At 64.7% G+C, this 60464-nt stretch overlaps 4 protein-coding genes across 5 annotated transcripts; 2 read left to right on the top strand and 2 right to left on the bottom strand.

Moving 5' to 3' along the window:
- The first annotated feature begins 996 nt into the window (after positions 1 to 996).
- Positions 997 to 16709, top strand: KCNQ4 (potassium voltage-gated channel subfamily Q member 4). The gene is made up of 15 exons (XM_069035959.1): positions 997 to 1271; positions 9442 to 9532; positions 10191 to 10317; positions 10392 to 10567; positions 10637 to 10762; positions 10847 to 10984; positions 11107 to 11202; positions 11436 to 11524; positions 12603 to 12758; positions 13687 to 13731; positions 15161 to 15381; positions 15479 to 15581; positions 15671 to 15802; positions 15974 to 16112; positions 16227 to 16709. The coding sequence occupies exons 1-15, from the start codon at positions 997 to 999 to the stop codon at positions 16443 to 16445; spliced, it is 2133 nt and encodes a 710-aa protein (XP_068892060.1). The 3' UTR covers positions 16446 to 16709.
- A 2612-nt stretch (positions 16710 to 19321) lies between these two features.
- Positions 19322 to 29391, top strand: TINAGL1 (tubulointerstitial nephritis antigen like 1). Of its 2 annotated transcripts, none has more exons than XM_069036025.1 (12): positions 19322 to 19512; positions 21552 to 21865; positions 22567 to 22630; positions 24228 to 24320; positions 24417 to 24531; positions 25763 to 25886; positions 25961 to 26111; positions 26825 to 27008; positions 27298 to 27343; positions 27799 to 27922; positions 28349 to 28394; positions 28516 to 29391. In XM_069036025.1, exons 1-12 carry the CDS (start codon positions 19322 to 19324, stop codon positions 28654 to 28656), a joined length of 1593 nt encoding a protein of 530 aa, XP_068892126.1. In that variant the 3' UTR covers positions 28657 to 29391. The 2 variants fall into 2 exon arrangements, with proteins under 2 accessions (XP_068892126.1, XP_068892127.1); XM_069036026.1 differs by lacking the exon at positions 19322 to 19512 and adding an exon at positions 20813 to 20847.
- Positions 29392 to 32888: 3497 nt separating this feature from the next.
- PEF1 (penta-EF-hand domain containing 1) lies at positions 32889 to 36485 on the bottom strand. The gene is made up of 5 exons (XM_069036165.1): positions 36438 to 36485; positions 35546 to 35765; positions 34812 to 34967; positions 34197 to 34340; positions 32889 to 33706 (listed from the first exon to the last, which is right to left on the bottom strand). The coding sequence occupies exons 1-5, from the start codon at positions 36453 to 36455 to the stop codon at positions 33477 to 33479; spliced, it is 768 nt and encodes a 255-aa protein (XP_068892266.1). The 5' UTR covers positions 36456 to 36485; the 3' UTR covers positions 32889 to 33476.
- Positions 36486 to 37266: 781 nt separating this feature from the next.
- COL16A1 (collagen type XVI alpha 1 chain) lies at positions 37267 to 59447 on the bottom strand. Its single transcript, XM_069035902.1, has 71 exons — positions 59388 to 59447; positions 58337 to 58449; positions 56466 to 56528; positions 56234 to 56351; positions 54838 to 54961; positions 54479 to 54754; positions 54319 to 54399; positions 53973 to 54104; positions 53384 to 53437; positions 52565 to 52600; positions 52074 to 52100; positions 51842 to 51904; positions 51646 to 51687; positions 51515 to 51559; positions 51314 to 51349; positions 51121 to 51183; positions 50967 to 51011; positions 50787 to 50882; positions 50612 to 50650; positions 50350 to 50394; positions 50060 to 50095; positions 49822 to 49938; positions 49697 to 49732; positions 49576 to 49611; positions 49407 to 49496; positions 49268 to 49312; positions 49095 to 49130; positions 48286 to 48339; positions 48004 to 48120; positions 47890 to 47925; positions 47667 to 47774; positions 47453 to 47575; positions 47326 to 47379; positions 46551 to 46592; positions 46436 to 46471; positions 46229 to 46282; positions 46093 to 46161; positions 45954 to 45998; positions 45804 to 45830; positions 45659 to 45724; positions 45506 to 45559; positions 45371 to 45424; positions 45241 to 45294; positions 45064 to 45108; positions 44864 to 44980; positions 44535 to 44570; positions 44273 to 44347; positions 44086 to 44130; positions 43746 to 43790; positions 42567 to 42620; positions 42408 to 42461; positions 41509 to 41562; positions 41336 to 41380; positions 41191 to 41244; positions 41062 to 41097; positions 40730 to 40792; positions 40547 to 40618; positions 40301 to 40354; positions 40162 to 40206; positions 39902 to 39946; positions 39747 to 39800; positions 39584 to 39637; positions 39434 to 39484; positions 39214 to 39303; positions 39081 to 39116; positions 38931 to 38975; positions 38654 to 38842; positions 38492 to 38558; positions 38225 to 38401; positions 37730 to 37807; positions 37267 to 37628 (listed from the first exon to the last, which is right to left on the bottom strand). Exons 2-71 carry the CDS (start codon positions 58410 to 58412, stop codon positions 37426 to 37428), a joined length of 4833 nt encoding a protein of 1610 aa, XP_068892003.1. The 5' UTR covers positions 58413 to 58449; positions 59388 to 59447; the 3' UTR covers positions 37267 to 37425.
- Positions 59448 to 60464: the final 1017 nt, after the last annotated feature.

The raw sequence follows: 60464 nt of genomic DNA on the forward strand, positions 1-60464 counted from the left end.
GTGCTCACAGGGGCCTGCGCTGTGCCAGGATCTCTGGCTGCCACTAAATAATTCAAGCCCTGGACTTGGCCTCTGCTCCGGGAGCACCTGGAGGGATGGGCTGGGGGCACTCGGATTCTCCAAAGGTGCGAGAGCGCGTGGATACAGCTGGGATGAGCCCCCTGGTTTGCTTGGAAAGGGAATTCCCAGTCCCCTGCCTGTTTCCCGATGTGTTGGTGGGGGGTTGAGAGGTGGAAGAGCAAAGGGCTGCGGGTGTTGATTGGGAAACACTCGGAGCCTGGCTCGAGGCTGAGTCTGCGGAGGATGGGTGGGGGTGGGATGCTCCATCTCCTGCAGGGATGCTCCATCCCGTGGGGATTGGGAGGCTCACTTTCACTTCAGGATGCTCCACACCCCGTTTGGGATGTGGTGTGGGATGCGGTTTGGGACGTAGTTTAGGGGGCATTTTGGGATGCAGTTTGGGAAGCAGTGAGTGACGAGGTTTGGGATGCGATTTGTTTTGGGATGTGGTGCGGGGTGCAGTTTGGGGTGTGGTGTGGGATGAAGCTGGGATGCGGTGTGGGTTGTGGGATGTGATTCGGTCTGGGATGCGGTGTAGGGTGCAGTTTGGGATGCCGTTGGGATGCGGTGTGGGATGCAGCTGGGATGCGGTGCGGGATCCTCAACTCGCGGGATGCCCCAGCACGCTCCCCGTCCCCAGCAGGGTCCCCTATCCAGACCGGAGGTGACAGCAAGCCACCCACACCCCACCCCTCCACCCCCGCCGCCGCCGCCGCCCCGCACGGCGCTTTCCCCGCCCGCCCCGTCCCGCGGAGCCCCGGGGGCGGGGGCCAGGTACGGCGGGGCGGGCCGGGCCGGCGGGGCGGCGGCGGGGGAGGGCCCGGCGGCGGCGGCGGGCAGCTAAAGGCAGGTGGCCCGGAGAGCGGCCCCGGGCTGGCTCGGGGGTCCCGCGGCGGCCGGGGCCATGCGGCGGGCGGCGGCCTGAGCGGGGCGGCCATGGCCGGGGCGGCGGCGGCGGCGGCGGCGGGCGGGGAGCGGCGGGCGGCGCTGACGGCGGTGCGGACCGAGGGCTCGGGGACCCCCGGTCCCGGCAGCGGGACCCCCCCGCCGCAGCCCCCGCCCCGCCGCCGGGGGCTGCTGGCGGGGCCGCGCCCCGGGGCCGCCCCCCGCCCCGCCGGGGCCCCGCGCTGCTGCCGCCGCCGCCTCCAGAACTGCCTCTACAACGTGCTGGAGCGGCCCCGCGGTTGGGCTTTCATCTACCACGTCTTCATGTGAGTACTGGGCACCGGGGGGGGCCGCAGCGGCCCGCCGACCGCGGGGCTGGTCGGTGGGTCCCGGGGCGGCAGGGAGCGGGCGCTGCCGGGGAAGGAGCACCGGGAGTAGCGGGAGTGCCGCGGGGTTCCCAGCGAGCCCCCCCGGGCTCCACCGGGAACTTTCTCCACTGCGTTCGGCGGGGGGGACGCGGCCGTGCCGCTCCTGTCCCCGGTCCCGGTCCCCGGATCCGCCACCGAAGGGGAGCGAGTCCCGCGGCCGGTCCGTGGCAGCGGGTCCGGTGCGAGGAGCTGAGCGCGACCCCGGGGGTGGGACTCAATCGCCGGCGTGGCCCAGAGCCCCTTCCCGGTGGCACCGCAGGGAGCCGCGTCACCGTCCCGCTCTGCCGCTGTCCCTGAGCTCGGGAGGACCCTCAAGGGCAGGAGACCCGCCAGGGGTGACAGGTCTGGGTGGGACCGGGGACCCTCTGCTGTCCTGTACCTGTAGCAGTGCTGGGACAAGGCAGCAGTGCCACCCCAGAGCCGTGTCCGGGTGCGATGGGGACAGCGGGGGTGTTCCTGTCCCTGATGCACCCCGCGAGCTGCGCCCATTCCTGGGTCGCCGTTGATCCCCAGCACTGGAAATCCCTCTCCAGAGCCGGAGGGATGCTCCCGGGAGCACACCTGCTCCTTGCCCTGCTCGCTGTGTTTTCCCAAGCGCTGTGCTGCTGCTCCCGCTTTCCTCGCTGGATCTGAACATCCCATGGCTCTTGGCGTGCGGGCTCAGCTCAGGGCTCAGAACAGCCTCACCCCCTCGGGGTTGCTGCCTCGGGGGTGGCTGTGACACCGAGCTGGGGAGTCCCCAATACACCTGGAGGCTGCAGGGACAGAGGGGGCTCCGTACTGGGGGGTTGTCCCAAGCCAGGAGCCAGTGGCACTGCTGGGGACACTGCCGGGACATCACCGCTGCAGCCATGGGGCGGGAGGTGTTTTCCCTCTCTGCCTCGCGTGTGCCAGCTGTGGGCACAGACCCTTTCTGAGGGCACGAGGCAAAATTTTGCCTCCTTCCCTCTCCCCTGGAGCGGTGCCGCGGGGCTGCGTCGTTTCTGGGGTGCGGAAGCCGGAGCTCGTTAAGAGGCAGGAAAATGGGTCTTGCCTAAGTTAGCACATCGAGCTGGCAGCAGGAATTTGTCACTGGATGAAAGGGCACCTGAGCTCCCCAGGGAGCCGGGACACGAGCCCGGGGCCCATTTGTAACGACACCTCCACAGCGGGCACCCTCCAGAATTCCTGCGTGGAAAATCCCACCCTGGGAAGAGCTTCTCCTGCAGGGAAAGGCAGCCAAACCCCCTGCCAGGGGAGGCAAGCAGGATTTATGGCACAGATACCCATTGGATATGGAAGAGATGTGCCCCTGCTCATCTCCCAGCTGGGACATCCATCCCTGAGTGCCCTCCACCAGTTCTTCTTCCCAATTTGAGCCCGTTTTGCCCCCAAAACAACCACATGGGACAAGCGGCCCCCTTCGCAGAGCCCCCCCAAGCGCCCCCAGTCCCTCCCCTGCCACCCCGGCGTGCCTGGCCCGCAGCTCGTGGGTGCTGGGCTTTGTTCCACAAGATGTGCAGCCGCCGGCAGCAGGAGCCAAACGTCTCCAGCCTTTGCTGGGGAGGCTTTTTTGTTCACTTGCCCGCTTAATTTTAGGGCTGAGGCAGCTGCAGGGCAGAGTCCTGCCAGGGACCCCCCGAATCCTGTGGGAAGACGCCGCAGTGGGTGCAAGGTGCGGACATCTGTTCTGCGAAGCCTCTCCCGTAACGTTGCTCATTTCTGGCTTCTTCCAAGTTTTTTTGTTGGGTATTTTTTTTTCTCTCTCTCTCCCGCAGCAGATGGGAGCTGCGAAGCTGTTGCAGCGGCGCTAAAGTTCTCGGGGATGATTTGTGTGCCGCAATCCCTGAGTTTTAACAAAAGAGGAGGAAGGTGTTACCCCCTCCCCATCCCCCCACCTCCTCCCCGAGGCACTGGAGAGTGATGGAGCCTCCGGCCAGAGGTCGGGGCAGTGCTGGGTGACAAGGACCGGTCCCCCGAGCCCCGGCTGCGCTGCCTCCCCCGAGCAGGCTGGCTCCGAGACAGGGCTGAACGCTGCTAAAATGGAAATACCCGCTGAGAAGTGACGCGCGTCCCTCCCGGAGCCGCCGAGCGGGGCCGAGCCCACCGCGTTTATTGAACAACTTCAGCCTCTTTCTGTCGGCGAATTGAGCCCAAATCTTGTCCCAGCGCCTACTCCGGGCTCAGTGGTTTGGTGGCTGCATCGTTTCTGCAGCACCCCAGCCTGCTGGCAGCTCTGCCCAGGGGTTGGGGGGGCTTGGAGACACTTTTTGGGGTCTGATGGGTGCCCCCAAACGCTCCCATGCTCCGGGAAGGGGATGGTGTGAACATGCGAGCCCGTGCAGCTGTAAATCCAAGGTTCTGAGGTCTCCTCCAGCCCCTCCAGCCCCACGCTGACCGTGCAGAGAGGCGCTGGCTGGCCTCACCAAGCCTCGCCTCGCCCGCTTGGAATGAGAATTCCCAGCCCTGGAGCTTACGGAGCAAATCCGGGAGGGAGCCCAGAGCATTAAGCGAGAGGCTTTAGAGCCAGGAGCCGAAATAAGAACTTCCTTTTTCCAATCTCCTGCTCGTTAGCCGGCGGGAAGGCTCTTCCCTGCTCCCGGCAAAGCTCCCGTGGGCTTGGCACGGGCACGGCTGTGTGTTCCGTGGGCAGGGGCTGCCCTGCCAAGGGGGTCTCCTGCATCCTGGAGCTGTACCACGCGGCTTTCCACGTCCAATTCCAGCTATTCCCGCTGCCCATTGTGGTTTATCCCTGCCCACCCGCCAGCCCCCCGCATTCCCAGCGGCTCCCGGGGTCTGGGAGCTGGTGCCGATGGTTATGAAACGGCCGCTGGGTGCACCAGCAGCTCAGCTCAGCACTTTTCCCGGTCCTGGAGGAACAATTCCATCCAGAACAGTTTAACCTGGAGCAAATTAGGGAAGACTGAGCCAGCAGCACCAGGAACAACCGCAATCCCCCGCCTGGAGCAGCGGCCCCCGTGCCAGGCCAGCTCCCTGCCCGCTGCTGTCGGGGTTTATTTCCCATGTGGGAGAGGAGGGGCAGGGAGGGGACGGGAGCTTTGTCCCCGCTGGGTATTTGGTGTCGTTGTGGGGACAGAGGGGTGGCAGCTCCCGGCTGAGTCCCAGGGCAATCCTGGCGCTGGGTAGGCGATGCCAGGCACAGGCTCGCCCTACTCAGGACTGGCCTCCAGTGGGAAATCCCGGCTGGCTTGGAACGGTGGCAGCGGGTTCCCCCTCCACCAGGGAGCAGGGTGGTGGCAGCCTGTGCCCTCCCGGAGCATCCCTGTGCCCGGCTCCTGTGCCAGAGGGATGTGGAGGGCAGGATGGGGCTGTCGCTCCTCTCCGGTCCCACTCCCCTACCTTGTCACGTCTCCCCCAGCACTGCTTGGAGAGAGGGAAACACTTCCCTGCCATGCTGGGAGTGCCACCATCAGTGCCAGCCCTTGCCAACACCCCCGGGGCAATTCCTAGGGCTGGAGGCCTGGGTGATTTGCAGGAAAATCCCTCCATCCCTGCTCAGCGCTGACTCCCCACCGCCTGCTTGGGAAAACATCTCGGATGTAATTCTTAAATCTCCCTTAAACTCTTGAATTTAACTCTTAAAAGCTTGAATTTAACTCTTAACTCTTCCAAATTGGCTTTGAATTCAGCTCGTTTAAGGCTTTTAACTCGCTGCCGCCGGTGCTCCCCCAGATGGGGTGGTGGCATGGCCACAGCGAGAGGGACTGGAGGCTGTGCCCTTCGAGCAGGGGCTGTGCCCCCAGGGCCACCTTGCCTGGGGCTGAAACGGGAGCTGGTTCAGGGGCAATGCCAGGGGGAGGAGAAGCCGGCACAGCACTTTCCCCAGCCCGATGTGGTGTCACCAGGGCATAAAATTAAGCGACTTCGGCGCAACATGAAACGGTGCATTGATTTTTCCTTCTGGTTTTTTTTCCTTTTCCCCTCTTCCTGCTCCCGCCGGACCCCCCCAGCCCGGCGCAGGAGGTGCCAGTTTGGGTGCCCCAGTGGGGTGCATCACTGCCGGGGGGTACGGGGGTGATGCTGGAGAGTTTTTGGTCCTTTGTCCCCGCCCCGGCAGCGATCCCAAACCTGCCCGCGGTGCTGCTGCCCTCCGCTCTTTGAGGGTCCCAGCTTTGGGACGACTTCCCGGGGCCACTCACGTCCCCAAATGTCCCCGTGCCCTGCGGACCCCCCAGGTGCTGGAGGAGGGTGACAGCCCCCATCCCTCTCCTGGGGTGCATCGGGAAATGCTCCGGTTCCTTCCCCCCCTCCAGCCCGTTCCTTGCCAGATGATCCAAGAGCAAAACTATCCCGGCTGCTCCGTGTGAGTGTCTTGGCACCGGCCGCAGCAGCCTTGTGACCGTGCTCCCCGTGGGCACGGCGGGGCCGGGGGGTGCTGGGTGCCACGGGGGTGCCGTGCCAGGGGGCCGGGTGATGCCACCGGCAAGATTTGCCTCCCAAAGCACGAAGGTTTTGGGGCCACGGGCTCGATGCCACCCCATGGGTGCTGCCAGCTCCCTGCCACGGCGTGCAGGAGAGGTTCCGCATCCCAGCTCTGCTTCCAGCCTTCCTCAGGGTGCTGGAAACGTCCCGTCCCGCCTCACCCCAGGCTCTGGAGGGCTCTGGGAGCAGCACCCTCCTTCCCGCAGCGCTGATAACGGGGTCAGGGCCAGGCTCTGAGCGTGTGCCGGGCTGCCCGGCGCCTCTGCCGCGGCTCCGGGGGCTCCGGCTGCGCTCCCTGCCCGTGGGGAGACACTCGGAGCTCTTCTGCTTCTCTTCTGGGCGGCGTGGGACGCTCCGTGCCATGGTTACAAGCGCAAACAGGGCCGCTACAGCCCGGTTATTTATATCCCCCGGCCGCCTGCTCCACCTCTCCTGAAGGGCTGCGGGGCCGAGGGACGGGGATTTATGGGACACGCTGTTTATACAGCTGCAGACGGAGCTGAACTTCGCGGCATGGGGAGCCGGCAGGGTGAAACACCATCCCCATGCCCGCTGGAGCTGCGCTAGGGCAGTTTTGGTCCAAATCCCAAATTCCCAGCGATGGCACAGCTGGAGGGGTACGGCTTGGGCCCTGTGATGCCGCCAGGCTTGTCCAGGGAAGGGATCCGTGCCTTCCCAGAGCCTGTTTGCTCGCTCATCCCGCGGCTGAGCTGTTTATCCTGCGGCGCGTGGTGTTTTCCTTCCGCTGAGTTATCGCCGCCTGTGCCCCCGGCCGGGGCATCCCCGCGGGGCTCGGGCGGAGCGGGGCCCGGGACAGCCCTGCCGGTGCCGGTGTCACCTCCCTGCCCATCCCGGGAGGGCTGGGGGACGAATCCTGGGAGGGCTGAGCTGTTCCATCCTCATCCCACCCCGCGAGCTCCGGGGATCACGGTCCCTCAGCTCGTCCCAGGCTGTTTTGGGGCGCAGCCCTTCTGCTCAGCGGGGTTTTGGGGGCATCGGGAGCCAACTGGTGCCCGCCTGCCCATGCAGGGAGGCCGACTTGGCCCTGCTTCCTCTGAGCTCAGCAGCTTTCCCGGCTCACCTGTTCCTCGGCCAGCTCGGGCGGCAGCAGATGGCAAAGCCCACCCTAATGAAGATTAATTGAGGAGATTTCGCCTTCCCCGCGCCGGCCCCTGCGGCGTTTTCATTATTGTTTTGGGGAGGTTTCATTAGTGCTGGGGCCGGGCGCTGCTCCCGCAGGGTGACAGCAGCCGGAGGGTCCTGTCCCCGTGGCCAGGCTGGCAGTGCCATGTGCTGGAAGGGAAGGGGGGTGCGGGACCCCGCAGGGAGGGCGGCTGGAGATGGGAATTTCATTCGGGAGAGGTGAAACACCGGCTCAACCTCTGCTCCCTCCACCCCCCGGGATCCTGGAGCAGGGCAGTGAGGAAGCGCTGAGGCTCCCGTCCCGCTCTCTCTGCCCCCTCCCCATTTCCCTGCCAGCTTTCCTCGTTCTTTCAGCTCCTCTTGGTGGGTGGGAAGAGCAGCGAATTGGGATGGGAGCCTGGCGCTGCCGGGTCCCCCGCGGTGTTTGATGGAGGGTCGAGGGGGGGATCCCCCCCCTGGGTGCGAGGAGCTGCTGAGAGCAGAATTCCTGCCCGGGAGGGATGGGGGGGATGCTGGTTCCTGGCTCCCCGCGCTGCCTTCAGGCATCTGACCCTTCCCTAAGCCGCTTAAGCGCTGCCGGCAGCCGGGACGGGGCGTTTGCCCAGGCTTTACAAGTTAATTCCTAGCAGGTGATTCCCAGAAAGTTCCTTTCCCAGCCAGCCCCGTGGGGCCTCTCCTGCCCGTATCCTTCCCCAAATCCTACGGGATGCCGGCTGGGAGGTTTCCCCACCCCACAAGGGGGGCAGGTTTCCATCAAGGCCGGACCAGCGGGTGACCTGTGGGGCTCCAGAGTCAGGGCCACCCACAGCAGGTCCCCGCGTGTGCCCTGGCACAGGGGACTCCCCTCCCTGCTGGCTGGGATGAGGCGAGAGGCACAAATCTTTGCAGGCTGGGAGATTTCTGCCTTCTCTTCTGCTTTGTGCTCCGCTGCCCGTGTAATTGCCTGCTAAATCGTGCTCGGATAATCTTCATCGCTGATGCTGCACAAAGCTCAGGGCTCTGCCCTGGGCCGTGTTTGGCTCCTCAGCCCAGGGCCCGGCGCTCCCTGCCCGTGCCTCGGGGGTGCAGCTCTTCCCAGCGGGGGTTAATTCCAGAACTGCTGCGCCGAAGGAAAAAAAAAACCAATTAATAATTCAGAGGGAGAAGGAGCCGGCTCCAACCTTCTGCCTTGAGGGTGGGGAGTGCCCGGGAGAGAGCAGCGTCGTCCTCTGCGGCGAGGGCAGGGTGGTGACAAGGCTGTGACACCCCTGGCCCCTTCATGCCTCCAGCTCTCCCTCCTGCATGCTCTGCATCCAGCCCTTTTCCCATTCCCAGGGACTTTTTTTTGCTGTGGGTCCCACTTCCAGCAGCATTTTGGGGGAAGGGGACCCAGCTGTCCCCTTTAGGCTGTGCCACCCCACAACCTCCTCGTGGCACGGCCAGGTTTGAGAGCCCCCGGCCCCACACGGGGCTGTGGGGTCAGTGGGGAGGGGGCTTGGATGGTCCCACTGAGGGCACAGAGCATCGTCCCCTGGTGCTGTGTCCCCTGGTGCCTCCTCCCCGGCGCTGGGACAGTTGGGACAGGTTTCATCCCTCCAATGGCCCAGGCAGCTGATTCTGCCCCAAAATTCCACATCGACAACACGAGGAGATGGGAAAGTGCTCCCGAGTGGGCCCTGAGCCCCCATCACCCTCTGGATCACCCCCGCTGGCCCCTGGGCATTGTCACCGTGAGAACACAGCGCTGGGGGTGACATCAGTGCCACCAGCTCGAGGACAGGGTGCCAGGGCCACCAGGGCTCAGCCAGGCCGTCCCAGTGCCACCCAGCGTGGCCGTGGGTGCCCGGAGTGCCCGGTGCCATCACGGAGCCGCGGTGACGGAGCAGTGGCCCTTTGCTCGCCATCACGTGGGCCGGTGGCACAAGCCCTCTGCTTTCCTTTTTTAGAATCGCTGGATCAGGGGAAAAAAATGTATTTTTGGAGGTTTCATTTGCTTCAGCTTCGGAGTCAATTTTCTTTTTGTCTTTCTTTTTTTTTTCGTTGTTTTTTTTTTTTTTTTAATTCCCCTCCTTATTTTAAATGGGCCAAAGCCCCTCGTGCCTGAGCCCAGCCCTCAGGGAGGAGCAGCCTCGGAGCTGTTCCTGGGGACTTCTGACACTTCCCAGGTGGTCCCCGTGTTGCTGGCAGGTCGCCACGGTGGCAGTGATGCTGGGGACAGTCCAGAGAAGCTCTGGTCCCCTTCCTGCAGCAGCAGAACCCTCCACAGTGCGGGACCCCCCTCCTCCCTCCCTGCCTTTAATTAAGAAGCTGCAGGGCTGCGGCAGAGCTGGCACCGAGCCCCACGGCTGCTCCTGGGCTCCCCAAAGGCTCCATGCCACCATCTAGGGGCAAAATGTGTCCCCCGTGGCTCAGATGTGGCCGTGGAAGCCTTGGCTGGGGGGTTCAGGCTGAGAGTGGGGGGCAGCACAGTGAGCTGGGGTCCCCTGGCTGTCCCGGTGCCCCCACTGACACTTTCTCCTTGCAGATTCCTCCTCGTCTTCAGCTGCCTGGTGCTGTCGGTCTTCTCCACCATCCAGGAGCACCAGAAATTGGCCAACCAGTGCCTCTTCATCCTGGTGAGTGATGCAGGAGCAGGGCTGGTGCTCGGATTTTCCCTCCCCGCTTTATATCCTAAAAGAATCGGGCAAGATCACCAACAAAACCCCTGTGACCCCATCCCCAGCCGGGATGTCGCTGACGATCCGATGGCAGCCACGCTGGCACGGGGTGGCCCATCCCACCATTGGCCCTCCATGCCGCGGGGAGAGGCATCAACCGCTGGAAAAGGCAGGGCACGAGGGGCTAAAAAAGGCAACTTTCCCCCAAACTGTCAGAAAGAGCTGACGCAGGGAGTTCTCCCGAGTGACGGAGACTAAATTGGGAAGGTCCTTGTGACTTTTCCTGCGAGTAAGCAGAACGGGGGCTTGTTTGTGCGAGAGGTAGGAGGACAATGCTGACAGCGGAGGAACAGGACCCAGCTCGGGGAGAGGCAGCAGAGCCGCGATGCTCAGACAGCCTCGACGGCTGCGGCTCCCGGGATGGCTCCGGTGGCACCGCCCCGATCCCCTGGGATGGCTCCGGTGGCACCGCCCCGACCCCCTGGGATGGCTCCGGTGGCCTTGGGGGGACAGCACGCACCGCGCTCAGCCCGATTCATTTTAACCCCCTCCAAGCCGAGCCCCCCCCACTCTGCCCTGCCCCTCTCACCGCCTTTCTCCCCCTCTCCCCCGGCAGGAATTCGTGATGATCGTGGTGTTCGGCATGGAATACATCATCCGCGTGTGGGCCGCCGGCTGCTGCTGCCGCTACCGCGGCTGGCGCGGCCGCTTCCGCTTCGCCAGGAAACCCTTCTGCGTGATCGGTACTGGCTCGGGATTCGGGGACGGCGGAATTTGGGATAACCCAGGCACCCCCTGAGCCTCGCCGTCCCCTCAGATTTCATCGTCTTCATCGCCTCGGTGGCCGTCATCGCCGCGGGCACGCAGGGCAACATCTTCGCCACCTCGGCGCTGCGCAGCATGCGCTTCCTGCAGATCCTGCGCATGGTGCGCATGGACCGCCGCGGCGGCACCTGGAAGCTGCTGGGCTCCGTCGTCTACGCCCACAGCAAGGTGAGAAAAATAATCCAGGTACATCCCCCGCCACGTCCCCGAGCCCGTGTGACCCGCCGTGCCCCGCAGGAGCTCATCACCGCCTGGTACATCGGCTTCCTGGTGCTCATCTTCGCCTCTTTCCTCGTGTACCTGGCGGAGAAAGACGCCAATGTCCAGTTCGCCACCTACGCCGATTCGCTGTGGTGGGGCACGGTAAGCTCGGCCCCCCGCGGCCCCCCGGCCCCGGGAGGGGAGCAGGAGGGTGGGACGGGGCCGTGGTGGGGGAGCGCCCTCCAGGCCCCCCGCTGCTGTGCCCCCGGGCAGGTGACCCTGACCACCATCGGCTATGGGGACAAGGCGCCGCAGACGTGGCTGGGCCGGATGCTGGCGGCCGGATTCGCCCTGCTCGGCATCTCTTTCTTCGCCCTGCCCGCCGTGAGTAGAGGAGAGGGTTTTCTCTGCAAAAACAGGGGAGAAAAGGGGCAGAGCCGCCTCTGTGTAGGGCCCGGTCTGTGCCACCACCACCCACGGCGCCCCGTGTCCCCTCCCGTCCCCAGGGGATCCTGGGCTCCGGCTTCGCCCTCAAAGTGCAGGAGCAGCATCGGCAGAAGCACTTTGAGAAGAGGCGGACTCCGGCGGCGAACCTGATCCAGGTAAGGCAGGGCTGGCGTGTCCCGCCCCACCCCTTCCCGGGAATGCTCGGCTGTCCCCTCCCGTCTGCTCCGCCCGTCACCAAACCACCCAAACATCCGGCCCCACATCCAGCACCCAGATCCTTCCTTTGGGTTGCTCGCTGCCTGTGGGGGGCCCAGGATGGATGGAGGGGTCCGGGGGTGTTCTCCCATCCCGACTGATCCCGATTCCCGGAATTCTCGCTCCCGTGCAGGCTGCCTGGCGCCTGTACTCCACGGATGTGAGCCGGGTGTACCTGACGGCCACGTGGTGTTACTACGACAGCCTCCTGCCCGCCTTCAGGTAGGCGGGAGGAGGCGAGGGCTGGGGGGTTCCCGGGGGTCCCTGTGGGGATGAACAGCCTGGGAAACCAGGAGGGACCTTGTGGGACCATCGGGGGCTCGCTGGAGTGGAGCAGCACCGACACCTTCCCAGGATGGGAGCCCAGCACGGCGTCTGCTGAAGGAGCCTCCCTCATCCTCATCATCCTCACAGCGCCCAGCAGCCATCCCATCCCGTCCTATCCCATTCATAGCCTTCCTCCAGCACCGCAGGGAACAGGATGGTGCCTCGGGGACCCCAGGTGGTGGTGGAGCCGCAGCTGGACAGGAGCTGGTTCCAGGCGTGGACCCAGCTGGACACGGGGGGTCCAGTGGGAGCCCCATGTCCCTTCCCTGCAGCGTCTCCCTCCCGTGACCCCTGGGATGTTGCCGTTGTGGGTGAATCCAAGGCTCTCCAAAGGTTTTCCAGACCTCTCTTCCAGACCCCGAGGGTTTGCCACATCCCTGTGCCGCATCCCTGCCCTGCCTGCATGTCCTGCCCTCCTCTGACCGAGTGACAAATTCATCCTTCTGTCCCACACTTAATTTTTCCAAGGGCAGAGCTTTTAACAGCCACAGCCCCGACTCCCAACTTCCCGAGCATCACCCCGGATCCCGGGAGTCGCTGGGGACTCTGCTGACCCTCCTGCTGGGCCAGGAGCTGTTTTCCCTGCAGTGGAATTCACACAGAGCCAGATTCGATCCCTGCTGGATCTGAGCTTTCCCCTCCTGGCTGCTCCAGCAGCGCCCAGGATCTGATGGTGACAGGTCCCCATGTCCCCACCCCGTCCCAGGTTTGTCCTTGCCTGATCCATCCCTCTCAGCACATCCAACCCTTCCCTCTGTGGAATCCTGTCCCAGGAGTCCTTCTTAGCCCCATCACCCCTAATTAAGAAACCGTCTTTTGAACAAAAATGCTGATTTTTTTTTTTTCTTGTTTTGCTCTGGTTTTGCTTTGGTTCACACTCAGGAGGACCCGGCGCTGCTCAGCCTCGCATCTCTCATTTCGTTTGCTTTGGAAATTTTAATTTCTCCCCGTTTTTATTTCACCCCGACCTCAGAGAGCTGGTCCTTATGTTTGAGCATTTGCACCGGGTTCGCAACGGAGGATTTAGGAATTCAGAGGTGAAAAAATGGCCCGACAGAGCCCCACCGCCCTACCACTCCTTCACCCCTGCCCAGAAAAGCGTCAGCCTGGCCACATGTGCAGGGGAAAGGTAGGAGGGGGCAGCCCCCGTGTTCTCCCTCCTCTCTGCTCTGTCTCCTCTGCTCCTCTGTGCCCCCCTGCGATGTCACTGTCACTGCCAGACCGGACCCCAGAGATGCCACCACCCCAAACTGACCCTGCTCCCCACTCGTGCTGAGCATCCCTCCTGCTCCTGGTTCTGCTCCCAGCTCTGTTCCAGCTCCAGGAGGGGCAGATTTGATCCAGAGGGATGCTCTGGGCTGTGGTACCTTCGTGAGGTCACCTCGCTGCCCTTTTTATGTGGCCGTGACCCCGGGATGTGGCACAGGGTAACCAAGCGTGGCAGGAAATCCCTTGGCAAGGGCAGCGGTGCCATCCCGGTGGGATGGAGCCGTGTGGCCACGCTCCAGAGGCCGGGAAGGAGCAAACCCCAGAGCCTGGGGCTGTGAAGGGCTCCAGCTGCCCATGAAGAGGGGCAAGAGAGGGGTTGAGGTTGCCCTGCTGCTGGTGGCGGCTGCTCTGCACCGTGTCCCCTGTCCCCTCTGCCTGAAGAGCATCCCGGAGATGCCAGCGTGCCACCACCACTGGCCACCCCCCAGGACATCGGGCCAGCGCCAGGGTTAGGTGGGGAGAGGCCTCGTGCCTCAGTTTCCCCCGTGATGCCACATCAGCAGGGCTGAGGCTGCAGGTGTGGGGCTGAGCGGGACCTGCTCCCCCAGGTGAGTTCGGGGCTCGGGGGGCTCCTCCCTGGGCTCGGTGCCCAACCAGGAACTGGCAGGGGAAGGACTGAACCCCACTCGGGGGCCTGAGCCCGCCCATCTCCCCCGCGAGCATCACCTCTCACAACATCTCATCTTCTCTCTCTCTCCTCCCCTTTCCCGCTCACCCTCCTCCTCCTCCTCCTCCTCTCCATCCCTCCACCCTCCCCCCACACCCGCCGTGCCCCCACTCCCCCCAAGCTGGAATGAGGAGGACGCGCAGCCCCACAAGTGTTTACGCCTCAGGTAACGCTCGCCCCCGAGCCCCGACGGGGTTTGCGGGGCCACCACGGTCCCTCTGCTCGGCGACCGTCCCCAAATCCTTCTGGCAGAGCCGAGGAACCGCACAGGTGTTTATGCAGGACCTACACAAACGTCCTGCCCTCCCAGCAGCGGCGGGGCTGTCGCACCCACCAGTGGCGCTCCGGGGGACGGGAACGCGGTAGCCCGGGACGCTCCGCTGCCCGCCGGCCGTGGCTGACTCTCTTTTCTCCTGTGTCTCTGCCCTGCCCCTCCAGCCCCATCTTTAGTGGTAAGAGGAGGCTCTTGCAGACGTGGGGCACGTGGAGACGGAGGTACCGTGTCCTGCCTGTCCCGCCGGAGAGCGGGGCCGGGAAGCCCGGGATGCATGGATGCGCTCCCTGCCTGGGTGCCTGCGGCATGGAGAGGGCTGCGGACTGAGGCTCAGGGGGTGGAGGCTGAACTGGGGGTCCGTCCGCAGGGCAGGGGGGCTGTGCACGGCCTGGGCTGAGCTGACTGTGCCCGCTGTCCCCAGTGTCCCTTACTGCCTCAGTTTTCCCGTCGTGCAGCGTGGATGAGCACGGGCTGCTGGTGACACTTGGATAAATCCCATAAATCCCATCCCACCTGTGTGCTGCAGCCTGATTCCCGGGACACCGCCCTTCCCACCCTCTGGCACAGCCGCTGGATGTGTGGGATGTGTGGCAGCCCCCCTGCCTGCACGGGGAAGGGCTGGGAGCCCCCCTGCCCTGCCTGTACCCTGCCTGTGCCCTGCCTGTGCCCTGCCTGTGGAAATCCAGGAGTGTCCCCAAACACCGGGGTTCCATGAAGCCTGTCCTGCAGCGGCTGTGGGATTCACTCTGTGTCCTCCCTGGCTTTGGGGTCTTGAGCTATGTGTCCCCTTGAGCTGTGTTTGGGGTCTGTCATCATGCAAAACACGGGGGGTTTGTGTAGGTCCTGCATAAACAATGCCTGGTGTTTCCCCCCAGCCCAGCAGAGCAGCTGGGTTTGGGAGCAGAACTCGCGTTAGGGCAGGAGCAGAGCCTGGATTGGGAGGTGCAGCCTGGAGGAGGAGGAGGAGGAGGAGGATGAAGTGGCTTGGCCAGGTTTGGACACCCCGTGCCAGCAGAGATGGAGCAGGAGCAGAGCTCTTCTCCGCTCAGAGGTGGCTCTGCCGCGTGTCCCCTGCTGCCACACCGGTCTGTCCCCTCTCTCCTGGTCTGTCACCTCCTCTCTCTGCTCTTGGCACCAAAACAAGGGGTTTAAAGAAGCAACCCCAGAGCTGCCCCTGCACGAACCGCCTGCTCCTGGCCCGGTTCATGCCCATCACCTGCCGGCGGCTCTCTGTGAGCTCAGCACGGCCACCCCCACTTCACCCCAGGGACCACCCCGTCCCCGCGCCCCTAACGCCGCCCTCCCGCTGCCCCCCACGCAGCAACAAGATGGGCATCAAGGAGCGGATCCGGCTGAGCAGCTCCCAGCGCCAGGGCAGCCGCGGCCGGCAGCAGCACCTGGGGCCGCCCCTGCACCGCTCCCCCAGCACCGAGGACGTCGCCGAGGCCTCCAGCCCCACCAAGGTGCAGAAGAGCTGGAGCTTCAACGACCGCACCCGATTCCGAGCGTCCCTGAGGCTCAAGCCGCGGACCCCGACTGAGGGTGAGCCCCTGGGTGGGGGGTCTGGGGGACACTGGGGGGCTGCAGGGTCGGGGACAGCCCTCGGGGTCTGCCATCCGCCCGCTCTTGGCACCCACAGCCGACTGCCCGCCCGAGGACAGCGGCGAGGACAGGAGCTCGCCCAGCGACCTGACCTTCGAGGACATCATGCCGGCAGTGAAGACCTTGATCCGGGCCGTCAGGTGAGGTTGTCCCCTCCCGTGTCCCCCAGCGTGCACAGAACCCCCCTCTGGGCACCCCGTTCCTGCCTCCAGCCCGGCTGTCCCTGCAGGATCCTGAAGTTCCTGGTGGCCAAGAGGAAGTTCAAGGAGACCTTGCGTCCCTACGACGTCAAGGATGTCATCGAGCAGTACTCGGCCGGACACCTGGACATGCTGGGCAGGATCAAGAGCCTGCAGACGCGGTGAGGTGCCCTGCAGGTGACCCTGGGGGTTCTCCCACCACGAGATGAGGTGGTTGGTGGCCCATCGCGATGGTCGGGATGCATTCCCAGAGCTCCATCCCCATCCCTGGTGGTCTCCCCAGCCCTTGGGAGTGATGGATGGGCTCTGCCCCTTCCTTCCCTCCCTGCCAGCGTGGACCAGATCGTGGGCAGGGATCGGGCGCTCCCTGCAGACAAAAAGGTGCGGGAGAAGGGGGAGAAGCCGGCGCTGGAGGCGGAGCTGGTGGACGAGCTCAGCATGATGGGGCGCGTGGTCAAAGTGGAGCGGCAGGTCAGGAGGGGACACCCCGGCAGTGTCACCGTCCCTTTGGAGGCAGAGCCGAGCCCCCCGGGACCCCTCCGGCGGGGGTGGGCCCGGCTCAGCCCCACCCCGCGCCCCTTGCAGGTGCAATCCATCGAGCACAAGCTGGACCTGCTGCTCGGCCTCTACTCGCAGTGCCTCCGCAAGGGCTCCACGAACTCCTTCAGCCTGGCCGCGGTGCGGGTGCCGCCCGGCGAGCCCGACATCACCTCGGACTACCACAGCCCCGTGGACCACGAGGACATCTCGGTGTCCGCCCAGACCCTCAACATCTCCAGGTCGGCCAGCACCAACATGGACTGAGCAGGAGGCAGCGGGATGGACCCTGCCCGCCTGGGATGGGGCGCTGGGAGCGGCGTGGCGTTGTCCCCTCGCTGTCCCCTCGCCGTCCCTCGCCGTCCCCTCGCCGTCCCTCGCCATGTTACTTGAAGCAAGTCTTCCTTTGCGGGGACACGGCTGCAGCGGGGTACCTGTGGCACTGCGGCATGGCCAGCCCACGCTCCTGGGATGCTCCTGGGATGCTCCTGGGATGCTCCTGGGATGCTCCTGGCTTCCTATGGAATGAGATCCTCCAGCTCTGGGGTCCTGGGTGCTCCCCAGCTGTGGTGGGGATGCTCCGGGCTGGCCCCATCCCCTGGGGTTTGGTTTGAACCCCACCCCAGCCCTCAGGACAGCTCCTGCCTGGTCCCCCAGAGCTGAGCCGGGGCCACCACCAGCTATGCAAGGTCCCACCTCCCTCTTGCTGTCAGTGCAGGGGTGTGGGGGCACGACCCAGGGTGGTTTTACCCGCATCACTCGGGGTTCCCAGTGTGGGGAGCAGGGGACTGTCCCCCCTCACCAGGCTGCACCCCTGCCGAAGCACAGCAGAGCCTTCTGCCTGCCCGTGCATGCTCCCAGGGCAATATATATATAGAATATATATATATTTATGCAATAATGTCTTAATATGCAACACCCCTGGGAAGAGCAACCCGAGGGGACAGAGGCAATAAGCAACCCCCTGCCAGCTCCCAGGGCTGGACTGTGCTGCCCAGGAGGGCCTTGGAGGTCCTGAAGTCACAGGGCCAGCCGGAAAAGCTCCACCCGACGGTGGTCCAGGAGTCAGGAAGCTGAGCAGGGGCTGTGGGGAAGGCAGGGATGCAGGCACAGGCGCTGTCCCCAAGGAGCGTCCCTCCCCCTGTGTCCCAGCCCCTGCTCCTGCTTAGAGGATTCCTTGGCTGCTGGGTCCTGCGGTGCTCAGTTTGTCCCTGCCCGTGTCCCTGTCCCCTCTGTGGTCCGGGCAGCACGGGCCGGGCCTGCTGGGGACAGGGCGGTGTCCTTGCATGTCACCTATAGCAGAGCCACGACAGCTCCCACGCTACCCCAGTCCCCTTCCCTGCCCCGCTCCCCGTCCCGGCGCTGGTTTCCAGTCCAGCAGCACTGGGATGAGCCAGGCTGGGCTTGTGCCAAAGTGCCAGGCTGGGGCTGCAGCTGAGGGTCCCGGGGGGGGCTCGGTGGTGACCCCACAGTGCCGGGATCTGTCCTGGGCTGCTCCCACCGCTCCCCTCGCTGCCAGCGCCGCCCCTCTCTGGGCTTCGGACCGTGGGATTCGCACCCCCTTTTCCCCAGCCCCACCTGTGCCTCTGCTCCCGGCAGCGGGGACCCCCGACCCTGCTCGTTTCCTCTCCCCGTTAGTGCATGTGGCCAGCGCGGGCCGTGCCAGAGCTGCTTGAACCCCACCCCCCACCAGAACCAGAGCTCCTGCACCCCCCCGGCCCCCTCCCCTCGCCCCGGGGCTGCCCGGGCGGTGGGACACGAGGGGACAGCGCTGGGTGGGTGCCCGTGGGGCGAGGTGCATGTGACAGCTTTGCCCGCAGCCGCACGCAGGAATTAACCCTTAGGACCCCTCCCCTCCCTCCCGGGGCTGGCTGGTCCCCGCAGCCCTCCCCCCCCCCCCCGAGCCAGCGGTAGTTACCTCACTTGATTAACTTATTAACTTATTTGTTTCATTAAAATTTGGAGTAGAGGCTGCCCGCCTGCTGCCGTCTGTCTCCCGGCGCTCCCGAGAGGTGGCACTCCAGCCCTGCCTCCGAGCCGCGGCCGGGGGACAGCAACGTCCGGCCGGGGGACACCAGCGTCCGGCCGGGGCACACCAGCGTCCGGCCGGGGCACACCAGCGTCCGGCCGGAGGACACAAATGTCCGGACTCCTTCCTGACCCCTTAAGCTGCAGAAACCCACCGAGATGGGGTCGAGATGCCAGCTCCAGCTCGTTCGCCCCCCAGCTCCATCCTGTGTGCGGGGGGTGCAGGGTTGATGTCACTTCAGTGCTGCTTTTGGCACCTTACGGGGAGGGGTGGCTGCCCCGGGAAGGGCTGTGCCGCCATCCCCCTCTTTTTGGTGTGTCCCCCCAAAGGGAGACGACGCTGCGATGTCCCCAAGGCCATGCCAGGGAGGTGAGGGTGGAGCCGCCTTGCCCAGGAGATCCCAAACCCCTGCAGGGACAGGAAAGCTTCACCCCGTCGCTGTGTGCTGGCACCCCGGGGACAACACGTCCTCCAGCCTGCGACATCGAGGGCTGAGGTGGCCCCTTCCCGTGCCGCTGGCTGGGGAGGAAGCCGGGGCTGGCCGCAGGTCAGTCCCTGCCTTTCCTGGCTGCCTCCTGCCAAGAAATTCGCTCCAGGATCGTCTCGGAGCCGAGCACTGCGGGGGCAGCACCTCCCTGCCCCGCTCACACCGGCCCCGCTGCCCCCAGAGCTGCCCTGGCCCGGGGATGGGGGTCTCGTGGGGACTCCAGCACCCCGGTTCCGCGGAGTGCCCGATGTGTGGGGTGCAATCCCTGGGGGGTTGGCTTTGAGGGGGATCCGGGACGCAGCAGCACCCCGAAAGCCATAGGGGCACCGTACCGGCTCTGCCGGTGCTCCCAGCTGGGTGTGCGGCTTTCCAGGCTGGGTTTGGAGGGATTCATCCCTGCAACAGTGGGATCTTCACCCTGCCCCCCACGGGGGTGGCAGCTCGGCAGAGCCCGTGTGTGTCCATGGGGCATCCAGGGCCAACCCAGCTGGGTGTGGGGCCTTCCCACGCCTCTGAGCAGTGGGGACAGGGTCCTGAGACCTTGTCCCTCCCCCAGCATGGCCGGGACGGTGGCACACGCAGGGCAGGGGGTGTGTGCCAGCCCGCGGCTCTGCCTCCCGTCGTCACATGGCCCCAAGGTGCCCCGGCAGGACTTTGTCCCCCTCCACCTTGGCTGCCCCACGTGTGCCGAGGCTGCCACTCCCCGGAGAGGGGGCACGAGCAGGGGGGAGACGCCAGCGTCAGAGTGACACAGAGGGAGCTGTGACCTCGCAGGGCCAGCTGGCCGCATCCCGCCGGAGCCCAGCCGCAGGAACGGGGTGAGGGGATGTTCCAAACGCTTGGACTGCCGCCGCTGCCGCCTCCGCCAAGCGGCTCCTATCAGCTGACAGGGAGACAGGGTTGTTACGGGAATGCTCAGCTCTTCCCTCAGCACCCCACGGCGTCCTCTGAGCTGCCAGGGAGCTGGCGGGAGCACAAGGACACAGAGCAGTGGCCGGGGATGTCCTTTGTGCCAGTGGCTTTTGCTTTGTTCCCCCCGGGGGTCTTGGGGGAATTCGTGACTCACTGTGGATTCCTACGAGTCCAGTCATGCTGGAGACATTCGGACTCTGGGCTGGACCCAGTTCCTTCCTGCGGCGCTCCAGCCTCCAGCTCCGCGCTGCGTGCGCTGCCCAAGGACGCACTCACAGGAAAAGGCCCTTCCAAGAGCTCTTGGAAGAGGGGCTCCCGCAGGATGGGCTCCCGCAGGATCCCCGTTCAGGCGCCCAGAGCGCCCCGGGGAGCAGGCAGCTCCCGTGCCCGGTGGGATTTGGTGCTCCCCACTTCCACACCCTTCCCCGGAGTGAAGCCCGCCCTGGCCGCGGCATCTCCCTGTGGGCTCAGCCAGGAGCCCGTGGCCCGTGGCCCGTGGCCGTCCAGGGAACCCCGCGGTGCTCCCGTCCTGGCTGCTGTGAGGCATCCTCGAGGAATCCTTTGGCAGGGCTGGGAGATGCTCCTGGCGGGCCAGGGACAGCAGGAGCCCCGAGTGGGCGGCTGAGGTCCCGCAGCAGGTGGTGCTGGTGCTGCGGGGAGGGGTCACCAGAGCCTGGGGGATAGCCAAGACCCCCCCGGTCCTAGTCCCTGAGCGTGTGGCTGGGCGGTGGCAGCGGAGACATGGGGCTGGATCCAAGTGACACCAACTCCGTGCCCTGGGCTGGGGTGTGCCTGTCTCAGCTGTACCCAGCTGCCCACACCCCTGGAAGGGGGAGGAATGCAGCCCCCTCCCCTCTCCACCCTCCCTTCCCGTGCTCTCCACACACCTGGGGAATGGGGAAACGGCCCAGGATGGATCCCCCCCTGGATGGAGCAGGGGGTGCTGGCACGATAGCCGGGACCCCCCATCCTGCGAGGGCAGTGCCGGGGGGCACCGGGAAGGGATCAGGAGCCGGGGACACCCCGACCCCGCGGGGACAGAGGTGTCGCCCGGGAATTCCGGGCGAAGGGGCCACAAATTCGGGGCTGTGCTCTGCAGCCCCAGGCCCGACCCCCGCCCCGCTGTGCTCCGCCCCGGGCCGGTCGCGGCTGCCCCGGCGCCTCCCCGCGCCCCCCCGGCCGGGGCGCGGCTATAAGGAGCGGCGGGGCCGGCGGCGGGCGCGGAGCGCCGGGCGCGGCAGGTACGGGACCGGCTCGGGGGGGAACGGGGTGGGGCTGGGGGGGTGCCAGGCGGGAGGAGAGAAGGGTCCCGCCCCACGACTCCCCAGTACCGGACCCCCCACTCCTCTCCCGGGGTCCCCGCACGGCGGGCGCGGCAGGTACGGCCGGGGACGGGCAGGGAAGGAGAGGTTCCCACCCCGTGGGATCCCCGTGCGTGGATTCCCGGGTCACCCCCTCCCCGCTTTACGGGGGTCGGGGGAGTCCCCGCACTGCAGGCGAAGCAAGGTAGGGCCGTGGGACGGGACCCGCAGGAGAGGGTCCTTCCCCGTGTGTCCCCCGGATTGTCCCCACTGGCCTCTTTCGGGGTCCCCGCCGCCCCTCTCGGCCACCTGGCAGCTCGTCGCACTGCCTGCCATAGCGACTGGGGGTGGTGTTGGGAACGGGACCCGGGCAGCCCCCCCGAATGTCCCGGGGAGCCCCTTCCCGCGGGGGTTTTGCTTTTGGAGCCGGTGGTTTAGGGCTGGGCGGGCACGGGGCCCCTGAGATGCCGGGGAGTGGGGACCTGGGGGGAGAGGGTGTTTGGGAGGTCGTGGGAACCCTGAGCTGCGTGGTCACAAGGGGAGTTATAAAACCGGAACATTTTAAGGATCCTGGGGAGAGCAGGGCGGGAGCAGCACCCACCCTGCGGTGGGGCTGTCGTGCCCTCACCGCCCTCCCTCTGCAGGTGTGGGGACATGACCGGGGACATGCGGGCCCTGCTGTGCGTCTGGCTGGTGGCCCAGGTGGCCCTGTCCTCCCGGGTCCGCACCCGCCGGGAGCTGGGGCCCGGTTTGTACGAGCACGGGGTCTATGACGCCGGGGGCTCCTACTGCCAGCGGGGGGACGTCTGCTGCCACGGCCGCGACGACGGCTGCACCGTGCCCTATCACGACACCCTCTGCTACTGCGACCTCTTCTGCAACCGCACCGTCTCCGACTGCTGCCCCGACTTCTGGGAATACTGCCTGGGCATCCCGGCCCCCTTCCCCAAAGCCTCAGGTGAGGAGCGCCCAGCCTGGCTGTGGGTGTCGGGGGACAGTCCTGGGGTGCTGCTGGTGCTCCTTGGGGTGATGGATGTGGCGCCTCACATTCCTGCCCTCGCTGCAGAGTTTCTCCAGACAGCCCGAAGCTGTGGAAACTCCTGTAGGATGGGGATGGACTCGCAGAAATAGGTGTGGGAGCAGCCCGTGATCCCACAGCCCGTTCCCTGGGGAAGGGGCAGCTCCAGCAGCGCCTGTGGGCAGAGCAGGGATGTGCGGGGACTCCATCCCAGCTTGCCCGGTCACGTCTGGGGCAGGCAGATGTGGCCTTGGCTTAACCCTGTCGGCAGCTGGGGCGGCCGGGGGCGAGGAGGGGGCACGGGCAGCCCCCAGCTCGCAGCACAAGGCTCTCTCAGAATTCCCTGCGGAGCAGAGCCAGCTCCCGGGCACAACCGGCCCCTTTATCCCTGTCCCGCCAGGCTGAGCATATTTAACCCTCCCGGCGCCGAGCCAGCCCCGCTCCCACCCACCCTGCACCGGGGGGGAACCCACTGAGCCCCATCATAACTTTGGGGTGCCAAGGTGCAGCCGGGCACCTGCCGGGATTTAAGAACAGCATTGATTTTTCCCTTTGCTTTGTACCCCCGGGAATATGGGGGTGCTGGTGGGGACCCCCGGCACAGCCAAGCACTCACCAGGGGCTCTCCCATTCCCATCCAGGCTGTGCCCGTGCCGGCCGCAATTATCCCACGGGAGCCACGTACCGGGAGAACTGCAACCTGTGGTGAGTGAATGCCATGTGGGCACCTGTGGCATGTCACCAGAGGAAGGTGTCGCGGTCCCGCGGGCTCCTGTAAACCTCAGGGCTCGGTGGAGAGCGAGGCCCGAGCTGGGTGGTGGGAGCTGCTGCCAAAACGCCTGTGCTCCAACAAATCCAGAGCCAAGGGCCTTGAGCCGCTCCCAAGTTCCAGCGCATACCTGCGTGGGAGCCGCTCGCCCCAGCGGGACAACGCGCTGCCCAGGGGGGTTTTGGCCACGCTGGTGCCAGCCCAGCTTGCCCAAGCCTGACAGGACGCTTGGGCAGCCGCGGCGGTTTCGTGCCAGCGTCCAGAGTCCGGCTGTGCCGCCCGCTCGGCAGCCCCTGGAGCTGGCTGCTGGAGCAGCGCGGGGGTTATCTGGGAATACTGGTATTACTGGCATCCGGAGGTGGGGGATAGGGGAGTGAACCCGGCGGGGCGATGCGGCAGATAAGGGGAAATCAAAGGCAGCGTCTGGGGCGTGTGCGAGGGCAGGGGCGCGCGTGTGAACATGCGTGTGCGGGCGTGCGCCGGGGCTGCAGGTGAAAAGCCAGCCCGACCCTCCCCACAGCTCGCGGGCAGCCTGGAAGTTCTCCGGGATCGTGGTGTGGAGCACTCAGGGATGAAGGGTGTCTCCATTCCCGAGGGGAATGTCAGTATCCCAAATCCATGCCCGTCCCTGCTGCTGGGGGAGCATCTCTGACCCGCCAGCGCTGCGGAGGGGGAAAATCTCCTGTTCCAAACCCTCCTCCCCCGCACTTGGCGCCTGGAGGACGGGAATTCCTGCAGTGCTTCACCCCCCTCTCCCCCCCGTCCCTGCCGGGGTCCCGCGGGGTCTGGGAGGGGTGGCAGGGGGCAAAAACGATGGTGGGGTGACGCAGAGCGTGGGCACCCAGCTGGTGTCACCCCGAGATGCTCCCAAGTCCCCACGTGTCTCACGCAGCGCCGGGAGTGCTCAGGGAAGGAAGGATGGAGGAATGCGGGGATACAGGTGCTGCCGGCGGGATTGCGATGGGGGTGTCTGGAGGGACTCGGCTGCGGCCTCGTTCAGTTCCATAAAAGGGAAATGTGCCGGGATCTGGGCAGGAGGGAGCATGCCAAGCATTGCTCACTGCACGGGGGGGAGCACAGCCCGGGGCTCCCCAGGGGACCCGCCACACCCCCACAGCCCCCCCCTGCCCCAGCTGTCCCCGCAGGAGTGACCTGGCCGGAGTGGGTCACTCATGGGGACACCCAGTCCTGACCCCCAGCCCCGGGCTGGTGTCCAAGCCCCTCTCTGATGTCTGCAGCCCTGGCAGCTTTTCAGCTGATTTTCTATCCCATGGCCTGCCTGCCCTCGGGGCTCCAGCGGGGGCTGGGGCAGAGGGGGACAGCTCCCAGGGCCACCCAAAGGCCACTCGCAGGGTCACCCGGAGGGCTGCCCACGCCTTCACCCCGTTCCGAGGTGCCAAGCCCTGGTGACCCCTGACGAAAGCAGCCCTGAGCCCCTCGCTGGCTGCCCAGCTGGGGAGGGGCAGCGACCACTCAGGGTCCCCCTGGTCACTCTGGGGACATCATCTCTCACTGGCGATGTCCCCTCCGCAGCACGTGCGGGCCCGGCGGGCGGTGGCAGTGCGAGGACCACGCCTGCCTGATGGATGGCGAGCTGATCGACGCCGTCAACAGGGGCAGCTACGGGTAAGCACCGGGCACCGCGAGGATGGGGCAGGGATGCTTCGCCCCCTCGCTGCTTTTTGGGGTAACCCCTGGCCCGTGGTCCCTCCTCCCACGCAGCTGGAGAGCCGCCAACTACAGCCAGTTCTGGGGGATGACGCTGGAGGACGGGATCCGGCACCGCCTGGGCACCTTCCGTCCCTCTCCCACCGTCATGAACATGAACGAGATGCACGTGAGTGCCCCGGCAGGGGGGGAAACTGAGGCACGCCAGGGGTTATCCCTGTCTATCCCAGCGATTCCTCATCCCTGGGAAGGGGCTCCCAGGGGGGAGGCAGGGAAGGTTTGTGTTTGGAGACAGCAGCTCAGCAAATTCCCCGGGACAATCCCCGGGCTGCCAGTGTTGTTTTTTCCCCCTCTCCTCCGTGCTCGTTTCCCATCGGAACGCCGGCCCCGCCGCTGCTGACTCAGCAGAGCCAGCTGCGCCAGCGCTTTGCCTCTGCCCGCACCCAAACCCCGGATGGGCACCCTCCGGGGGTCCCTGGGGTGCTGGCAGAGCTCGGTGCACGCCCAGCCCCTCGCTCCGGAGCCTGAGGTTTAATTTTAGAGGCGCTTCCTGTGCTGGGAGAAGCCAGGGAGTTGTGGCCGTGTCCTCCCCAGGAAGGCCGGGGCGGGGGCTCCGTCCCCGCTCCCGAGCGGAAAGGCTGGGCCAGAGGCCACCATGAGGGGCTGTGTCACCCAGAGCTGTGTGCTCGGGGTGGCCACCGAGGGCCTTGCCGGGGTCCAGGACAGGACACTCGGTGCTGGTGTTCTAGGAGGAGCTGCTGGGGCTGTGGAACCCAAATTTGGGGAAAATTGAGGGATCCGGCCCTTCTGGGATAAGGGGGATGCCCAAATCTTTGTCGTTTATGGTGGTGTTCCTGTCCTGAGGGGTCTCACAGTGGGGCTGGGGGACACTAAAGGGGGCTGGGGATCATCTCAGAGGATGGCTGGGATGGCAGGAGAAGGACATGGGGTCCCACAGTGGGGCTGGGGGACACTAAAGGGGGCTGGGGATCATCTCAGAGGATACCAGGGATAGCTGGGATGGCAGGAAAAGAATCAGTGGGACTGGCTGGGGACTCTGCAGAGGATGGGTGGGATGGCAGGAGGAGGACATGGGGTCCAGCAGTGGGGCTGGGGGACACTAAAGGGAGCTGGGGATCATCTCAGAGGATACCAGGGATAGCTGGGATGGCAGGAAGAGAATCAGGGATCCACAGTGGGGCTGGGGGACACTAATGCTGGCAGGGGACCCTGCAGAGGATGGGTGGGATGGCAGGAGAAGGACAAGGGGTCCCACAGTGGGGCTGGGGGACATTAATGCTGCGTGGAGACCCTGCTCAGAGGATGACAGAGATGGTTGGGATAGCAGGAGGATCTGGGGGTGTCTCTGTGGCCTGAGCCCCCCCGCCTCTGCCCCGCAGATGAACATGGACTCCAACGAGGTGCTGCCACGTCACTTCGATGCCGCCGCCAAGTGGCCCGGGATGATCCACGAGCCCCTGGACCAGGGGAACTGCGCCGGCTCCTGGGCCTTCTCCACGGCTGGTGAGGGGGGACGGGGTGGGCTGGGTGGGGACAGAGGGGAAACGGCCTCCCCCTGACCTCCCGCTCCTCCCCAGCCGTGGCCTCCGACCGCATCTCCATCCACTCCATGGGACACATGACCCCCGCCCTGTCCCCTCAGAACCTCCTGTCCTGTGACACCCGCAACCAGCGGGGCTGCAGCGGGGGCCGCCTGGATGGCGCCTGGTGGTACCTGCGCAGGAGAGGGTGAGGGGGGATGGGGTGGGATGGGATGGGGTGGGATAAAGGGGGTTTGAGGCTCTGGTCACCTGGGGAGAGCCCAAGAGATCCCCGTGTTCCTCCTGTCCCTTGGGCAGGTGGGGGAATGAGGGCTGCCGAGGTGGAATGGAGAGTGGGGTTTGGGGTGAAGGTGGAAGTTGGGGGGATTGGGATATGGGTGGGATGGGGATGGGAGTGGGTTTTGGGATGGGGATGGGATTTGGTGTGGAGATGGAGAGTGGGATTTGGTGTGGGGATGGAGAGTAGGGTTTGATATGGGGATGGGATTGGGACGGGGATGGGAGTGGGATTTGGGGTGGAGATGGAGAGTAGGGTTTGGTATGGGGATGGGATTGGGATGGGGATGAGATCGGGGCTCAGGGTGGGGATAGGAGTGGGTTTTGGGATGGGGATGGGATTGGGATGGGGATGGGAGTGGGATTTGGTGTGGGGATGGAGAGTAGGGTTTGGTATGGGGATGGGATTGGGATGGGAATGGGAGTGGGATTTGGTGTGGGGATGGGATTGGGACGGGGATGGGAGTGGGGTTTGGGGTGGAGATGGAGAGTGGGATTTGGGGTGGAGATGGAGAGTAGGGTTTGATATGGGGATGGGATTGGGACGGGGATGGGAGTGGGGTTTGGGACGGGGATGGAGCCGGGTGGTCCTCCCCCTGCTCACATCCCTGTCCCTCCGCGCAGGGTGGTGACAGACGAGTGCTACCCGTTCACGAGCCAGCAGAGCCAGCCGGCGGCCCCGCCCTGCATGATGCACAGCCGCTCCACGGGCCGGGGCAAGCGACAGGCGACAGCGCGGTGCCCCAACCCCCAGACCCATTCCAACGAGATCTACCAGTCCACCCCCGCCTACCGCCTCTCCTCCAGCGTGAGCGCCGGGCCCCGGGGGCGGAGCGGGAGCCCTTTGGAGCGGGGCGAGGGGGAGCGGGAAGGGGCTTGGCTCGGGCTCCTTTACCTGGGAAAAACCGAGTTTGGGAATGCGGCTGGGAAAACCCCACTGCGGAGCCCGCGGGGGAGCGGCTCCTGAGCCTGGCATCTCCACAGCAGCCACCCGTGGGTGCTGGAGCAGCTCTGCCTGCATCTCTGGGGGTGGGGAGGGCCCTGCCGGGGATCCCGGCCCCGGTGCCACCCGGTGCCACCCGGCTCTGTGCTTGCAGGAGAAGGAGATCATGAAGGAGCTGCTGGAGAACGGCCCCGTGCAAGGTACGGAGCTGGCGGGGGCACCCCTCTGTGCACCCCAAAAGGTTGGGGGAGCAAGGTGGGGGGCAAAGCCGCTCTGCCCGGGCTGGGGGGGCTGTCGTGCGAGCCAGGAGCCCCCTCAGCTGCTCCCCCTGCTCCACCTCAACCGCGTGCCCGGGCAGTGCTGCCCCAGTGCCCGTCACGCTGCCCACCCCAGCGGGCACTGGGTTGCTCATTAACTCCGAGATTTAATCACCGTCTTGGCAGCTGGGTTTGTTTAACTTTATTTTTTTCTTTTTTGAAACCTCCTCTGAGTGTTGTTGCACGGCCCCGGGCAGGATCCGGCTGCCGCCTTCCCTCCTGCTGGGAATGCGATGCCTCGTGCCCCGCTGTGCCCGTGTCCCCCACCCTTGGGGGACGCGGAGCTCCTTCCCTGGGGACAGTGGCAATGTCCCCAACCCCTGTCCTGCTCCCCGCAGCCATCCTGGAGGTGCACGAGGATTTCTTCATGTACAAGAGCGGGATCTATCGGCACACGCCGGTGGCCGAGGGGAAGGGGCCGAAGCACCAGAGACACGGGACCCACTCGGTCAAAATCACCGGGTGGGTGTGGGGGTGGCCTGGGGGGGCCCCAGGGGGTGTGGAAAGGGTTGGTCTGGGTGGGAAAATTGTTCACTTTGGATGTCCCCAGGCTGGGAAAGGAAGCAGAGAGGGAAATGGTGGCACAAGTGAGACGAGTGGGGTGCTCAGCACCCTGGAAGAGGGGGCGGGCTGGATGGAGGTGCGGACCCCAAAGAAGGGAGCGGGGCCGGCTGCCCTGTGCCGGTGTTTCCTTCCTCCTGCCGTGGCTAAATATTCCTGCCCGTATTCCTGGAGCGGATGTCAAAACCTCGGCCTGGCCCTGGGGAGGCGCCGGGGCAGGAAATGAGCAGGGTCAGCACCCCCCAGTCCCACCACGGTGCTGGGGAAGGGGGATCCCACAATCTGGGGGTGCCCGGGGACACCCCTCACTGTCCTGTCCCGCTGCAGGTGGGGAGAGGAGCAGCTGCCCGATGGCCAGACCCAAAAATACTGGGTGAGTGTTGGGGGTGAGTCTGGGGGGACTCAGCCGTGAGGTGCTGCTGCTTCCCCGCACCCATTTGGGGTCCAGCTTGGCTTCGGGGGATCACCACCCGTGTCCCGTGTCCCCTCTGCAGACGGCGGCCAACTCGTGGGGCACGGCGTGGGGCGAGGGCGGCCACTTTCGCATCGCCCGCGGCGTCAACGAGTGCGAGGTGGAGACTTTCGTGGTGGGCGTTTGGGGCCGCGTCAGCATGGAGGACATGCCCCACAAGTGAGCCCCCCGCTGCCCCCGATGTCCCTGTCCCCAGCGAGTCACAGCACGGCGGGCAGGGGGGCTGGAGGTGTCCCCTGGGTCCCCTGGGTCCCCTGGCCGGGGGCTGCGTGTCCCCGCTGTGCTGACGCAGCGGCTGGGTGCAGTGGGGCGTGCGTGGGGGGTGCCGCGGGGGCTGCTCCCGTCTCCCATGGGATTTACCCGCTAATCCCCCCGCCCCGGGCTCGGCTGGGCTGCGGTGGCGGCGGGGGGCTCTTCAAAGGCAGCTGCACCCCCCCCCCCCCCCATCCCCATCCCGGCTGGAGCTGCGGGATTCCCCCTCCTTTTCCCAATGGATGGGGCTGGGAAGGGTCCCCCATATTCCGGTCCCTCCCATCCTGGCCCCACCACTCCCCCCAGCAGGGCAGCCCTGGTGCTGGGGGTGTGGAATAACCCAGCGGGGGGGTCCCCTGAGCCCCCAGGGCTGGGTGTCGCCAGGATGGGGTCCCCACCGTCCCCCCCCCAGCCCGTCCCTATGGTGCTATGGCCCTGCCACCCCTCTGGGGACAGCGGGGACAAGGGAGGGCTCAGCCCCGTGATGTCCCCGTCCTGGTGGGGCCACAAGTGGGGTCCACGCAGCAGCGCAGCCCGGGACCTCTCCCCTCTTCCCCCCCACCCCCGCCAACCCAAGGGCTGTACTTTTAAGATTTTGTATTTATTTTGCTTTTTATTGTTTGTAAATAAAGTTATGGAAGCCTCAGAGCCGGCAGGGTGGACTCAGTGCTCCGAGGGGGACACGTGGCCCCCTGTCACCCCCGTCTGGGGGGCCCAGCGTGGCCTCGGGAAGGGCTGGGGGGGTGAGATAAGGCCCCGCTCATTGTCCACCTTCCGGTCCCGCCGCTCCGCTGACCGCGGCCAGCGCTGGCCACGCTGCGGCCACACGCAGCCACTCGCCCACCGCACCCAGATGTGCCTCCGCACCCAGATGTGGCGCTGCAGTCCGCTGTGCCACCACATCCCAGCGTGCCACCACAGCCACCGTGCAGCTGCGGCGGCCACCGCGGCCAGCTGTGCCGCTGCAGGTGCCACCACAGCCGGATGTGTCGCCACGTCCAGGCGTGCCAGCACAGCCGCCGTGTCCCCGCGGCCACCCCGCTCCGTCGCTGGGGTAGCGCTGCGGTTGTTGCGGCCTTTTCCCAGAGGTTGGCATTCCTGGTGGTCCCTGTCCCTTTCCGTGTCGCCTCCCTCGGGTCGCCCCCGCCCCCCCCCCCCAGCAGCACAGGGGGACACAGAGTGTGGAGTGCGGTGCCACCTGGTGGTGGCTGCCCGCAACTGTAGGTATCGTTAGATGTATTTATTTTAAATATTTTTTTTAAAAAATAGATGTATTTATATGTATAGATAGAGATATGGATGTGTATAGACGTGTCTGTATATATATATATTTTATGTATAGATATATGCACGGGCGCCTGTTTGTGTTCAGACATGAACAGCCCCCATCTCGATATATATCTCGAGGTATCTCGATATATCTCTATATACCTCTATACACCCCTATACACCCCTCTATATCTCTCTATATCTCTATATATCCCTATATATCCCTATATATCCCTATATATCTCTATATATCTCTCGATATCTCTCTATACCTCTATACACCCCTATACATCCCTATACATCTCTATATATCTCTATATATCTCTATATATCTCCATATATCTCTATATATCTCTATATACCCCTATATACCCCTATATATCTCTATATACCCCTATATATCCCTATATACCCCTATATATCCCTATATATCCCTATATATCCCTATATACCCCTATATATCCCTATATATCCCTATATATCTCTATATACCCCTATATACCCCTATATACCCCTATATACCCCTATATATCCCTATATATCCCTATATATCTCTATATACCCCTATATACCCCTATATATCCCTATATACCCCTATATACCCCTATATACCCCTATATACCCCTATATACCCCTATATATCCCTATATATCTCTATATATCTCTATATCGATATACATATCTATATCTCTCTCTATATATATCTATATATATCTCTATATCTATCTATATCTCTCTCTGTGTGTATATACATACCTGTATATTTATTTATTTTTATATACATATAAAGAACCCCCTGTATTTATATTTATATGTGCATATATGTACATGTAAATACCCCCTGCACATATATATATATGTGTATTTCTATATATATATAGCCCCATACTTATGTTTAAATGTGTATATATAGGTAAACACACAGCTGTTTATATGTTTATATATATACATGTACACTGCCTGTATGTACACACCCCTGTATTATATATAATAGATATAATAGATATAATAAATATATTATGTATAATATATATAATATCTAAAATATTATATTCTAGATATTCTAGATATAATAGATATAATATAGAAATAATAAATATATTATGTATAATATATCATATATATCATATATATCATATATATCATATATAATGTATATAATATATATTATATTTATTATGTATAATACATCATATATAATATAGATAATATAGATAATATATAATATAGATAATATAGATAATATATACTATACATATTATGTATATTATGTATAATATATATCATATTATGTATATTATATCTATTATGCAATATATATAATATACATTATATTATTTATAATATATAAAAATATAATTTATATAATATAAAATTTATAGATATAATGTATATACTATATACTATAGATAATATACTATATATAATATAGCATATAGTATATATACTATAGTATATATATAATATATATAATATAGTATATATAATATACTCTATACTATATATAATACATAATAGATATAATGTATAGAATATAAAATATACTCTAAAATAAAAAATATATAATAAATAACATACTCTATATAATATATATTCTCTCTATTATATATCATATATCTTTTATATATAACAGGTGTGTGCCTCTATATTCACATGCACACATGTACATATATAAACACCCACCTCTATTTATGTGTACATATACATGAACACACCTATATCTAGATTTAAATTTCTATATTTATAAACACACACCTGCATTTCCCTCTCTATATGTACCTGCATATATATATATTTATGTGTATGCATGTAAATATATAAATTTATATTGAAAATATGCGTGTACACACACCTATATTTATAAATATATATGTACACCTGTATATATTTATATATATATGTATATATGTATATATTTATATACATTTATATATACACATATATGTACCTATACAGCTATATATATATAGATAGATGATATACACATAAACCACCCCCTCTATATATTTCTATGTCTATTTTTATGTAAACACTAAATATATATATTTATCTATCTATTTATATACCCTATACATATATTTTTATGTGTATTTATCCATGGACAATCAGAGGGATGTCAGTGAGGAGTTTGGTTTGGATCAATGGCATTTTAGCTATATTTCCATAGGTTAAAATATAGAAATAGATATTTAATATATATGCAGGTATGTATATAACATCTAGAAATATAATTATATTTATGTGTATTTTATATATATATTTTATATTTTTGTACGTATTTTACAGAGATGCATTTTATATTTTTAATCTATTTTTATGTATATTAAAAATATCGATATAAAATACACATATAAGTGTATAAAAGATATAAAATACATCTATAAAACAGATACTGATCTATTTCTAGATCTATTTACAGCCCTCAACCCCAAGCAGGGCTGAGCTCTGACTCAACAGAAATATTGGGAATGCTCAGGGGGGGAATATCCTTGAAACACTTGGGAACTGGAAAACACCGAGCTCATGGAAAACACCGAGGTTGGGCTCTTCCTTCTGTCCTCAGACCTTTGAACCTTTAATTCCGTAAGAATTCCTTCAAATCTCTTGGAGATTCCTCGAGGAAAACTCCAGGTTCATCCCCTGCCCATCACTTGGGAAGAAAACTTCGGCATTATTTGGATTTTTCTGTGCCTCGGTGCTTTATTTTCTATATCTTGACATGAGAATTCCCAAGAATTGATTTTAGGGAATGGTATCCAGCCCTGGGAATGGGGGGAGAGAGGCCCAGGATGTGTCCCCTGGTGCCACCAAGGGGAACAGGAGGCACCTGATGGCCCTTGGACCACCCCCCCTGGACACAGAGACCACAGAGCAGCCGGAGCACGCCGCCTTTTATTCCAAAGCTGGAAAAACTGAGCTCTAAACTTCGTCTGGATTTGGCTTCAGGATTGGCAACAGCAAGAGGACGATCCCATAGGGCTGCAGCAGCACATCCCATTCCGGCAGCCCCCCAAAAACAGCGATAAGACCCCCCCAGAAAACATTCCCAGGGGAGTGATGTGCTCCCAGGGCACTCAGAGAGGGAAGGAAGGAGCTTTATCCTGATTTTTTCCCCTTTCCTGCTGCTTCCAAACCCAAGGCTCAGCTTTTCCTCCCCAAACCGGGGATGTTCTGCTGCAGCCACCTTGGGATGAAGCTGGAATTTGGGGCTGGCACGGGATCTAAGCTGGTTTGGCTGTCCCAGTTTGGCATGGGATTCACCCCAACTCCCACGGAGTGGACACGAGGAATCCAAGCCAGGAAAACCCCAGCAGGCTTTGGGTGGATCCCGTTGGGAATTTGGCCCCGGGATGGGGGGGGGAGGGGGAACTCTCACAGAGGCTCAGCCACATTTAGAGGATGGATGAGGACGGCTGCAGCTCCTGGAGAGCTCCAGAATTCCCAGCCTTTGGAGTGGGGATGTCACAGCATCCGGGTCACCACCATGGTGAGGAAATCCTCGTAGCTGAGCCGCACATTTCCCACCAGCGCCGTGTCCTTCTCCCGGAAGGAGTCGGTGAGGCTCTGCAGCTGCATGCAGATGTGGATGAACCGGTCCAGCTGGATACTGGGATTGGGGGAACGTTGGCTGTACCGGGCCAGCAGCAGCTGGCTGAACTGGGGGCTCAGGTTGTAGCCCATCTGGGAAAAAGCTGGGAGCAAGGAAAACTCGGATTAAACCATCCCAAAGGGATGGAGAGTGGCTGTGCCCTCCTCCCCCCCGTGCCCCATGTCCCACTCCCACCACCCTTCCCACACTTCCCGCTCAGGGTGTGCACGGGCAGGGCTCTCCAGAGGAATCAAGCCACAAATTCCAGGCATTTTTTCCCTTCACACACACCCAAGAGCTCCTCCCAAAAAACAGGTTCCAGCCACACATCGTTGAGGGAGGATTCTGGGCTTCCTGCAGGAAGGAAGCCCGTGGCACAGCCCTGCTGCAGCTCATCCCCTCCTGTCCCCTGGGAAGCTCCAGTGGACAATTCCCAAGCTGCTCTGGAAGCATCCCAGGAGCTCAGAGCCCCCCCAGCCCAGCTGCAGGGACCACTTCAGGAGGAATTCCAGCTTCCAGCCGGGAACAGATCCAGGCAGTGGCTGTGGGGGGGGTCAGGCCAGGCCAGGCTGGTGCCTCTGGCCCTCACCCACCTTGCTGGAGCTCGCTGAAGCTGATGGAGCCGGATTGATCCCTGTCATACTGCTGGAAGAGGCTTCTCCACTGCTGGATGAAGCGCAGCAGGGCGGAGAAGCCGTAGACGTCGATGCGCCCCGACCGCGTCTTGTCGAACATGTCTGGGCAGGGGAGCAGGGCAGGGAGGAGTGGAAAGGATGCAGAAACTTCCAGAGAGCTCAGGATCCGCACCACAGCTCCCTGGAATTCTGCTCTGATCCCAAAATCCCCCCTCACCAGGACCGCGATCGACTGGGACCATTCAACCCCCAAGGCTGGTAAGAAACGGCACCAAAAGCTGAGGTCGGGGCAAGCTCTGGGTCAGTCTCAGCATTTTTTGGGCTTTCCCTCCCTTTCCTCCCTGTCTTTTTGGGATCTGGGGCTTGTGCAGCTCTGGGATTTCCTTTTCCAACTGGGATTTTGGGCCTTTCACTCATGTCCTCCACCACTGGGAGCTGCTTGGTTTGCCCGGCTCTGGCTCCAGCCAGGAGCGACGCCCAGGGAAAAGGGGAATGCCACAGGGATGGGCTTCACCCCAAACCCAAACAAACCAGATTAACACCGGGAAGAGGGGAAGGAGATCCCAAACTCACTGATCATGAGCAGACAGGTCTCATCGTTGAACGAGGACCAGTTGTTGTTGACCAGCGCCTGCTTCAGCTCCTTGACGGAGATGAACCCGCTGTGATCCGCATCCACCGTCTGGAACCAGGAAAACGCCTCGGGATCCACCCCTGGGGGGGCATTCCCTGCATGGGAAGAGGCCATCGGCGCTGTCACCCCCTGCTCGGAGAGGCCACGGGCTAGGCTGGCCCCGGGGGTGGCTCACAGGGCCGGGCAGCGCTTCTCCTCCCACGGGTTTTACAGCCCCGTAAAACCCTGGGAAAACAGGGCTGGGATGGGCACGGAGCGGCTGGAGCTGGGAATGGGCTGTGAATCAGAGCCTGGTGGAGCTCTGGGATGGAGAGGCAGCCACGGGACCGCCCCATAAACCCGGCAGCACCGGGGGACGGATGTGCGGTGTGAAGTTTTAGGGCTGCCTGGCACTTCCACTTCCTCCTCCTCTTTCTCTTTTTCCTCCTCCTCCTCCTTTCCCTCCTCCACTTCCTTCTCCTCCTCCTCCTCCAGGATTTCTAAATAATAAACTGGGACATTGAATTTCATTCTCGTGGCGGCGTCTACTGAGCTGGCGACCTCCTCAACCCCCACCCCTCCCGCAGGCACCGGACTGGGGACTCCCCAATTTCCCCGACCCTACACCAGGCTGGGGACCCCATCGCTCCCCACCTCTGTCCCGGGTACCGCGCACGGAGACCCCCGGACTCACCTCCTGGGGCCGTCCCGCCGTAGGGCCCGGGCTGGGGGCCACCGTAGGAGCCGCCGTAGGGACCCCCGGGCGGGGGTTGCCCGTAGGGCCCTGGAGGTGGCCCCCCGCCATAGGGACCCCCCGGTGGGGGCTGCCCGTAGGGTCCCGGGGCCGGCCCCCCACCGTAGGGGCCCCCATGAGAGGGGCTGGCCGGAGGGGGCTGTCCTGCACCGGGGAAGCCCTAGGGAAGGGACAGAGACGGTGTGAGGCGGATGCCGGACACCGGGCACCGAGATGGGCAGGGGGATGGACCCCGGCGTGACTCCCATGCCCCCTCTCCCCGGAGCAGCCGCCGGTCCCATTCCCGCCGCGGGTCATAGTCCAGGTCCTGGTCACAGTCCAGGTCCCGGTCCCCGGTCCCCGGTCCCCGGTCCCCGCTCCTGGTCCTGGTCCCGGTCTCGATCCCCGTTTCCTGCTGCCGCTGCCGCTCCTGGTCCCGGTCCCGGTCCCGATCCCGATCCCGTTCCCTGCTGCCGCTGCCGCTCCTGGTCCCGGTCCCGGTCCCGATCCCGATCCCCGTTCCCTGCTGTCGCTGCCACTCCTGGTCCCGGTCCCGGTCCCGATCCCCGTTCCCTGCTGCCGCTGCCGCTCCTGGTCCCGATCCCGGTCCCGATCCCCGTTCCCTGCTGCCGCTCCTGGTTCCGGTCCCGGTCCCAATCCCCGTTCCCTGCTGCTGCTCCCGATCCCGGTCCCGATCCCCGTTCCCTGTTGCCGCTGCCGCTCCCGGTCCCGATCCCCGTTCCCTGCTGCCGCTCCTGGTCCCGGTCCCGGTCCCGATCCCCGTTCCCTGCTGCCGATCCCGATCCCGGTCCCGGTCCCGGTTCCGGTCCCGGTTCCGGTCCCCATCCCGCACCTGCCCCGGGTACGCCATAGCGCGTCCTCCGGCCCCGCCACACCCCGATGACGTCACGGAAATGAAGCGCTCCCATTGGCTTCGGCTCGCATAGACCACGCCCCCGGGAGGGGCGGAGGCCAAGCGGTGACGCGCGGGAAGCGCGCGCCCGAGGAGGCCTTAAAGGGGCAACGGCGCCCGGGGTGGGGCCCATCAGGATGAGATGGCACCGGGAGCTACCCGGGAGCGGGGTTGGAATTCTCCCGGAGCTTATCCGGGATCAGCCCGGGAGTGAGGCCAGGGCCAGCCTGGGAGTGGGGCTGGTGACCCCTCAAAATGAGGGCTGGGGTTCCTCTGGCAGCAGGAGCGAGGTCCCTCTAGGAGCAGGACGGGGGTGGCGGTCGGGGATTCCCGAGGATTCCAGGCATGGTCAGGATCAGCCCAAGAGCAGGGCGAGAATCCCCACAAGATGAGAGCTGGGATCTCCACAGGAGTTGGATTGGGATCCCTCCAGAGGCACAACTGGGATCCCCTCACATCACAGACAGGAGCTCCTGGGACCTGGGCTGGGATGTGCTGGGATGAGAGCGGGATCCCCTCAGGAACGGGGCTGGGATATGCCCACATCACGGCTGGGATTGCCCCTGAGGCAGGGCCAGGACCCGCTGGGATCAGGACTGGGATCCCCCCATCAGTCCCAGGGTCACAGGGAGCCCAGGGTCACCGTGTCCCCAACCAGAGTGGCCTCAGGACTGGCCCGAGCAGCATCCCTCGGGGACAGGGCTGGACACAGGGATGAGGAGGAGGCAGAGACCCATCCGTGTCCGATCACAGAGCCGGGAGGCGCGGGGGCACCAGCACAGGTGTATTTTTGGGGCAGGATCCACCCGCCCCCGCGATTGCTCCGGAGCTGTACAACCCCCGAGCCCCCCGCGACAGGCACGGCCCCGGCACAGCGGGGAAACAATATTAACAGCAAATTCGGGGGGCACGGGGGGCGCGGAGCCCCTCAGCCGAAGGGACCCTTGACGTTCTTGGGCTGGAAGAGCGGCTGCTCCATGGGCATGGCCCCCAGGCACTCGGCGGGGCTGCAGTGCCCTGTCTTGCCCGGTTGCCCCGTGGCACCGGGAGGGCCGGGGATGCCGGGGATGCCCTGCTGCCCCACGGGGCCCGGGGGACCCATCTTCCCGTAGCCTGGTGGCCCTTGGGGACCTGGAAGAGATGGAGAGAAGGGGGGAGGGGGGTGACAGGGTGAGGGGGTGGCAGCAATGCCCAGCGTGGGGCTGGGGGCCACGTGGAGGGACGGGGCTCACCTGGGGGTCCCGGGGGGCCGCTGTCCCCCATCAGCCCCACACCTTTCTCGCCTTTCTCTCCTTTGGCACCCGGCTCACCTGGGAGAGAGGGGGATGGAGAGGGGTGAGATCCCGGCACAACCGCAGCATCCCAGCAGCCAGGGACCCCGGGAATGTCCTGGGGACACCGGGAATGCCACAGGGACTCTGGGAATGCCCCAAGGACAGCAGGAACCTCTCAGGGACACTGGGAATGCCCCAGGGACACTGGGAACGTCCTGACAACGCTGGGAACACCCCAGGGACACCCATAACGTCGTGGGGACACTGGGAACTTGATGGGGACGTCAGGAACGCCCCAAGGACACCGGGAACGTCCTGGGGACACCGGGAACGCCCCAGGGACACCGGTAATGTCCCAGGGACGTAGGGAACATTCCGGGGACATTGGGAACGTCTAAAGGACACCGGGAACATGACGGTGACACCGGGAATGCCCCGGGCAGCAGCACGTACCCCGCATGCCCGGCACGCCCTGCCGCCCCTCTCTGCCGATCTGCCCCGGCATCCCCGGGGAGCCGGGGGGTCCCGGCCGGCCTGGCAGCCCGTCCTTCCCGGGGGGACCGGGTCTGCCCGGGGATGCCACCATCTCCACCGGGAAGTGCAGCCGGGAGGTGTAATACGCCATCCGCTCTGCGGGGACAAGGACCGAGCTCAGCGCCGACGGGGACAGGGCGGGGACACGGGGAGGGTCCCCGGGCCTCGTCGCCGTCCCCCGGTTACCGTCAAACATCTTGTTCAGCTCCTGCCGGATGAACCTCTTGACCTCGTCGTAATTCACCACGTCTCCCTGCGGGGACACGAGGGGACACGCGACGGGCCACGGCCACCGCGCCCCGGCAAAGGGACAGGGTCCTGCCCCCCGACGCGGCCACCCGTCCTTACCATCATCCCCGGGGGTCCCGGTAGCCCGGGGCTGCCCGCGGGGCCCGGCGAGCCCGGGGGTCCCCTCTCCCCCGCCGGTCCCCGTGGCCCCACGGGTCCCATGGAGCCGCTTTTCCCCGGACCCCCGGGCATTCCGGCTCTGCCCTTCTCCCCGGGGTACCCCCGCTCGCCGGGGGATCCAGAGTCACCCTGTGGAGAGGAAAGGCTCAGCCCTGCGGTGCCGGGACAGCTGTGGGGCACCGGGGAGGCGCCGGTGGCACTGCCAGGCTCCCCTCACCTTCTGTCCGGCCGGTCCCACAATGCCCGGTTTTCCTGGGGGTCCCTGGAAAACAGGAGCAGCGTGGCAGGGATGTCCCCACCCCGGCGACCCTGTGTCCCCATCCCTGTGTCCAGCGGGGCAGGAAAGCTCCAGAGCCCCCGCTCCTACCTCCTTCCCAACGGGTCCGTCCGGTCCCTGCTCCCCCTGCGAGGTGGTGACAGAATGAGGTGGTGACACCACGGGGCCACCCCCAAGGTCGCCACCGCTTCGGGGTAGGGGGTCTGTGCCCTGCTGCACTCACCGGTGGTCCCGGGTGTCCCGGGGGTCCCGGCTGTCCTGGCATCCCCGGCAGACCCCGCTCCCCCACGGAGCCGCGCTCGCCCTTCAGCCCCTGCGCGGAGGAGGGAGCCGGGAGCATCGGGATCAGCGCGGGGTGGGGATGGGGACCCCAAACCCGCTCTCCGTGGTCCCATCCCGACCCCAAATCCCAGAGTGAGGGCTCCAGCCCTGGCAGTACTCACCACTCCAGCAAGGCCAGCGGGACCCGGCTGTCCCGGGCTGCCGGGGGGTCCCTGGGGACAGAGACAGGGGGGTCACAGGTGATGTCCCCACTCTCTGCACCACTCTCTGTCCCCATTGTGATCCCCCCATGGGGGCCAGCTCCAACTTACGATGAGCCCTGGGGGTCCCTGCCGGCCTTGGGGTCCCATGGGTCCGGGGTCACCCTGAGGAAGGCGAGATGAGGAGGAGGAGGTGGGGAGGGGTGGTGACAAGGAAGGCAGGGTGGTGACAAAGGGCCCCAACCTGCCCAGGGGTCACCCAGCCCTCGCTCACCTCCGCTCCCGGCCGGCCCGTGCTCCCCGGGGGGCCGGGTTTGCCACAGTCACCCTAAAAGGAGGAAGGGACATCATGGGCAGAGCAACGAGTGGAGACTCTGGCCAGGCCCGAGGTCCCTGGGGATGTCACCACCCAGTGTCACCATCGCTCACCTTCGGCCCTGGGAGCCCTGGGTGTCCTGTCTTGCCCTTGAAACCCTGGAGAGAGAAAAGAGCTGAGTGGGGATCCCAGGGTGTCACCAGCAGAGCACAGCAGGTGACTCTGACTCTGCAGTGCTGGTCCAGGGCCAGCACCCAGTGTCCCCAGGAACACGTGGTGGGACAGTCCCGGCTCAGGGGACCCCGGTCCTGGCTGCAGGGACATGCCAGGCACGGAGCACTAGGGAGGGGGGACAAGGAGGGCTGTCACTCACCGGAGGACCCATCATCCCTGGTGGCCCGGGGGGACCAGGGTCACCCTGGGGAGAAGGAGACGTGGGTTGGGGGTGTCCTGGGGGGGTGGTTCAGGGTGGCTGCCCCCCACCAAAACCCAAGAGAGAGCCAGAACCTCACCCTCAGCCCTGGCTTCCCATCTTTGCCATCCAGTCCTTCCAAGCCAGCAGGGCCCTGTGGGGACAAGGTGACAGTGTCAGAGGGTGGTTTGCACTGAGGAGCTCTGGGGGTCCCCGAGGGACTTGCTCAGGGCACCCCAGGATATGGGAACAGATCCCTGGGGAATGGGAACACGTCCCTGGGGAATGGGAACAGCCAGCGGCGCTCCCAGGAGCACCCAAGGGTGACACATAGAGGGGGTCTTACCTGGATTCCTGGGGGCCCAGGGGGTCCAGGGGGTCCTGGCATCCCCGCGGGGCCTCGCATGCCCTCACTGCCCTGCAAGAGCCACAGGAGGTCATGGGCACAGCCGGGGCTGGGCACCAAATCTGGGGGGCAAGGGGTGACACCACAGAGCATTGCCCGGTGGCACTTGCCCCTGGCACTCACCTTCTCGGCCACAGGCCCTGGTGGCCCAGCTGGACCAACCTTTCCTGGGAAACCAGGAGGACCCTAAACAGAAGAGGGGTGTTAATGGGAGATCCCAGCAGAAGAGCCCAGCCCATAAATCCTGCTCTTCCCCAACTTATTTTAATGGGATTGCTCTGGAGCTGCTCCCTGCACCTCATCCCACCCGTGTCCCCCTGGTAGAACCCCCTGTCCCCATCCCTGACCCTATGGGGACACCCAGACACGCAGCCAGGGATGGGCACCAAGCCTTGGGACACCTTCCTGGAATTCCCGGTGGGATGTACTCATCATTCCCAGTGGGATTTACTCACCGGTGGTCCCGGGAAGCCAGGCTGGCCCTGGAAACCCTACAGAGACACAAGAGCTGAGCCAGACCCCACAGCCACATCCTGCCCCATGGGGGTCCTCAGGGGGGTCCTGGCCCCTTTGGGGACACTCACCTGGTCCCCTTTCTCTCCAGCGCTTCCCGGTAGCCCACGCTCGCCCCTGGGACCCTGCGGAGAGACGGGATGAGGTGGTGGGAGCACCCCACAACACCCACAGCCACCCCCCTCCCACCCCATAACCCTCAGGGTGGGCACCTACCGCTGGCCCCACAGGACCGGGCAGCCCGTCCACACCGGGGGGTCCCTGGGAAGGAGAGGAATGGGATCAGATGGATGTGGCTGGAAGGATCCCAGTGCCGGTGCCCACGGAGAGGGGGCACCTGGGGGAGAGCCCGGCCCCACTGCCCCTGATTAGGGCCCCGAGGGACTCACCAGCTCCCCTTTCTCTCCAGGGGGGCCCACGTAGCCTCGCTCGCCTTTGATGCCCTGGGGAAGGAAGGGGACAAGGTGGGATGTGGGGCAGGGATGGGATATGGGGCAGGGATGGGATATGGGGCAGGGATGGGATGTGGGGCAGGGATGGGATGTGGGGCAAGGATGGGATATGGGGTATGGATGGGATATGGGGCATGGATGGGATATGGGGCAGGGATGGGATGTGGGGCAGGGATGGGATATAGGGCAAGGATGGGATGTGTGGAAGGGATGGGATATGGGGCAGGGATGGGATGTGGGGCAGGGATGGGATTTGGGGTATGGATGGGTTTTGGGGCATGGATGGGATTTGGGGCAGGGATGGGATGTGGGGCAGGGATGGGATTTGGGGCATGGATGGGATATGGGGCATGGATGGGATATGGGGCATGGATGGGATATGGGGCAGGGATGGGAAATGGGACAGGGATGGGATTTGGAGCAGGGATGGGATATGGGGCAGGGACGGGACATGAGACACGGATGGGGCACAGATGGGATTTAGGGCATGGATGGGACATGGTGCAGTGATGGGACATGGGGCATGGATGGGATTTGGGTGAAGGATGGGATATGGGGCACCAGTGGGATTTGGGGCAGGGATGGGACATGGGGCATAGCAGAGGAGAGATGGAGACACAGCCGGGGCATGCTCAGGGTGCAGGTGCCCTGGCATGGATGAACAGGACGCTGGGAATGTGTGGGATGGGATTGGATGGACAGGACAGAGATGAGCCCTGCAGGCACACGGCGCTCTGTGCCCACCGGGGTCCCCAAATACAACATGGGGGGGTGTCAGTGAGCACCAGGAGGGACACGAGGACCCCCAGGGGCTGCCTGGTGCCCCCAGTACTCACAGGAAGGCCGGGGGGCCCCGTAGCTCCGGGGTATCCGGGTTGTCCTGGAGGTCCCTGTGTGTGAGGACAAGGACACTGAGCCACCTGCAGTGCCCCAGCCAGGTGCCAACCCCCACGGGCCACCAATGTCCCCCCGTCCCCTCATCCCACAGCACTCACCGGCTCCCCTTTGGCTCCGGCCAGCCCGGCAGGGCCACGTTCCCCTTGGAGACCCTTTGGGGGGAGAAGAGAGGAGATGCAGGGGGGTCTCCTCCAGCCCCTCCCGGGGCTGTGCCCACCTGGCAGCAGGACCTGGGCACAGTCCATGGGTCTGTGACCTCTGCCAGCCTGCTGGGACCCCGGCTGGGCTCCCTCCACCCCTGGCACAGCCACAGGCACCGGGGGCAGTGCCCAGGCATGGGGGGGTGATGCTCAAACCCTGGCGCTGTGACCCTGGAGCCAAGGAAAGCTCAGCCCTGGGGGGGCTGTGGGGGGTGCCCAGATCTGGCTCCAGCCCTCAGCTCCAGCCTGGTGCTCCCCATCCTCCCAGGGTGAAACGGGGACAGCCGGGAGCCCCACAGGGACCTCCGGGGTGGGTTAGTGGAGTGACGTGGTGCCGAGGTGGCAGAGAATGACAGGACACGCTGGCACACCGCAGAGCACGGCCCACAGAGAGCCCCAGAGAGCCCCAGAGAGCCCCAGAGAGCCCCAGAGAGCCCCAGAGAGCCCGTGGGGTGACGGTGACATTAGTGGACGAGGGGACACGAGCAGGAGTGCAGGATCCTCCAAGAGCCGCCGGCACAGCCCCACCACGGGCTCCTGTGGGGAGCGAGCAGGGCGGGAGCAGGAGGATGGAGATGGAGGTGGAGATGAGGATGAAGATGGAGATGAAGATGGAGATGGTGGTGGAGGCTGAATGACCACAGAGGAGTGACCAGAGGAGTGGAGGAGGATGAGCCCAGGCAGCACCGGCCACACACGGGATCCTCCTGGTCCCCACAAATGTCCCCTGGAAGCCACCAGGTGCCACCCCGTGGCAGCTGTGACAGTCACCCAGCTGAGGTGGCAGGTCCCTGGCACACCTGGAGCCGCGGAGCTGCGCCAGGTCCCGCGGTGGTGAAGAGACCCAGCACGTGGCGAGCGCCAGCACCGGATCCCTGAGCTGAGGAAGATCATCCCGGGTCTGCCGGGCCCCCCTGCCTTGGGATGGAGGAATGGGAATGGAGGGATGGAGATGGAGGGGGAGGGGAGGGGCAGCTGTGCTGCGGCTGCTCCCGGCGGGGACGGGGACAAGGGACACAGCCAAACCAAGCGGCAGCGACACAGGGGCACAGAGCGGAGCCGTGCTGGGTTTCTTACGGGCAGTCCGGGTGCGCCCGGCGTTCCGGGAAAGCCTGGGGGGCCCTGAGGGGAGAAACAGGGAGGTCACAGCTTGGAAAAGGCGCTGGGGAGCCCGGGCTGAGCCCTGGGGTTGCCACAGAGCTCCTGCTCCACCTCCGGGCTGGCAGCACCTTCACCTCCATCTCCAGCCTCGCCGGGGACATCCGTGCCATGCCGTGCCACGCCTGTGCCTCGCCACGGCCGCACCCCGCTGCCCGTCACCACCGCCTCAGGGCAGGGTGCCAGGCCCCTTTGGCAATCAGCTTTTAGGGGCTCTGAGCCCCCCAGAACCCCCCCCACCCCGGGCAGGGGTACTTACAATGGGCCCAGGTGGTCCCGGGGGTCCCCGCAGTCCTGGCGAGCCCTGGGGAGGGACGGGGTGTGGTCACCAGGTGTGACCACAGAGGCGGAGACAGCCCCGAGGGGCACCACGGGACCTGCCCCAGCCCCCGGGAAGGGCTGGCATGGCAGGAAAGGGGTCCATGGATGGGTTGGAGCTCACCCACCTGCTCTCCTCTCTCTCCTGGGATGCCCGGAGCTCCTGGCAGCCCGGGATCACCAGCGCAGTCAGGGCTGTCACCCTGAGGGGAGTGGGGACACATCAGGACCCCAGATCTGCCCACTGCCCATCACCCACCTCCGAGCCCTGCCAAGCACCCCGCAAGCAGCTTCTACTCCCCAAAGCCCCCCCAGCTGGTCCTGGATGCCCAGCAGGGACCGTCCCTGGGGAGCAGGAGGGGGTGGGACAGGGACCCCAGCGCCACTCACCCGAGCCTCCTCCGCTCGCGGGAACTGCGCAAAGCACTGCAAGAAAACCCCGGGGTCACCCAGCTGCGACAGGACGAGCCTGTCCCCGGATCCAGGTGGTGTCCGGAAGCCTGCCCGCATTCCCAGTGGGACCAGTGTCCCCAAAGCGTGCCCACAGTGTCCCCAAAGCGTGCCCACAGTGTCCCCAAAGCGCGTCCAGTGTGCGGTACTTCCCCCAGCTCCCACACAATCCAATTCGCCGGGAGTCGGGAGCACCTCTGCACCTCCCCCTCCACGGCCAGGGCGTGTCGGGCACCCAAATTCCCACCCGGAGCTGTGGGAATACTCACCCGGGCACAGTTCTCGCTGCCAGGGGCACCCGGCATGCCCCCATCCTCCTTCTCCCCCTCCAATCTGCCGGGAGCTTCCAGGGCCGCCTGCAGCTGGGCACAGTCCCCGCAGAGAGTCTGGGGAGGGGGAAAAGGGGGAGTCAGGGGCACCCCGAGGGGTCCCGCGGGGCAGGAGGGTGACCCCATCCCCACCCTCTCACCTTCAGCACCTCGATGTTCCTCTCGGCCATGACGGCCAGAGGTCCCTGGAAAAGAGGGAAGGAGGGATGGAGAAGAGGGATGGAACGATGGGAGGAAGGATGGATGGGAGGAGGGATTGTCCCCAGGGATGGGGGAGCAGGGCAGGGGACACTGCCGTGGGAATTGTCACCACCTACCAGGTCTCCAGCCGGTCCAGGCAGTCCGGGCAAGCCGTTGTGTCCCGGCATTCCCTAAATCCAAGGGGACACCGAGTATTCAAACCCTGCCCTAAAAGATCGCCATCATTCCTGCTCTCCCATGGCTCACCTGGCGACCGGGGGCACCGGGCGGCCCGGGGGGACCGGGAGCTCCGGGGGGACCCTGCAAGACCCCAAAAAACGATCAGAGAGAGGCCAAGGGGTGACGGGGGTGTGGGAGGGGCACAGTGGGGGTGGCACCGACCTGCGGACCAGGCTGGGGCTGCCAGGACATCCCGGTCCATAATCCTGGGGCTCCCTGCGGGTGAGAGACAGGGAAGAGAATCTGGGAGGGTGAGACGGGGCCGGGGGGTGCCCGTGAGGGTGACACGGAGCCGGGGGAGGGGGTGACACTCACCGGCATCCCGGTGTAGTTGGGGTCCTGGCGGGGGCTGGGGGCACAGGAACACTCCCCAGGGTCTCCCTGTGGGCAGAGGGGGTGAGGACAGGGCGGGCAGAGCGGGTGGCACGGGGGGCACAGCTCCACCCGAGCCCCAACTCACCTTCTCTCCCTGGGCGCCCTTCTCCCCCTGCCAGAGGAAAGCGGAGATGGGCATTAGGGTGGGTCCCCGGTGCCCCCCACCCACCGCGGGGCACCAGCTCGGCCACCCACACCCCTGGCACAGCCCCCTGGCACCCTCCCCCGGACCTACCGGCTGCCCACTGGACCCGGGGAGCCCTCGCTGCCCCTCGGGGCCCTGCGAGGAAGAGGAGGGTGAGGAAAGTTCCTGGCTTGGCCAGGGTCAAGGTGCCAGTGGGGTGGCACTGCCCATCCTGGAGGGCAGGACTTACCGGTGGCCCTGTGACGCTGCTCCCTGGTGGTCCAGGGGGTCCCGTGGCACCTTTGGGGCCCGGAGGTCCCTGCAGAGGAAGGACAGCAGGAATGGGGAGCACGGGGCACACCGAGGGCTGGGGGACGCTCTCTTACCTTGGCACCTTTCTCTGCTGCCATCCCCGGGGGTCCCTGCGGTCCGGGGGGGCCCTGGGGGCACGACAGGGTGTGGGTTCCTCCCAGCGAGGGGACAGCAGTGTCCCCAGAGCTGCCACAACCCACACAGGGGGCTGGCAGGAATTGGGGGCTGCCCCATCACCCAGGGCTGGGCACCCCAAAACCCCACCCCAAAACCCTACTCACGGGGGGTCCGGGGGGTCCGGTGCTCCCGGGGTCTCCCTGGGAAAAGCAGATGGTGTGAAACCCACCGGAGGCACCCAGCATGGCACGGTGGCAACACCAGCACCCCAAAACCCACCTGCGGTCCCGGCTGGCCGATCCCCCGCGGTCCTGGCTCACCCTATGGACACAGAGGGGCAGTGAGGTGCCCCCAAGACCCCACATCCAGCCCCTGCACCCCATTAGGGACACACAGGGGCAGTGAGGTGCCTGCAGGACCCCACACCCGGCCCCTGCACCCCATTAGGGACACAGAAGAGCAGTGAGGTGCCCCCAAGACCCCACACCCGGCCCCTGCACCCCATTAGGGACACAGAAGAGCAGTGAGGTGCCCCAAGACCCCACATCCAGCCCCTGCACCCCATTAGGGACACAGAAGAGCAGTGAGGTGCCTGCAGGACCCCACACCCAACCCCTGCACCCCATTAGGGACACAGAAGAGCAGTGAGGTGCCCCAAGACCCCACATCCAGCCCCTGCACCCCATTAGGGACACAGAAGAGCAGTGAGGTGCCCCCAGGACCCCACACCCAAACCTGCACCCCATTAGGGACACAGAAGAGCAGTGAGGTGCCCCAAGACCCCACACCCGGCACCTGCACCCCATTAGGGACACACAGGGGCAGTGAGGTGCCCGCAGGACCCCACACCCAACCCCTGCACCCCATTAGAGACACAGAGGGGCAGTGAGGTGCCCGCAGGACCCCACACCCAACCCCTGCACCCCATTAGGGACACAGAAGAGCAGTGACGTGCCTGCAGGACCCCACACCCAACCCCTGCACCCCATTAGGGACACAGAGGGGCAGTGAGGTGCCCCCAAGACCCCACACCCAACCCCTGCACCCCACTCACCTGCAGCCCCTTCGGCCCAGCGGGGCCCTGCACCCCCGGCAGTCCTGGCTTCCCCTAAAACACAGCAGGGTCACCCCGAGGACACGATGCCACCGGGGCCCTGTGGCCGTGGGGAGGGGGCACTCACGGCTCTGCCCGGCTGGCCGATGCCCGGCGGGCCCTGGTCCCCTTTGGCACCGCGTTTTCCCGGGATGCCCACCACGTCCGAGAGGTCCCCGAGCACGGCGGGGCCGGGCTCGCAGGCGTCTCCCTGCGGGGAGGGGACAGGAGAAGGATGGAGGGGTGGGTGGCACCGAGGTGACGGGGCACAGGTCCCCAAAATGTGTGTGGGGGGGTCTCACCTTGTCGCCTTTGGGGCCGGCTGGTCCCCTGATGCCAGGCTCACCCGCCAGCCCCGGGACACCGGCCATGCCCGGGGTGCCCGGGTCCCCGGGGCTGCCAGCGTCGCCCTGGCGAAGAGAGGGGACAAGGCTGGCACGGGGAGGCAGGGGACAAGGCACACACGGGTGCCAGCCCCCTGTGCCACCACCAGCGCCACCAGGAGCCACCCCGAGCCGCTCTCACCTTCTGCCCCTTCTCGCCAGCGTCGCCAGGTCTGCCCTGGGGAAACGCAGGAACGGCTCAGGCTGGGGCATCCCCCTCCCCAAAACGGGCACGGCGGGCACGGGGGGCACTCACCGCTCTGCCCGGGGGGCCACCAGGGCCCCTTTGTCCTGCTGGCCCCGGCACTGCCACCAATGTCGCTGTCCCTTGGAGGGCTTGCGGGGTGGGTGGGCACTGCCCGCATTGCTCGCCCTGCGGAGGGACAATGCCCGCTGGAGGGGGGCGGAGTGGGGGAGGGGGTCACGGCCCCCCTGCCCTCGCCATCCCAGCGCCGTCCCATGCCAGGAGCTGCCCAGGTCTCAGCTGAGGGGGGGTGGCAGGGACAGGGCAGGGACAGGGGGGTCCCCAGTGTCTCACCTTCTCTCCCTTGAGCCCCGGCACACCGGGATCTCCCTTCTCTCCCGGGATTCCCTGTGCCCAAAATCCACAGCAGAGGTGAGACAGCGGACCCCAAAACCCGGCTCCGGCACCCCTGAGCTCCCAGACTCCTCCTGCACCCCTGGGCTCCCCCCCCAGAGCCCCCAGACCCCTCCTGCTCTCCACCCTGAGCTCCCAGACCCCTCCTGCACCCCTGGGCTCCCCATCCTGAACCCCCAGACTCCTCCTGCACCCCTGGGCTCCCCACCCTGAGCCCCCAGACCCCTCCTGCACCCCTGGGCTCCACACTCTGAGCCCCCAGACCCTTCCTGCACCCCTGGGCTCCCCACCCTGAGCCCCCAGACCCCTCCTGCGCCCCACCCTGAGCCCCCAGACCCCTTCTGCACCCCTGGGCTCCCCCCTCTGAGCCCCCAGAGCCCTCCTGCACCCCTGGGCTCCCCCCTCTGAGCCCCCAGAGCCCTCCTGCACCCCTGGGCTCCCCATCCTGAGCCCCCAGACCCCTCCTGCACCCCTGGGCTCCCCCCTCTGAGCCCCCAGAGCCCTCCTGCACCCCTGGGCTCCCCACCCTGAGCCCCCAGACCCCTCCTGCGCCCCACCCTGAGCCCCCAGACCCTTCCTGCACCCCTGGGCTCCCCCCTCTGAGCCCCCAGAGCCCTCCTGCACCCCTGGGCTCCCCATCCTGAGCCCCCAGACCCCTTCTGCACCCCTGGGCTCCCCACCCTGAGCCCCCAGACCCCTCCTGCACCCCTGGGCTCCCCACCCTGAGCCCCCTCTGTGTCCCCACTCACCGGTCTGCCCGTGGGTCCCACATGGCCGCTGTCCCCCTGAAATGGAGCAGGCTCACGGTCGTCAGGGCCAGGATCAAGATTAGGGTCAGGATCAGCCAAGCCTGCCCCGACCCCATGGGATGATCCAGCCCTTCCCGCTTTTCCCAGGGACGTGAAGAGTGGGGGTCACTCACCTTCTCGCCCTTGATCCCAGCCAGCCCGGAGAGCCCCATTTCGCCCTGCTGGACACCCCATGGTCACTCACCCGGCACCCACAGCACCTCCAGGGTGTCACCCCAGCACGGGACAGGAGGATCCAGCCCCGGCACTCACCGGCAGCCCCGGTTCCCCCTCGAGCCCCTCGGTGGGGCCGCGGCGCAGCGCGGCGAGGACACGGAGATCACAGGACAGGCACGAGTCCCCCTGGCATGGCAGGAGGGGACAGCTCAGGGTGGGGCGCAGCGGCCGAGCGGGGGGGTGGGATGGAGGGTCACACACTCACCTTCTCCCCTTTCATCCCCTGGATGCCGGCATCCCCCTGGGAAGGAAAAGCAGGAGCTGGACGGTGCTCGGTGTCCCCCAGGTCCAGCTGGGGACAAGCCAGCTCACCCCGTGTCACCTACCCTGTCCCCTTTGGGTCCTGCGGGGCCGGGTGTGTCCTGGGAACGGGGAAACAGAGGGAACATCAGGGATGCTGAGGTGAGACAGCTCTGCCCTCCACCCCACTAATCCCCGCCTTCAGACTCACCGAGACCCCGTCCCTGCCGGGCGCTCCGGGCTCTCCCCGCGGTCCTGGCTTGCCGGGAATTCCGATGGCACCGAGCATCCCCTCGGGGACAGTGGGACACACCTCGCACGGCTCGCCCTGCCCGGTGGCAGCGGTGAGACAGAGCCCAGCTTGGGGGTCCGTGGAATGACCCCCGCCATGCCCCGAGGCCGGGGGATGTGCCCGTGGGCACCCCGGGCCACTCGGTCACCGCACCCACCTTGTCTCCTTTCGGCCCCAGGACACCGGGGGGACCCTGCGGGAGGAAAGAGGGGACGGGGCTGCTTCAGGGAGGCCAAGGTGTGCCCCACCAGTGCCACCCAGCACCCCTCAGCTGGCCACCAGCCGCGTCACGGGATGATCCCAGCCCCGAGCGGCGCCGCCGGTTTTCCCAAAGCCCTCTCGACTCCCGGGCTCGCATCCCGTCACCTCTCCGGCCAAGCAGCCCCGACCCCGAGCCAAGAAACCCGGCCCTGACCCCGGGCTTTGGCTCCCGGTCCCGCTACTCACGGGTGTCCCAGGCGATCCTCCGGGTCCAGGAGCTCCCGGGCTGCCCTGGAGCCAGAGATGGGAAAACCGGAGCTCAGCGAGGGGAAACACCGCAGCTCTGAGCCCTCTGTGATGCCCCTGTCCACCCGGGGGGGGTTTCCTGCCCCCCAAGCCAGGTCCTTGGGCCACCCAAGGAGCTTGGCCAGCCGGTGGCTCCAGCTCAGCCGTGCTGGATCCGGCTCTGGGCATCGGGAACAGCAGAGATCCCTTTCCCTCCACTCACCTTCTCTCCCTTCGGACCCGGGGGTCCACCGGGGTCACCCTGAAAGGGACAAAGGGTGGTGTTAGCCCTTCTCAGGAGCCCTGGCCAGCCAGCCCTGGCTGGGGGGGGGGGGCACCTCGCCCCTCCCATGGCAATGCCCACTGTGGGGACACCACTGTGGCACAGAGGTCCTCACCGGCTTCCCTGGAATGCCAATCCCTGGAGATCCTGGCTTCCCTGGGGGGCCCGGTTCACCGGCCAACCCCTCGGGTCCCACGAGGCCGGGGTCACCCTGGAGGACAATGGAGGGGTGGCAGTGCTGGCAGTGCCCCCAGGTGCCCCGTCTCCCACCCCTCACCCCCAAAGCCCCAGGTACCTTCTGGCCCTTGGGCCCCACCACGCAGATCTCTCCAGGCCGGCCCTGGCAGGAGGGGATTGGGATGTGAAGGCTCCTGTGGCCAGGCCCCCTTGTCCAGGGGATGCCATGGGGGTGCCCAGGGGGTGCCCAGGTACCACCCAGCACTACTCACATCACGCCCAGGGCGCCCTGGCTTGCCCTGCAGTCCCCCATCACCCTTCTCGCCCTTCTGGCCCTGCAGGACAGATGAATGTCACCCGTGGTGTCACCCGTGGTGTCACCCAAGCTGGCACTGGCAGGTGCTGCCACCTCTGCCACCATCCCAGGTGTCCCTGCTGCGATGCCCACAGCTGGGCCGGACTCACCTTCTGCCCATCAATGCCCGCTGGCCCCGGGAGTCCCTGCACGGGAAAAACGGGACAAAGGGGGTGCCCAGGTGGGCTCAGGCAGGGTCCCGTCCTGCTCCTTTCATGCCCACACGGAGCTGGACCCCCCCAGCACAGCCCAGAGCAGGGGGACTCCCACAGTGTCCCCACGCCGTGTCCCCACAGCCGAGTGGCACTTACCGCCTGCCCACGCTGGCCCTTCTCACCCTGTGGCCCCTCAGCGCACTGGGGGGAGGAGGAGGAGGAGGAGGAGATGAGAGGAGAGGCAGAGACGGGGAGGGGGTTTGGGGAGGGTTTGGGTGGGCTCTCACCTGCACGGGGCCACCGGGGTGGGTGCGCACACAGTCCAGGCCCTGCGGAGGGGGGGAGGTGGCTCAGGGATGAGGGTGGGGGGGTTTGGGGACAGGAGCACCCCCAGGGCAGCGGGACCCCCCTGTTGTGGGGATCCCACAGGGAGAGGCTCCCCAGCAGAAGGGGACAGGCCAGGGGTAGGTTGGGGACACTCACACGCTCTCCCTTCTCCCCTTTGGCACCGGCGGTGCCAGGGAGGCCGCGCTCGCCCTTGGTGCCCTGCAAGAGAGGGAGGGGTGGGCGACAAACAGGCACGGGGTGGGTGACAAGTGGGCACAGGGTGTCCCCACGGCAGGGCCCACAGCCCCTGGCAGGAATGCTCCAGCACAGCATTCCCACATTTCCACTGGAGCTGGGCTCTGGGTGTCCTGGGGGGTGGCAAACCTACCTTTGGACCTGGGGGACCAAGGGTGACCTGTGGAGGCAGGAGAAAGGTGTCCCCCAAGGGCACGGTGGCTTCAAATGGCAGCAGGAGAGCCCTGAGCCTGCCACGGTCCCCATCCTCCCAAAACTCCTGTCCCCAAGTGCCACCATGGGGCATGGAGTTCCCAAATGCCTGCCATCCCCCTGCCATCCCCCTGCCATCCCCCTGCCATCCCCCTGCCATCCCTCTGCCATCCCCCTGCCACCCCCTGCCATCCCTCTGCCATCCCCCTGCCATCCCCCTGCCATCCCCCCACACCCCCAGCCAGCAGCTGCTGTAGGAATGGGGCCACATCTGGAAAGGATCAGGGACCTTCCAGATGTTGCAGGGCCCTGGGCCAGGAGGAGCTGTGGGGTCGTGGGGGGCTGGTGACAGCACCCTGGTGGCTTTTGCCACCCCCAGCTCACAGCCCAGCTGGGCCAGCTCGGCGTCCCCACGTCCAGTGCCACACTCACATTTCCTGATGCCATCTGGGGCGAGCAGGGAGGGCACTGGAAGAGACAGGGACGGAAGCTTGGAGCAGATCCAGGCACTGCCCATGGCACCCCAAACCCCACAGCACCCCCAAACCCCACAGCACCCCAAACCCCACAGCCACTGCCCTGCTCCCCTGGGCACCGCACGCCCTCAGGGCTCCCCCAGCAGCATCTTCCCCCAGCCCTGGAGTGCTCTGGGCACTGGGAATTCCTGGATGGAAAAGGGAAAAGCCGCCGTGTTTCCTCCCCGGGGAGCTGATGAGGTGCTGGCCTGGCTCTCCCTGCGGGTTTGTGGCTTGACCACGGCTCTGCTGGGCCAAACCAGCCCCTCCAGGCTGCTCCCATGGGACTGGGGACAGGCAGGATGTGGCTGTGTCCCCATGGCCTCCAGCCCCCAGCCCTGGCAGGATCCCAGACCTGGGATACAGCAATGAATCCCCGTGGTGGGATGAGGGATCCCAGAGACGCTCAGGGATGAGGAACAGGAGCGCTGGAGACATTTCCCAGCTCTGGCAATGCTCCGGAGACGCTCGGAGGGAACAAAGAGGCCCTTGGCCATTGCTGGGATCGCTCCAGCAGCAGCACAGAGAGAGTGGGGCCTCAATTCCTGCTCGGGGGAGCAGAGCAGCCGCTCTTCCCGGCATCCCAGGAGGGCTGGAAGCAGCTGGGACTTCCCAAATGTGACAGGGACAGAGCCAGACTGGGTCTGGGACAGTGGGTGGCACCCTGGGATGGCACTGGAAGGGGAGCAGGGCTGAGCGTGCCAGGACTGGGATAACCAGGCTGGGACACCCTCACCTTCTCCTTGGGATCTTCCCTCAGGCTGGTCCTTCCCGAGGTTCTTCCCGGCTCCTGTGGGGAGAGAAGAGCACCATGGGTGTCATCTGCCTGGCTTATCCCACCCCTGGCTGCTCCCTCTCCATGAATCCCGGGTTATCCTGCTCGGGCACCCATGGATGAGGCAGTGGTGGGACCACTCCCCTCCCTCATTCCCAGGCCTCCAGTCATCGGCACCTCCCTCCCGAGCCTCGCACCGGGTGGAAAAAGTGAGGCAGGGATTTCCCAGGTTCTGGATCAACGTGGCTGCACCGGGCACCACCGAGCTGCTGCCCACCCCAAAGGGCCAGGAATGGGATGGGGACAGGGGTGGGGATGGAGATGGGGATGGGGATGGGGACCAGGACGGAGCCAGGGGTCAAGAGTGGGGATGGGGATCGGGACGGGGATGGGGTCGGGGCTGGGGATGGGGACCGGGATGGGGCCGGGATGGAGCCAGGGGTCGAGAGTGGGGATGGGGATCGGGACGGGGATGGGGATGGGGTCGGGGCTGGAGATAGGGACCGGGATGGGGCCGGGATGGGGCCGGGATGGCCCTGCCGGAGCTCACGGTGCCCAGCGGCTCCTCCAGGCAGAAGCAGCGGGTGAACACCCGTCCCTCGGGCTGCGGCACCATCTCGATGAGGTTGCTGCTCTGCATCAGCTCCGCTTGCCGGCGAGTCTTGGGCGCTTCCGTCTGGCACTGCAGGGACACAGCGGGGTGGCAGGGGGGCTGCCGGGGGACAGCCGGGGCCGTGGGGACAGGCAGCACGAGGAGGTGACACACTGGGGACAGACCTGCCCTCGCTGCGCCTCCCCTCTGGGGAAAACCCTGAGCGTGCACAGAGCAGCTCCAGGGTCCTGCCAGGATTGGGGTGGGCACTCAGGGGCACTCAGGGGCGCTCAGGGGCACTCACCCCGCTGGCCGAGATCTCGCAGCACCCCTCCTGCCTGGCCAGCTCCGCGTCACAGTAGATCTGGGCTTGCTGGATGTCAAACTGCAGCGGGACGTGGGTGGCAGGTCAGGGGTGACCCTGGCACCGCGGGCGGAGCTGCCCCCACCCCGCGGCCACTCACCCGGACCGGGGTGCCACGCACGGCGTCCAGCCCCAGGAAGGTGTTGCCCTCCGGGGCCAGCGCCCGCCGCGGTCCCAGCGGCTTGGAGGAGATGGAGGCACAGTCCAGGTGCACGGACACGGCGTGGCCCTGCGCGGCCACCACCACCTTGTGCCACCGCCCGTCGAACAGGGATGCCACGGCCTTGCCCGCAAAGACGGCGCTGACGAAGGCGGCCCCCGGCGCCCTGGCCTGGAACTCCAGGCTTTTCTCGGGGCCGTGCACGGCCAGGGAGAGCTGGGCACAGAGGGGACAGCGCCGTGCTCAGGGACGGCTCCTGGCTGTCCCCCGGCGCGTCCCGCCGCATTCCCGGGATGTACCTGGGGGTATCCTTGGCGGTCGGTGACCTGGAAGAGGTACCAGTGCTCCCCGGTGCTGTTCTTCTTCAGCAGCAAGGTGAGGACCAGGGTGAAGGTGGGGGGCAGCCCCCGGGGGAACACCTGCCTGTGGGGACGCGTGTTGGGGTGGCCGGACCCTGCAGGGCACCCTGGGGACGGGGTTGTGCCCATCCATAGGGCACTTTCAGGTGGCAGCATCACCCCAACAGCCCCCCGGGGGTCCTGCCATGATGTGTCCCCACTGGTGGCACTCCAGATGCCACCACGGTGGGTTCGGCCCCACACTGTGCACCCCAAACATGGCCCTGCTGGGGCCGCTGCAGCACCCAGGGCCATGCTCTTATCCCAGAATTTTGTCCCTGGGAAGCTGGGAAATGCATCCATCATCCCTGTGGCAGCCTTTCCCCAGCTTGCCCACAGCCCATTAAGCCACTGGAAATATTTGCTCCGGGCTCTGCTCCGCTCCCGGCCTTGGCTCCACACCCACAATTTTCCAAGCCACCGCTCTGGAGCTGGACCAAGGGACTGGGACAAGGCCAGTGGTCTCCTCTGCTCTCCGTGGGGCACAGGGACACCTTGATGGGGCACTGAGGTGGGTGGGCAACCAGAGGAGTTCACAACCAGGCTACTGGGGCTGTCCCCACGTCTGGATTCCCAAGGCTGGATCTGGGATGCCACAAGCCCTCGGCCAAGAGCAACACCAGCCTGGAGCATCCACCATCCATCCCAAAGCCATCCAAGGATTTGGCTGCCCAGGCTGGATCTCCTGGCCCTCTGGAGAGCCCCATGCCCAGCACAGCTCTGTGCCAGCCCTGGAGTGATGTGGGGACAAACCGCAGCCGTTTCCTGCAGGAACAGCTCCCGAGGACGTGGATCTGCTCCCGCTCTGCCACGCTGCAGCATCCCTGCCAACCCTGGCACTACGGGCACCGGAGACGGAGGGGACAAGTGCCAGTCCCCGTGTGCCCCCCCCAGCAGCCCCCCACACGCCCAGCAGTGCCTGCTCAGAGCTGAGCAGCCTCTGGAGCTCGTCTGGAGCCCACGGGCGCCTGCCAAGAGCAACCGCAGAGCAGCCACAGAGCCCTGCTTGCGCAAGGTTTGGCCAGCACCCAGCCGAGCCGTGGCAGCCCGGGATTTTCTTTCGAGGAGGAAGGTGTTCGGGCAGCCCCGGGGACCCCTGTGTGCCCACGGGTGACACGGAGCTGCCTGGCATCCCTGGCACGAGCTGAGGGCAAAGCCCATCCAGCTCCACCCAGACCCCAACCTTACAACACACACGGGGATGGTGCCTGGAGGAGCTTTGGGTCACCTGAGGGTCACCCAGGGCCACCTCACAGGTCACCCGAGGCCACCTCACGGGTCACCCAGGGCCACTCACTGCGTGGGCTGGACCAGGGGCACGGTGCCCAGGCGCAGCACCGCTGGCCCCCGGGCGCTGCGGATCTTCTTGATGGACGAGATCTTCAGCAGGTCGAACCTTTTAATCAGGTTAAAACCTGCAGGACAAAGCCGGGGATGTGAGACCTGGCCCAGGGACAGGTGACAGTCCCCAGGCAGGGCACAGAGCCCATCCCCCACCTCTTAAGGGACCCGAGAAGATCTTTTCTTACCCGTGACGTTCTCATACTTGTCCCCAGCCAGATCCTCGTCCCAGAGCTGCGGGCACAGCTGCCCTGTGAGGCAAACCAGCACATCGCTGTCACTGCGGTGTCCCCAGGCACGGTGGGACGAGCAGGGTGGGACCACACAGAGCTCCCCAAGTCCAGGAGGTGTTGCCAGGAGCCCCCCGAGGCAGCACAGAGCAAGCAAACCCGGCTCCCAGGGCAGCGCAGGCTCCCGGCAGCCGGGAGGAGCGAAGCTGGAACGCTCCAGGAGCAGTTTGGAAGGGTCCGAGCTGGCCCTGCTGCCTCCCACAGGTGAAATGCTTTTCCCAGCTCCCGGAACAGCCCCGCGGCTGGAATCAGCATCAGGAGGCTCGGACGGGTGCCAGGGACACCCACAGTGCCACGGAGAGCCGTCTGCTCCTGTCCCATCCCGGTGACAGCTCAGAGCTGGTGGCCCCGGGGGACAGGGGTGAGGGTCCAGCCGGAGGCTGAGGCGTAGGAAATGCCGCGTCAGGCGCGGTCACGGGGGTGCTGCTGCTGTTCGCAGGGATAAATCACGGCTCCAGCAGCACCGAGTCACCTCCAGATGCGCCAGATGTTGGGAGGTGCGAGATGAAGGAGTAAACAAGGCGGTAGGGAGAGAAGGATTTGTTTTGTCTCCATGCACAGCGGCCCTGGAGCAGGGATGGGCACCAGCGGTTCTCCCACCTCTTCCTTGGATGTTCCTGGGGGGTCTCTGACCCCCCCCCCTCCCCAGCCCTTGCCCACCTCTCTGTCCAAGAGCTTGGCCCCACCGTGACTTGTCCCCCATGCTGACCACAGGCCCAGCAGTGGTGTGGGGACACGCCCTGGCCCTGGGGACCCCCGACACAGCCACAGCAGTGAGGGTTGTGAATGTCCAGGCCACACGCAGAGTCCCCTCGGGGCCTGTGGGTGTCACAGCCGGGGGCAGGGTCCCCTCCCGCCGGCGCTGACATCACCCTCAGCAGGGGCAGGGGACACAAAGCGCAGCATAAATCACCCCCGTGCCATCTCTTTGAAGCCTCTCCCAGCCCTGCTGCTGATCCCAAGGGAAAATCTCGCCTGTCCAACCCTCTATCCCTCAGGAAAGGCCAGGACACGGGAGGCTACGCCGTGCCGGGCAGCAGGAGCGGGTGCCCGTGCCAGGGTCCCCCCCACGGGCAAACCCGGGCCCCTCGGGCTGAGCCACCGCTCCACCCCCACCGAGCCTGATGCAACCACGGCGTCGCTTCCAGAGGCTCCTCCCCTGGAGCCCATCCCACGCCGGGACCCACACGCAGGCCGGGGACACCCCGGCAGTGCTGGGCTCAGCCGCGCTCCCCCCGTCCCCAGCTGCACGTGGACACCCCCCCGGCCCTCCACCATCGCGTGGATCACGGCCAAACCTCTTCCCGACTCGCAGCTGGAGGCCAAACCTCTCTCGGGAGCTCGGTGCATCCTCACCGCTGCCCGGAGTGGTCCTGGCTCACCTGCCCCGCCCGCTCCCGCCCGGACCCGGCTCCACACGCGCTGCCGGACGCCGCTGCCTCGGCCGCCAGCGGGCACCGAGGGACGGAGAGTGGCCAAGCCCCGTCCCTCCCTGATGGCCGGGGTGTCGGGGTGTCCCGGGCTGGCTCCCCGCAGCCTGGCTCGCTCGGCTCAGCTCTGCCTGGCCCCCTGCCCGCACGGGATGCTGAGCAAAGCCCCGGCGCTCAGTCAGCAGCCACCGCTCCAGTCCTGGCACGTGGGGACCTGGCACAGCTCACGGTGCTTCCGGCCACCTCTGTATTGCCACCCCTGGGTCTGACCCAGCCCTCGCCTAAGGGGCAGGCGAGGAGGGAGGTGGCTCCCAAGGCCTCGCTCCGGGTGGTCCTTACCTTCCGCTGGTGGCAGCTCCTTCCCCTGGCAGGCGCTGACGAGCCCGGCGAGCGCCAGGGCCCAGAGACCCCTCATGGTGCCCGTGGCAGAGGCTCAGGGCCCGCACGGCTGCCTGCAAGGGAGAGACTCCGGGCAGCAGCGGGGTGGGCACCTGGTGGCCACCAACCCATGAGGTTGGCCACACCAGCAAAGCCACCAGCGTGGAGCGGCGCTGACCCTGCTGGCCACGGCTCGGTGATGTTTTGGGGGTCAGTGTGGCCCCCATCCATCTGCTCCACACCCACCCCAAGCCTCAGCATCCCAGCATCCCTGGGCGTCAAACCCCAGCACCCGGATTTACTCCAAACATCCGGAAATGCGACGGCTGAGGTTCCCCGGAGTGGAACCGGGCACCTCCTGCGTGCACCCACCCAGCAAGGTCTCGCTGCCTCCCGTTTTATCCCCCGGTGCCGTGCAGATCCCGGGGTATCCCTGCAGGTCACCCCGACCTGGCCTCCCTCCTGCTTCCTGCCACGAGGCACGGTCGGGCTGCAGGCCGGGAGCCGGAGCCGGGACAGACCGGACACACTCGGCTCCAGGGGCTGCTGCCAGAGCGGGACGTGCATTCATGTTCCTTCACCCCCCATCGCACAGCCCCCGGCACCCCCGGCAGCGGGGCCACCTCTGCCCTCCCTGCACGGGTCCCTCTGGCACCCCCAACTCTTCCCAGACTCCCAGCCCCCCTGTCCCGAACCACAACCCCTTCACCGGTTGTCCCCTATGCTGCCACCCGGCTGTCCTGGTCTGGCACTGCCTGCACCCACCTCTGCTCCCATTGCACCCACCCCTGCACCCCTCCACCCCCTCTCCGCTCCCCAGCTCCCCCCGCCCGCTCCCCGCCTTCCCTGCGCCGCACCCTCCGCACCGGCGGGTCCCCGCGGCCCCGGGGCGTGATTAACTCCGGTGATTAACGGGGAATCCCCCCGCTCGTCCCGTCCTGTCCCGTCCCGCCGCAGGGCCGGGTTCCGCCGGGCTCCTCCCGCCCCCGCTGCGGCCCTGCCCGGGGCTCACCTGCGCAGGGCTCGGCGGGGACGGGGCTGCCGGGGGGTGCGGGACACCGGGAACTCCGCCGCGGGACACCGGGAACTCCGCCGCGGGACACCGGCAGCCGCCGCGCCGCCCCCGCCGCCTTCCCCGCCTCCCTCCGGGGAGGGGGGTTCGAGCCGCCCCCCAAGCGCTGCCCGCCCTCCGCACCACCCCCCCAACCCGGGGGGGCCCGGCCGCCGCCCGCCTTCGCATCCCCGCCCTTCTCCTCCTCCTCCTCCTCTTCCACCCCCGGGCGTCTCCCAGGGCAGCGCCTTCCCTCCCTCCCCACCTCCCCCACCGCCTTCCCCCCCTCCCCCCCTCCGGGCGCTGGACCCCCGCCCAGAAGAGGGGAACCCCAATCCCGTGGGTGGGGTGTAGCCCATTCCCTGGCTGCCATCCATGTGGAGCGGCTCTTCCTCTCCCCAGGAGCACGGAGGGGATCCAGGTGCTGGCACCGGTGGTGGCATCGCTGGCCAGAATGTCTGTCCCTGCAGGAGGAGGGCGTCCCTCAAGGATGCTCCTCCACTGGCACGACCCCAGGAGCAGCTCCGGGCAGACCCCGAGGCACCGGGACAGCCAGCCCGCGGTGTGACACGGAGCTGCTGTCCCCTCCCTGCGCCTTGAGGTGGCTTGGGGACAGTCTGGCTCAGGACGAGGTGCCCGGGGTCAGAGAGCTGCGACGGGAACCCTGCCACCATCTCTGCCGCTGGCACCGCTGCTGCTCCCACGTCCCCAGCAGCAGCAGCAGAGCTGCTGATTTCCCAGAGCCCTGCCAAGCCCTGGAGGGATCCGGCGCCCATCCCGGCTCCCAGCGCCCCCGCGCAGCATCCAGCCCCGCGCCACTGGGACGTGCCAGCCTGGAATGCTGCCCCGGGGCCTGGCTGCTGCCCGGCTCGGCTCCATCTTCCCATTGCGTGCCAGGCCGCCCTGATCCCCCCAAAAACAGGCAGGGAACGAGCCCAGCCCGTGCAATTTTGGGTCTGCAAAGCATCCCCTGGCATCTCCATCCCTGCATCCCGGCGCTGGGATGGCGCAGGACCCCGGCTCAGCTGCGTTTTCTCC

Source organism: Aphelocoma coerulescens, chromosome 23 (assembly GCF_041296385.1).
Source record: "Aphelocoma coerulescens isolate FSJ_1873_10779 chromosome 23, UR_Acoe_1.0, whole genome shotgun sequence".
NCBI lineage: Eukaryota > Metazoa > Chordata > Aves > Passeriformes > Corvidae > Aphelocoma > Aphelocoma coerulescens.

What these genes read in the sequence shown, in the direction of transcription:
- KCNQ4 (XM_069035959.1), top strand. Translation starts at nt 997, where the DNA reads ATGGCCGGGGCGGCGGCGGCGGCGGCGGCGGGCGGGGAGCGGCGGGCG. An exon ending in TTCATCTACCACGTCTTCAT is followed by an intron (nt 1,272 to 9,441) that starts GTGAGTACTGGG and finishes TTCTCCTTGCAG; the next exon opens with ATTCCTCCTCGTCTTCAGCT. An exon ending in TCGTCTACGCCCACAGCAAG is followed by an intron (nt 10,568 to 10,636) that starts GTGAGAAAAATA and finishes CGTGCCCCGCAG; the next exon opens with GAGCTCATCACCGCCTGGTA.
- COL16A1 (XM_069035902.1), bottom strand. Translation starts at nt 58,412, where the DNA reads ATGAGGGGTCTCTGGGCCCTGGCGCTCGCCGGGCTCGTCAGCGCCTGC. An exon ending in CTGGAGAGAAAGGGGACCAG is followed by an intron (nt 41,098 to 41,190) that starts GTGAGTGTCCCC and finishes GTGTCTCTGTAG; the next exon opens with GGTTTCCAGGGCCAGCCTGG. An exon ending in CGGGCCGGCCGGGAGCGGAG is followed by an intron (nt 39,638 to 39,746) that starts GTGAGCGAGGGC and finishes CGCCTTCCTCAG; the next exon opens with GGTGACCCCGGACCCATGGG.
- TINAGL1 (XM_069036025.1), top strand. Translation starts at nt 19,322, where the DNA reads ATGGCCCCAAGGTGCCCCGGCAGGACTTTGTCCCCCTCCACCTTGGCT. An exon ending in GTCAACAGGGGCAGCTACGG is followed by an intron (nt 24,321 to 24,416) that starts GTAAGCACCGGG and finishes CCTCCCACGCAG; the next exon opens with CTGGAGAGCCGCCAACTACA. An exon ending in TGGTACCTGCGCAGGAGAGG is followed by an intron (nt 26,112 to 26,824) that starts GTGAGGGGGGAT and finishes CCCTCCGCGCAG; the next exon opens with GGTGGTGACAGACGAGTGCT.
- PEF1 (XM_069036165.1), bottom strand. An exon ending in CGGCGGGACGGCCCCAGGAG is followed by an intron (nt 34,968 to 35,545) that starts GTGAGTCCGGGG and finishes CTTCCCATGCAG; the next exon opens with GGAATGCCCCCCCAGGGGTG. An exon ending in GACCTGTCTGCTCATGATCA is followed by an intron (nt 34,341 to 34,811) that starts GTGAGTTTGGGA and finishes TCCCCTGCCCAG; the next exon opens with ACATGTTCGACAAGACGCGG.